Source organism: Citrus sinensis, chromosome 6 (genome assembly GCF_022201045.2).
Source record: "Citrus sinensis cultivar Valencia sweet orange chromosome 6, DVS_A1.0, whole genome shotgun sequence".
Lineage (NCBI taxonomy): Eukaryota > Viridiplantae > Streptophyta > Magnoliopsida > Sapindales > Rutaceae > Citrus > Citrus sinensis.
In genome coordinates, this window is record NC_068561.1 from 25,272,551 (window position 1) to 25,336,846 (window position 64,296).

General features: G+C 39.1%; 11 protein-coding genes and 1 non-coding gene across 20 annotated transcripts in view; 6 read left to right on the top strand and 6 right to left on the bottom strand.

Annotated features, from left to right (window-relative positions):
• Positions 1–584, bottom strand: part of LOC102628256 (uncharacterized) — a 3,706-nt gene extending 3,122 nt beyond the window's left edge. Inside the window, exons 1-2 of one of the 2 annotated variants that reach the window (XM_006482501.4) lie at positions 420–584; positions 1–35 (exon numbers count right to left, since the gene is read on the bottom strand). The exon at positions 1–35 is cut by the window's left edge and continues 397 nt beyond it. In XM_006482501.4, coding sequence (XP_006482564.1) covers positions 1–10 — 10 coding nt within the window. In that variant the 5' untranslated portion in view covers positions 11–35; positions 420–584. Of the gene's footprint in view, positions 60–419 lie in introns of both variants that reach the window. The other variant, XM_006482502.4, reaches the window with a different exon arrangement.
• Positions 585–772: 188 nt separating this feature from the next.
• Positions 773–5,048, top strand: LOC102628747 (protease Do-like 8, chloroplastic). 3 transcript variants are annotated; one of them, XM_052443140.1, is made up of 13 exons: positions 773–1,106; positions 1,220–1,347; positions 1,601–1,683; positions 1,804–1,902; positions 2,024–2,090; positions 2,678–2,753; positions 2,861–2,927; positions 3,246–3,463; positions 3,684–3,751; positions 3,984–4,063; positions 4,240–4,326; positions 4,436–4,543; positions 4,757–5,048. In XM_052443140.1, exons 1-13 carry the CDS (start codon positions 943–945, stop codon positions 4,883–4,885), a joined length of 1,374 nt encoding a protein of 457 aa, XP_052299100.1. In that variant the 5' UTR covers positions 773–942; the 3' UTR covers positions 4,886–5,048. The 3 variants fall into 3 exon arrangements, with proteins under 3 accessions (XP_052299100.1, XP_052299099.1, XP_052299101.1); XM_052443139.1 differs by having other exon boundaries at positions 774–1,106; positions 1,217–1,347; XM_052443141.1 differs by having other exon boundaries at positions 1,092–1,106; positions 1,217–1,336.
• Positions 5,049–14,105: 9,057 nt separating this feature from the next.
• On the bottom strand, positions 14,106–15,083 carry LOC127903135 (uncharacterized). The gene has a single exon (XM_052443814.1). It carries the CDS (start codon positions 15,081–15,083, stop codon positions 14,106–14,108), a length of 978 nt encoding a protein of 325 aa, XP_052299774.1.
• A 4,293-nt stretch (positions 15,084–19,376) lies between these two features.
• Positions 19,377–23,188, top strand: LOC102629021 (DExH-box ATP-dependent RNA helicase DExH18, mitochondrial). Of its 4 annotated transcripts, XR_008055678.1 has the most exons (4): positions 19,379–19,612; positions 19,792–22,203; positions 22,574–22,740; positions 22,853–23,188. XR_008055678.1 is itself a non-coding variant. In XM_052443208.1 (2 exons), the coding sequence occupies exons 1-2, from the start codon at positions 19,832–19,834 to the stop codon at positions 22,629–22,631; spliced, it is 2,430 nt and encodes an 809-aa protein (XP_052299168.1). In that variant the 5' UTR covers positions 19,379–19,831; the 3' UTR covers positions 22,632–23,188. The 4 variants fall into 4 exon arrangements, 1 of the variants encoding a protein (XP_052299168.1); XR_008055679.1 differs by having other exon boundaries at positions 19,377–22,203; positions 22,577–22,740; XR_003065917.2 differs by having other exon boundaries at positions 19,379–22,203.
• Positions 23,189–23,535: 347 nt separating this feature from the next.
• LOC102629486 (uncharacterized) lies at positions 23,536–29,782 on the bottom strand. Of its 2 annotated transcripts, XM_006482506.4 has the most exons (13): positions 29,510–29,782; positions 28,292–28,767; positions 27,997–28,063; positions 27,304–27,702; positions 26,851–26,996; positions 26,667–26,775; positions 26,410–26,555; positions 26,165–26,238; positions 25,955–26,072; positions 25,658–25,857; positions 24,342–25,552; positions 24,005–24,240; positions 23,536–23,900 (listed from the first exon to the last, which is right to left on the bottom strand). In XM_006482506.4, exons 1-13 carry the CDS (start codon positions 29,516–29,518, stop codon positions 23,876–23,878), a joined length of 3,216 nt encoding a protein of 1,071 aa, XP_006482569.1. In that variant the 5' UTR covers positions 29,519–29,782; the 3' UTR covers positions 23,536–23,875. The 2 variants fall into 2 exon arrangements, with proteins under 2 accessions (XP_006482569.1, XP_052299167.1); XM_052443207.1 differs by lacking the exon at positions 29,510–29,782 and having other exon boundaries at positions 28,296–28,406.
• A 3,157-nt stretch (positions 29,783–32,939) lies between these two features.
• LOC102629772 (NAP1-related protein 2-like) lies at positions 32,940–36,431 on the top strand. Of its 2 annotated transcripts, XM_006482507.4 has the most exons (10): positions 32,944–33,244; positions 33,851–33,973; positions 34,079–34,129; positions 34,314–34,385; positions 34,576–34,689; positions 34,778–34,839; positions 35,137–35,194; positions 35,433–35,489; positions 35,655–35,690; positions 36,163–36,431. In XM_006482507.4, exons 1-10 carry the CDS (start codon positions 33,125–33,127, stop codon positions 36,202–36,204), a joined length of 735 nt encoding a protein of 244 aa, XP_006482570.1. In that variant the 5' UTR covers positions 32,944–33,124; the 3' UTR covers positions 36,205–36,431. The 2 variants fall into 2 exon arrangements, with proteins under 2 accessions (XP_024955317.1, XP_006482570.1); XM_025099549.2 differs by lacking the exon at positions 35,655–35,690 and having other exon boundaries at positions 32,940–33,244.
• A 1,601-nt stretch (positions 36,432–38,032) lies between these two features.
• On the bottom strand, positions 38,033–45,981 carry LOC102630062 (uncharacterized). The gene is made up of 4 exons (XM_006482508.4): positions 42,461–45,981; positions 41,975–42,246; positions 41,007–41,597; positions 38,033–40,668 (listed from the first exon to the last, which is right to left on the bottom strand). The coding sequence occupies exons 1-4, from the start codon at positions 45,842–45,844 to the stop codon at positions 38,241–38,243; spliced, it is 6,675 nt and encodes a 2,224-aa protein (XP_006482571.1). The 5' UTR covers positions 45,845–45,981; the 3' UTR covers positions 38,033–38,240.
• Positions 45,982–46,321: 340 nt separating this feature from the next.
• On the top strand, positions 46,322–46,454 carry MIR2275A (microRNA MIR2275a). The gene has a single exon (NR_161544.1). It is a non-coding gene; the product is annotated as a microRNA MIR2275a (primary transcript).
• A 395-nt stretch (positions 46,455–46,849) lies between these two features.
• On the bottom strand, positions 46,850–50,623 carry LOC102630361 (cullin-3B-like). The gene is made up of 2 exons (XM_006482509.4): positions 50,407–50,623; positions 46,850–49,031 (listed from the first exon to the last, which is right to left on the bottom strand). The coding sequence occupies exons 1-2, from the start codon at positions 50,565–50,567 to the stop codon at positions 46,991–46,993; spliced, it is 2,202 nt and encodes a 733-aa protein (XP_006482572.1). The 5' UTR covers positions 50,568–50,623; the 3' UTR covers positions 46,850–46,990.
• A 2,124-nt stretch (positions 50,624–52,747) lies between these two features.
• Positions 52,748–53,788, top strand: LOC102630672 (40S ribosomal protein S9-2). Its single transcript, XM_006482510.3, has 3 exons — positions 52,748–52,811; positions 52,947–53,328; positions 53,434–53,788. The coding sequence occupies exons 1-3, from the start codon at positions 52,784–52,786 to the stop codon at positions 53,615–53,617; spliced, it is 594 nt and encodes a 197-aa protein (XP_006482573.1). The 5' UTR covers positions 52,748–52,783; the 3' UTR covers positions 53,618–53,788.
• Positions 53,789–54,870: 1,082 nt separating this feature from the next.
• On the top strand, positions 54,871–55,290 carry LOC112498651 (uncharacterized). Its single transcript, XM_025100131.1, has one exon. The coding sequence runs from the start codon at positions 54,871–54,873 to the stop codon at positions 55,288–55,290; it is 420 nt and encodes a 139-aa protein (XP_024955899.1).
• A 1,025-nt stretch (positions 55,291–56,315) lies between these two features.
• Positions 56,316–58,397, bottom strand: LOC102606661 (tubulin alpha-2 chain). The gene is made up of 4 exons (XM_006482513.3): positions 58,085–58,397; positions 57,737–57,971; positions 57,271–57,641; positions 56,316–57,176 (listed from the first exon to the last, which is right to left on the bottom strand). Exons 1-4 carry the CDS (start codon positions 58,175–58,177, stop codon positions 56,523–56,525), a joined length of 1,353 nt encoding a protein of 450 aa, XP_006482576.1. The 5' UTR covers positions 58,178–58,397; the 3' UTR covers positions 56,316–56,522.
• Between the last annotated feature and the right edge of the window lie 5,899 nt (positions 58,398–64,296).

Below are 64,296 nucleotides of genomic sequence, written 5' to 3' on the forward strand. Positions count from 1 at the left end.
CGGGGCCCATACTTACATCCAGAATCAGTTGATTCCTTCAAGCAATAGTTTCAAGTACACTAAAAGATAAGCCATTCAATCCAAATCACCATTACAAATTTATAAATCGAAATAAATAAAAAAAGCCAACAAACAAGTCCAATCAAATTCCCAAATAAGCAATCTCCATAACTACATGTAAAAATAAATTCAGAACTTAAAGAAAACGCTAGACCATAAACCATATAAGACAATAATTTGAACTTGAAAATTTATGAGTAAATAATAAATAAATAAAGCAAATTTAAAAAAAGTCCAATTATTCAACAAAAGTTGACAAATTTTGCGGCAAAGCCCCCACATTTACCAGAATCTTTACAAAAGCAGCAAACAAAAGAACAAACAAGAAAAAAAAAAAGTGAGACTGAAAAAGAAGCCACCTTGAAGTTAGAAATCGCAAGATCGCAAAACCGCAAAATGGAGTATATCACTTCTCCCTCGAGAAATTTTGACGTCAGAGTAGAATTTGGAGAAAGCGGAGAGCTTTGATTTTGACCAGAAACGAACCGGTGAGCCGTGAGGGAATTGAGAATTAAAAACGATTCGATTTTATATGTACCTGTTCTTGATGCAGTTTTACATTTATACCCTCATTCTGTTACCGACATTTGACCTCTGTTGGATGTGGTTATTTCGTAAATCAGAAGTTTCAAGTTTCAACCGTGATAGCCCACTAGCCCTTGAGCGAGTGTGGGGAATTATACAACTAGTCCCTGGAAGATACGGAAATAACAAAATAATCCACCTACACGAGCATCCGCAGCAAAGGCCACAGTTAACGCCTTATCCGCTTTGCTTTAGCTTTTGCTTTGCTGCTTCAACTTCTGCAGATTCTGTTATTTTATCAATTTCATTCAACTATCTAGGCCATTTATTTATCATTATCAGCCATAAGGTACCAAAATGCAAATCATAGCATGCAGTTCTTGGTCTCTGCAAGTACCTGCAGGAATCATCAACAGCTTCCAGAAGCGCTTCCTCTTGGGTCAGTCTCGACCAGTTTGTTCAAATGAGCACTCAAACGACATGGATTTTCCTTCCCAACCCTCCTCCACTTGCGGCCAAAGGTTCCCTTTTTCACTCTCAGCATTGCATTTTCATTCTTTCTTTTACTATTAAAGAAATCATAGTCATTGGTTTCAAGAGTTTTGATACCTTATAATTTTGATAATTTTAGAAGTGATAGGACCTGTGTTGAGGACTTGTGTGAAGTAATAAGCAAAAAGGTTGATCCTTTCACGACCCGGCGGACGTTGGTGTCTAGTTTTTTCATGTACTTGAGTTATTGTCCTTCAAGGTACTTATCAGGTCCGCACAATTCAGCTTTGTTTTTTGCTTTAACTAGTTTTCAGATAATTTATTTATGGCGTTTAAACGTATGATCCGAGTGTGCTTGCTAACAATGATGTCTTTGAAGAGGTTGGCGCCCTAATAATATCATTCAGCACGCTCATCACTAAAAATTCATTCATTATTGAAGTTCTCGGTTTTATATTTATTGCATATCTTTGTACTTGTTTGAGATTTGATTCGAATCATGGTAAAACTATTGAAATTACAGCCCAAGCATTAGGGGATCCATCCATGACACTTGAAGAAGTAACTCCTTCGGTTTTCCCATCGGGCCAACTCCTCCCTAATGAGGTTTGTCAATTATTAGCTAATGTGTTCTTAGATGAGTAGTTGAGTAGCTCTTCTATTAGTTTCAATTATATTTTTTACCTATGTTTAGGGCATGCTAATTAATTTGTGTCTCATTGGCAGGAAAGAATTGCCCAACTCTTTGAGAAGAATACTTATTCTGTTGTTAACATTTTTGATGTAACATTGCGCCCTACACTTAACGTAACTGGTTTAGTTGAGGTATTTTACGGCTTTAATATCATTTATTGCATGGTTTTTTCCTTCACCTTAACAAGAACTTAGCATTTGGTTCTTTCATCATGTTGGCATCTTCTAATGCTTGTAGTCCATATTTGGGCAGATTCCTGAAGGAAATGGTTCAGGAGTAGTCTGGGATGGAAAGGGACACATTGTGACAAACTTTCACGGTAAGGGCTAATGAAAGATTGCAAAGAATAAGATGATGATATAAAAGATTATGCATTAGGAGTTCCAACAATGTAGATGTTATCTGAAGTAAAAGAATGCTCTATTCAATTGTACAACATTGCTGCTTATTGTTATTAAGTTACAGAAGAGCGTCCATGATGAGTACGTAATCACAATGTCATGTTTACCATTCATCAGCTTACTGCAGAATGCTATCAACCTTCATTTATCAATAGTTCCTCATTCTGGAATATGCTTAGTTTTCCTTTTCGATTGTTCTTTCCATATGCTGTTAAACTTTATTATTTGTCATTCATTGTTCACAAGAAACCTTGTTCTTTCCACATGCTGTTAAACTTTGTTATTCATCATTCATTGTTCACAAGAAGCCTTGTACACCTTTCAGCTCATATTAAGCTCAATGTTTAAAGCCTGCTTTCAAGTAGAAACTCATTCTTAAAGACTGGCTTTTGAATATCTTATGGATTACAGTTTGGATGCCAAATATTTTTGGTGGTATGTCAGTTACTTTTTTTTTTTTTTTTGGGGTTATTGAATGGGCTGTGAAGTTGCAAGTGTTTTCCAGTGATAGGTAGTGCCCTTTCGAGAAAGCCAGCTGAGGGGCAGGTTGTTGCACGAGTTAATATTTTAGCTTCAGACGGGTGAGATTTGAAGTGCCTTTAGCCTAGAGTGGTAATTAACTACAGTATTTAGTGTTACAGCTTAAGCTGCTGCTGCCATTCCTCTCATTTCGTATAGTCTTTTAAAGGGTGCAAAAGAATTTCGAGGGTAAGTTGGTTGGTGCTGACCGAGCTAAGGACCTTGCTGTCTTGAAGGTACATTGTCCCTCCTCCCCCCCCCCCCCCCCCCCCCCCACAAAAAAAAAATTGCAATACTGTGTCAATCAACCCCTGTTCGTTTGCCTAGTGTTGGGTAAGCCAAAATATTCCATAGTTTCTGCTGTCATGATGACTGATTATTTGATATTATGGTTCTCTCTCTGGGACTTTGACAAACAGAAAATTTATGGTACAAGATGAAAATAGAGATCCAATCCATAACTGCTTTTGTGGTCTTGTCGATGCTTAATTTTAGCGCAGGAGTTAACCACGAGGTAATTGTAAAAAGGGTTTGATCTGTATATGACATGCTAGATTGAAGCCTCTGAAGATCTGTTGAAGCCAATTAATGTGGGACAGTCATCTTTTCTAAAAGTTGGACAGCAGTGTCTAGCAATTGGGAATCCTTTTGGTTTTGACCACACCCTCACAGTTGGGGTTATTAGTGGATTGAATCGAGATATTTTTAGTCAAGCTGGAGTGACAATTGGCGGTGGAATTCAAACAGATGCAGCAATCAATCCTGGGAACAGGTTAGTGTAAGATTCGTTGTAATGAAAATTCTTACTTGAAGTTATTTTGTCCTCTTCTTCTCTCGTCATTAAGGACCGTTCTTCGCACCCTAATCTCTCCTGTCATTCATTCTTGAAATCTTGGCCAGAATGAAAAGATGTTTGTATTACTTAGAAAAAATAGATATACATAGATTCATAGTAATTGATGCATCATCTGCTGCTTGTTCTGAAATTGCAGTGGAGGACCTTTGCTCGATTCTAAAGGAAATTTAATAGGGATTAATACTGCGATCATTACTCAAACAGGTAATTCTCTTTCCATTTAGTGTTATAGAAACAAAGATAAAGAATATGTTATGGTAAAGGATATTTACCTTAGTAAATTTTGCTAGCCAATTTCAACATTCAACTGTTTGCAATTATTATGTCATTAACATGTTCATGTTATTTAAGTGACTGACTAAACGAATTGTTGGTATGAGTAAGTCCACCTTTGTACCAACATAATAAATGGTTCACTGGATTCTTGGTATGGCAGGGACATCGGCAGGTGTAGGTTTTGCCATACCGTCATCAACTGTACTCAAGATTGTACCTCAGTTGATCCAGTATGGCAAGGTATGTTCACTTGCCACTTTGTTATGCCGGTTGGATACTTGGTTTTATTGTAATATATGGATAATTAAAACTCCTTTTGCAATTTATTCTCCTATTAGATTCTGTCTTTATGTTCTAGATTTTTTGTTATATGCAAGTCTTTCTCTAGTTCGTATCTCATGTGTCATCCATTTCAGGTGGTTCGAGCTGGTTTGAATGTGGATATTGCTCCTGACCTGGTAGCAAGTCAACTTAATGTTCGAAATGGAGCTCTTGTTTTACAGGTATTGTAATGCAGTTGAAAATGACCGTTCGAACTTTGTACATATAGTGTTTAATTTGCTGCTTTTAGAATATCTACATTTGTAATATATATCCCCTATGTTGCTGTAGGTCCCTGGAAATAGTCTGGCAGCCAAAGCTGGGATACTTCCCACCACCAGGGGTTTTGCTGGGAATATTATACTTGGGGACATCATCGTGGCAGTTAACAACAAACCCGTGAGTTTCTTCTGCTTATCAATCCCCTCTCGAATTTATCTTATCTGTGCAGAACCAAATCAAGATAATCTTACGTGCCTCAAATCATCCTAGAATGATTGCTAGTGAAGAACATAAGCGGAATGAACTGCATCTGTAATAATCCAGTTAATCTTGGAGCAAGATACGGAAGCATAAACATATTTTAATTAATTTTATGCATCTTTCCATCAGGTCAAAAGCAAAGCAGAGTTAGAAAAAGTATTGGATGATTACAATGTGGGGGACAGAGTGATGCTGAAGATCCAGAGAGGAAATGAACACTTGGAACTGCCCATAACTTTGGAGGAAAAGAATGCATGATCACATCCATCACCCGACGTTGTATTTAAATTTGTTACAGTTTTCCATATTGTAAGAGAAGGAAAGAACTATGCTTAAGTGGATTTCGAGTGATGAATAATTGTGCATGTAATTGTTGTTTTTGTGAAAATGCATCGATTCAAGGCAGTTTTGTTCCAAAGAATGGCAGTTCAACATGGTTACAATTAGATTTTTTTCAATAGAAAATTTGATTTGCAATTTCTTGCATGATATAGACGAATCATGATCCTAATAATGACTCTTTTAATTTTGTAAACCCCCTTTAAATGAAATGGAAATGCATATTGTTTAGGGAATGAAATAGGGTGACCAAGATAAAGGCGTTTGCTCATACATTATCATGCTCTCCTCCAAAGTAAAAGCGAGCAAATGGTTGAGCAGATCACCTCGACCAGGATAATATGTGGTGACCTCAACCAGAATAATATGTGGTGACCTCGACCAGGAAATTACCAGAAAGCACGATTCAGTCAAAATATTTTCTCCGAAATATTAGGGACCATATTCTTAATGGGCTGAAAATTAATAGTTTTCTTAATAATTCTAGGAGAGTGGATGAAAACCGCTATAGTTTCCTATAAAAACCCTAGGAAGGGAAAGGAAAGGGGGATTTTGCTAGCTTTCTCTCTCTCTAAGCAACTGAACCCATTGGACATTTTTCTCTCTCTACCACAGAGAAATTTCTCTTTCGCCTGTGATTTCTTTAAGATTGATTATTTTGAATTCTTTTCCTTTAAATTTACTTAAAAGCTTTTTGTTTAAAGCAATCATAATTAAACCACATGAATTGTGGTATGAGTTTTTCCAAGTAAGACCCGAATCCCTGACTTGAGCGTCGGAGGGTTCTCGCCGGAAAAACTTCCGGCACCTCCTGATCGTTGGTTGTGTTCACAGGCTCACAGGTTATCTGCTCATGGATTATCTGCTCATGGGTTATCTGCTCACGGATCGTTTGCTCATGGGTTATCTGCTCATGGATTGCCTGCTCATGAGTTCTCAGCTTATGGATCGTCTGCTCACGGGTTATCTGCTCATGGATTGCCTGCTAATGAGTTCTCTGCTCATGGATCGTCTGCTCATGGGTTATCTGCTCATGGGTTGTCTGCTCATGGGTTCTCTGCTCATGGATCGTCTGCTCATGGGTTATCTGCTCATGGATCGTCTGCTCATGGGTTTTCTGCTCACAGAACATCTGCTCATAGAAAATCTGCTCATGGTGCTAACTAATCATCAGCTTCCCACCAAACAAATTTAATGATGATGCAGGGATCTAAGATCTGACCAACTTATCCGGATTTCGACATCAACACATATAAATTGGCATCATAATTTTTCTCTCATTATTAAAATCAATAATCAGTCAAAAAATGTATTGGGGACATTATCATTTATTTTTTAGTGGCGCGTATCTAGGACTGTTATAAAAACCCTGTTATTAGATTTTACATTTTTGCTCTGAACTAAAAACAAATTCTTATCGATACGTATAATTTTTCTCTCGCTACAAAAATTATTCACACCCCATTTAGATAATTCTTTCTTTAACTGCGAAACTTGTATATGAAAAAAAAATTAACCAAAAAAAAAAAAAACTAGTTAATCCTTGATTTTACATATTCTTCTTGTTGCCATATTTATTTTCAAAATTATTCTTCCTTTATCATTGCCGTAGGAATTGTTTGGGAGGGATACTGTTTGGGATAAATGCGTCGAAGGGACCAGGAATGACGAGCAGATATCTGATGGCGGAGTTCTGCGAACCGGTGTGTTCCGTTAAAGCCTGGTGCGTGGAAGAACAGGAACAGAAATATCCTGCTCGTCCACGATGTTGTCATCCGCGAGGCCAATTTCCTATAAGGGGCATAAGGCCATTCCGGCTAGAGATCGAGAGGCGAGGAGACCCGGTCGACGGCAGTTGGCAAGACGCGCTCTCCAGCACGAGAATCTAGGCACAACGGCCACACTTTCCCCAGAACCGCGACGTAACACGCAAGATCTCACAGAACCATGACAGCCACACTTTCCCCAGAACCGTGGCGTAACACGCAAGGTCTCACAGAACCATGACAGCCACGCTTTCCCCAGAACCGTGGCGTAACACGCAAGGTCTCACAGAGCCATGGCAGCCACGCTTTCCCCTGAACCGTGGCGTAACACGCAAGGTCTCACAGAGCCATGGCAGCCACGCTTTCCCCTGAACCGTGGCGTAACACGCCAATCCGGTTTTTTGCCCATAACGCAGCAGTGGGAGTCCCAGACCGGGGGGAAAAAGGGCGGAAGACTGAGATTCAGAGGAAGCCTATAAAAAGATAGCCAACGAAGGTAAAAGGGTTGGCATTCTGGAGATTAGAAGAGAAAAAACCTAAAAAGAAAAGAAAACCACAAAAAAACGCCATAAGACCTGTGGCAAGCTTTTCCCGAACCTTCATATCTGACTTGAGCGTCGGAGGGTTTGCGCCGGGAAAACAACCGGCGTACTCTGACTTGTCTGTGTACGCAGGGACCTCTGGAGAAGAAGCCTGGCGAGGAGACCTCCTGGTCGTGACGAAGTTGATCAAGCAGAGATCCTGATCGTAGAACGAGGGGAACCGGAATCTCGCATCAACATTTTGGCGCCGTCTGTGGGGACCCAGAGCAAAAAGCTTCTGTCGATAGCAAGAAGAGGGGTGGAGTAAGCGAAAGGCAATGGAGATAGGAGGAAGTAGCGCACAAGGGGGTGACATGAGACTTAACGATTCCGTGACGCTGAGGGAGGTAATCAGCGAAGCACGGGAAAAAGTCATGTTCGACCGGATGGAACGAATGGAAAAGCAGATGGAAACCTTGACAACCATCCTGCATGAGCTGCGGAACGAGCGAAGGGTAACCCAAGAGGGAAGGGTGAGAGGCGGTGGAGCGGCACCAGGTACCGATAGTGCGGAGAGAAGTCAAACCGCTGGGAGATTTGGTGGTGAGAGAGGTAACGTACCTCTGCGGGGAGAATTTCATAGAGAAAGAGAGCAGTCCCCGGTAAGACAGACTTATGACGGGGGCGACGGGGCGGTGAATGCAGAGGAAACAGAACTGAGGCAACACTTGCATGATGTAGAGCGAGAGCGGGATCAAGCTGCAGCACGTGACCCTGGTCGCGCAGGACAGCTGGAGGAGGAAGTGCGAAGGCTAGTGCAAATAATTGACGACATGCAAGGGAGGAACAGAGCCCCTGGTTGGAGGATAATGCTGGACGGGGAATCACCGCTCGCAGCAGAGATCATGAGGGCAGTTATTCCGAGAGATTTCCGCCTCCCCGACCTCAGATACTCGGGAAGAACTGACCCGCTGATGCACATAGAGCGCTTCAACGACATAACGGGGGTACAGGGATTATCTCCACCCCAAAGGTGCAGGGTGTTCCCACTATCCCTTGAGGGACGTGCACGAGAATGGTACAGGAAACTTCCTCGGGGCAGCATAAAAACCTTCGAGCAGATGTGCCAGGAATTCGCAAAGCAGTTTAGTGGGGCAATGTCACCGGAAGATGACATGATGGAGCTGAAGAGCATGAAACAGGGGGAGCAAGAAACCCTTCGGGAATTCATCAAGAGGTTTCATCGGGCTGTCCTCGACTTGGGAGCCTTCAACCACCCTCAGGCGTTAAGGGGACTGAAAGAAGGGGTGAAGATAGGAAGGCTGTGGTACAATTTGAGAAGCCCAGCTATTCAAACGTATGCAGCCGCATACGAACAGGCTAAAAGAGACATCGAGATTGAGGAGGAGAAGGCTGCACGGATCAAGACAGACCAGTTGGAAGGGTTAGGGAGGAAAGAGAAGAAAGCATTACCAACCAATGGGCCGATCAGGAGGAGGGACCACCAGATCTCCGGTAGTGGAGCAGGAGGTAGGATAATTGCTTACCAGCCTCATCAGAGGCCGTCACAGTATCAGCGCAGCAGGGCGCCACCTCCTCGTTCCCCAGCTAGGGAGCCTTGGAGAAGACATGATTCGACATCCGGTGATCTTCATCAACATTCCCACGGAAGCAGGACGAGCAGACCAGAAGCACTCCCACCGCCCCCAACTCACAGTGGGGCAAACAGAGAAAGAGCAGTGCATCTGGTCGACCAGAACCAGGACTATGGGCGGTACACTCCCTTGAAGATGCCCCTGGATGAGGTGTACGAGGCCATAAAGGATCGGGGGCTGCTGCACCTCCCTACACCAATAACAAAGCTACCCAACAGGAGGGATAGAGGACGTTATTGTAAGTTCCACGGCACCCATGGCCATACCACAGCAGAGTGTAGAGATCTCAAGACCCAGGTCGAAGATTTGGTGAGAAATCGGTACCTGGACGAGTTTATGGATGGGACTTTCCCGATGGTGGCCACAACAGATGAAGGGGAGCAGAGTGATGGGATCTTGAGACACGAGCCGCCCGCAGTAAGGGTGATAGCTGGGGGCCCAACGTTGGCCGGAGACTCGAACAGATCGAGAAAAAATTATGCCAGATACGCCATGACCAGTAAAGAGATACTCTTCAACACCCCAGCAGCCAAACGAGCAAGGGTCAGGCAAGTGCCAATCATGTGGACGGATGAGGATGAGGAAGGGATTCTATACCCCCACGAGGATGCTTTAGTCATCAAGGCTACGGTCGCTAGCAAGAAGTTTGACCGGATACTGGTTGATACGGGGAGCTCAGTTGATGTGCTATTTAAGTCAACTTTGGAAGAGATGGGAATAGCCGACCGGAAGTTGGAATACACCAACACCTCCTTGAAGGGGTTCGGAGGAGGGAAGCTGGTCCCTCTGGGCGTGGTCGAACTGCCTATCACAATTGGGAGCCCCCCGACAGAAAGAACAATGATACTGGACTTCGTCGTAGTGGATGAGGAAGGTCCTTACCAGATGATCCTAGGTCGGCCATTTTTAAGGATGAGCAAAGCGGTGTTGTCCAACCATTATCTGGCTCTGAAGTACCGGGTGAATAGGGTAGTCGGAGTGGTACGAGGAGACCAGAGGATCGCAAGAAGATGCTACTCCTCGGCAGCAAGGGAGGCGATGCAGATAACATCCCTCGATACCCGAGTGGAAAACAAGACTGGCAGACAAGAACCCGTAGAGGATCTAGAAACGGTAAGCATGGGACCAGAGAACCCGGGAAAGACGATCAGAATCGGGTCGAGACTTGAGGGAGAGCAAAAGCAGGAGTTGGTGAAATGCTTACAGGCTCATGCCGACGTGTTTGCCTGGACACATGAGGACATGCCAGGGATTGACCCAGAGGTAGCATGTCATAGGCTGGCAATAAAGAAAGGTGCTCGGGCAGTAAGGCAGAAGAGGAGGTGCTTCAACCAGGAGAGGTATGAGGCTGTAAATGATGAGGTGGAGAAGCTTCTGAGAGCAGGGTTCATTCGGGAAGTCAATTACCCAGAGTGGATATCAAATGTGGTGTTGGTAAAGAAGGCAAACGGCAAGTGGAGGATGTGTGTGGATTTCACAGACCTCAATAAGGCGTGCCCAAAAGACAGCTTCCCTTTACCAAAGATCGATCAGCTAGTAGATTCAACGGCTGGACATGGTCTGCTTAGCTTCATGGACGCATTCTCGGGATACAACCAGATCCCCATGTACGAGCCAGATGAGGAGAGCACGGCTTTCATCACTAACCAAGGTCTGTTCTGTTACAGGGTGATGCCATTCGGTCTCAAGAATGCTGGGGCCACCTATCAAAGGCTGGTGAATAAAGTCTTTAAGCCCTTGATCGGGAAAACCATGGAGGTGTACGTGGACGACATGATCACCAAGTCCAAAATTCCGAAGGAACATGTCAGGCATCTCGAGGAGACGTTCGAGCTCTTGAGGAAGTATAAGATGAATCTCAACCCGGAGAAGTGTGCTTTTGGGGTCGAGTCAGGGAAATTCCTGGGATTCATGGTGAGCCACAGGGGGATTGAAGCAAATCCCGAGAAGATCCAGGCGATTGTGCAAATGACGTCTCCTCGAAACCTGAAGGAGATGCAGAGCCTCACGGGGAGGTTGGCGGCGTTGAGCAGATTCATATCCAAGGCTACAGATAAGTGTCAGCCATTCTTTCAAGTGATAAGGAGGGGAAAGAAAACGGAATGGACCCCAGAATGCGAGGAAGCCTTCCGGAACTTGAAGCATTACTTGCAGCAAGCTCCGCTACTGTCCACACCGAGGGATGGGGACAAGTTGAGTCTGTATTTGGCGGTATCTGATCGGGCCGCCAGTTCCGTTCTGGTGAGAGAGGAAGAAGGAATTCAGTATCCGATATACTACACCAGCAAGGCTCTGCTCGACGCTGAGACCAGATACCCAACGTTGGAGAAATGGGCACTGGCCCTTGTGGTTGCTGCTCGGAAGTTGAGGCCGTACTTTCAAGCATTCCCGGTCTCGGTAATAACCAACCAGCCATTGCGTCAAATTCTGCACAAGCCAGATGCCTCTGGTCGGCTCGTCAAGTGGACTGTAGAGCTGAGCGAATTCGACATAGACTATAAACCCCGCGCGACGATAAAGGCCCAGGCAATGGCCGATTTCGTAGCTGAGTTCGCGGAGCCCGAAGTATGCTTGGATCAGCAAGATGCAGATATAGGCAACGACGAAACTCAAGTATGGCAGATATCTGTGGATGGGTCATCAGGAGAGCGGGGTTCAGGAGAAGGGATTGTCCTGGAAGGCCCAGAGGGGGAGGAGATCTCCTATGCTGTAAAGTTGGAATTTCCAGCCACAAATAACTAGGCAGAATATGAAGCCTTGATAGCAGGTCTGGAATTGGCTAGGGCCGTGAAAGCAGACAGAGTTAAGATCAGAACTGATTCCCAGCTGGTTGTGAATCATGTCAGTGAGAGATTCCAACCAAGAGAGGAGAAGATGGAACAGTACCTAAGGATAGTCAGGCAGATGATGGGGAAGTTCGAAGCAGTGGAGGTGATACAAATCCCCAGGGAGCAGAATAGTCGAGCAGACATTTTGGCTAGGATGGCAGCCGTAGCCGACCCAAAAATGCCAAAGTCGGTCCCCCTAGAAGTGAAGTCTCACCCGAGTATCGAGCAAAATTTGGGGGTGTTGCGGATAGAACAAAAAGGCTCGTGGAGGGACCCGATAGTTTCATACCTTAGAGACGGGGTCTTACCACCAAATAAGCTACGAGCTCGGAAGATTAGAGCTCAGGCCTCGAGATACACGATGATCGATGGGGTACTGTATCGGCGAGGATATACATTACCGTTCCTTCGGTGTTTGGACGATGACGACGCAGATTACGTGCTGAGGGAAGTACATGAAGGAATTTGCGGAAATCATTCTAGCGGGAGGTCCCTGGCCCACAAAGTTCTAAGGCAGGGATATTTCTGGCCGACGATGCACCAGGATGCGCAGAGGAAGACCAGGAGCTGTGCAAGCTGCCAGAGTTTTGCAAATTTCTCTAACCAACCACCAGAGAAGCTCACCTCCATGGCCTCCCCTTGGCCATTCGCCCAATGGGGAATTGATCTGATCGGCCCATTGCCAAAGGGACGAGGAGCAGCAACACATGCAATAGTTGCTATAGATTACTTCACGAAGTGGATAGAGGTAGAAGCCCTTAGCAGGATCACAGAGAAGAAAACAACAGACTTCGTGTGGAGAAATCTGGTCTGTCGATACGGGATCCCATATGCCTTGGTAACGGATAATGGCAGACAGTTCGATAATCACAGCTTCAGGGATTTCTGCCAGAACCTCGGGATAGAGCTGAAGTATTGTTCGCCTGCTCACCCTCAATCGAATGGACAAGTAGAAGCAGCCAACAAGACAGTCAAGAGGCTTCTGAAAATCAGGCTCGGAGCAAAAAAGGGTGCGTGGGTTGACGAGCTGTCAGGTGTGCTATGGGCATACAGAACAACCCACAAAACCGCAACTGGGGAGACACCGTTCGCTTTGGCCTTCGGACATGAAGCGGTCGTACCGGCTGAGGTAGGAACGACCACACACCGGACAGATTATTTCAATGAACAGGAGAACGACGAGCAGATGTGTTTGAATCTTGATCTGCTAATGGAGAGGAGGGAACAAGCAGCCGAGCGATCAGTCACTTACCAACAGAGGGTTGCTCGGTATTATAACCAGAAGGTGAACATACGGCAATTCAGGGTCGGAGACTGGGTACTGAGAAGAGTGAATCAGAGCACCAAAGATTCGACTCAAGGAGTGCTGGGACCGAATTGGGAAGGGCCGTATAGAGTCAAGCAGATAGCGGGGCCCGGAGCTTACAAGCTGGTTCGCGCGGACGGCCACGAAGTGAAACGCCCATGGAACGCAGCACACCTCCGAAAATACTTCCAGTAAGACTTGCTCACATTTTGAAGCAATTTCTGCTTATGCTGTTTATCTTTTATTTTTATGTTTTATGTCCGAACAATTTCATGTAAGTCAAATCCTGCCATTAATGGAACGTCGACGAATTTCATTCGCTTGAAGCCGAAAAAATCCTAAGGCATGCAAAGGCTCGCCAAGTCTCAGAGCCTGTCTTATGGCGAGACAGAAGCCAAGCATGCCGGGATCTGCTCGGCCACGAGAAGGCAGCAGAATCCAAATCGTTTAAAGAAAATCCTAAGGCATGCAAAGGCTCGCCAAGTCTCAGAGCCTGTCTTATGGCGAGACAGAAGCCAAGCATGCCAGGATCTGCTCGGCCACGAGAAGGCAGCAGAATCCAAATCGTTTAAAGAAAATCCTAAGGCATGCAAAGGCTCGCCAAGTCTCAGAGCCTGTCTTATGGCGAGACAGAAGCCAAGCATGCCGGGATCTGCTCGGCCACGAGAAGGCAGCAGAATCCAAATTGATTACAGAAAATCCCAAGGCATGCAAAGGCTCGCCAAGTCTCAGAGCCTGTCTTATGGCGAGACAGAAGCCAAGCATCCCACGATCTGCTCGACCACGAGATGGCGAGCAGAATCCCCAAGCATACCAGGATCTGCTCGACCACGAGAAGGCGAGCCGAATCCCAAGCATTGAAGAATCTTCGGAGGCATGTGGCAAAAACCATGAGCCAAGCCGGAGTCCGCTCGTCTAGACAGAGACGAGCAGATTCTCAAACAAAAATTAACTCATAATTACAACACAAGAAAGTAATCAAAAAATATCCTTATTAATTGGTTAATGATTAACAGAGGGGATAATCTTCATGAACATTGTCCATTACAACAAAAGAAATATATCAAAAAGACGGCGGATCTGTGAGCCGAGCAGCATCGGTTGGCTGGACCTCCTCAGGTGCGGGGGGGGTATCGCCAGTTGCGTCCGGGGGGGTGCTCGCCTCGCCAACTTCAGCAGGGACTCCACGAGGAGGAGAGTTTTCCTCCTCAATCACGATCGGCTCCACCCCCTCGGCATCTTCCTTGGCCGCCTCCTCATCCATATGCCGAGCAACGCCAGCTGCAAGGTCATCCATCTTGAGGTCAGGGTATTGCTTCCCGAGGACGGCCATGATGCAACGATAGGAATGCCGGAGTCCCTGGTCGTACTGGTTGTCGGCCTCCCTCTCCAAGTTCTCGACCTGAGCTCGGTGGGAGTCACGGAGAGACTCGAGCTGAGCCTCATACATAGCCTTCTGCCTTTGCAGATCTTCCTTGACCTTGGTAAACTCCTCCTCGAGGGTAATGGCTTTTGCTTGAGCAAGTGATTCTTGCTCTATCAGCTTCAGATTCTCGAGATTCAGCTCCCCTGCTTTCTTCTCGGCAACGTCAGCTCTGTTCGTCGCCGATTGGATATCCTCCTTCATCTTCCGATCGTAGCGGCCAACCTTAGCCTTGTAATAGGTGGTCATGCAGCTGAGGTGGAAAGCGCTATGCTGCATGGCCCCCACCAGCTCACCCAAGGTGCGGCCGTCAAAGGCCTCCAGGTCCCTCTTGCTCACGGATTTAGTTAACTCATTGAGGTAAGGGACCAGATGTTCTGCTCGGCTGTCCGGTAAGCGAGGTCGAGGCCCGACAGGAGGAGAAGAGGTAGCAGGATCTGTGGCTACTCCACTAGCTTCCCCGACTTCTACAGGAGCCGGAGGTAAAACCTTCAAGTGTGGGGCCTGCTGCACGATGTTGGCCCGCTTCGCGGTAGGGGCATCCTTACTCTCGTCCCTCTTCGTGGTCGGAGGTCGAGAACGTTTTCGGGTCAGAGCCCCAATCACAGCGTCCTCCATCCTATGGCCAGGAAGTATCAAGCGAGACTCGAGCAAGTTGTATGTGGATATCAGTTCCCGGCTCGAGCAGGAATTGACTAGCACAGCCTCAACCCATTTGAGCGGGCCGGGTCGGAGTGGGAAATGAACGCCCCAAGAAACTACAACATAAACGGACACTTGGTTAGAAACAAGCCAATGAAACAAGAACAATTATGGATACAAGACATCTGGAGCGAGCAGGCAACCTGGAACCGTGAAACGGGGTGGGACCCGATAATCCTTCCCGTCCATTTGTGCGACCTGACCCCAAGGACCCCCAGCAAAAAAGAACTTTCTCTTCCAATTCCCACCACCACCAGTAGGGAGGTCGGTTATAGGTTTCCTGCTCTTGGTGCTAGATTGGAAGTAGTACCAGCCGGCATCTTTGGGGCTGCTCTTTAGCTGGTACAGGTGCTTCACCTCATCAACCGTGGGCTCGCTCTGGCAACATCTGTCCCACAATATGAACAGACCAGAGAGCACTCTCCACCCGTTGGGATTCAGCTGACCAGGAGCTAGATTTAGCCCGTTAAGTATCCGGGCAAAGTAAGGTTGCAAGGGACACCTCAGCCCGTACTTAAAGCTGTCCAGATACAGGGTAACATATCCCCTAGGAGGCCGGCTGGGAGCATCCTTCTTTCCCGGGACCTTGAGAGGTATCTCGCCAGGAATGCTATACCTCAGCCGGAGGTCCTCGAGCTCATCAAACGTGGTCGTGCATGTCATGTAATCAATAGCATAATCCCGCGATAGGGCTCTACCTCCTATTGTGCTCCTCCCTTCTGGTCGCGGCGCCCCCGATGGGGACGCCTCACCAGAATCATCTCCTCGACCCTCACTCAAAGTATCCTCGGAGTCAGAAGATCCATCCTCACCATTACTCCCGCTTGTAGAGGTCGTTTGGGGAGACATGCTCCTAGCACTAGTCCTGACACTAGGCCTAACAGGCTCTAAGGGGACCTCGGGGTCAAAGGCGGGATTGGCGAGCAGACTAGGCAGGAAGTCCAACTCGTCGTCATCAACCTCAACGACCTTCTCTTTGCCTTTCGACATTCCCTAAACTCTAACCACAACACCACCAACTACTACCCAAACGAAAGAAAAAAGAAGTTATCTACAAACTATTCGAGACCGAGGAGAGAGAAGTAATACCTGAAGTACCGCTTCAATCGGAGAAAGGCAAGGGGGGGCTTCGTGCCGGAACTTCTTTGCCGGAGAAACGGAGACGTAGACGGAGACAGAGTGAATGGTGAATATGCCGTTCGAGAGGATTTGGCTTTCCAAATGAGGACGGACTCTTGGGTTGCCAGCATATAACTGCGCCGAATCCCGAGGATCTCGTAACCGTCGGTTTGAAATTCAAATGGAGGGGGGGATTTCTGCCACGTCACCACGTCCGCAATTAAATGCGACATGACTCCTGGCAGCCTTTTCCAATCCCACGCGGGCGAGTACTATCGAGTTTCTACTGCTGGTCCACTACATTACCCAACACCAGAAACTAGGGGACCGGTGTTTGGGAGGGATACTGTTTGGGATAAATGCGTCGAAGGGACCAGGAATGACGAGCAGATATCTGATGGCGGAGTTCTGCGAACCGGTGTGTTCCGTTAAAGCCTGGTGCGTGGAAGAACAGGAACAGAAATATCCTGCTCGTCCACGATGTTGTCATCCGCGAGGCCAATTTCCTATAAGGGGCATAAGGCCATTCCGGCTAGAGATCGAGAGGCGAGGAGACCCGGTCGACGGCAGTTGGCAAGACGCGCTCTCCAGCACGAGAATCTAGGCACAACGGCCACACTTTCCCCAGAACCGCGACGTAACACGCAAGATCTCACAGAACCATGACAGCCACACTTTCCCCAGAACCGTGGCGTAACACGCAAGGTCTCACAGAACCATGACAGCCACACTTTCCCCAGAACCGTGGCGTAACACGCAAGGTCTCACAGAGCCATGGCAGCCACGCTTTCCCCTGAACCGTGGCGTAACACGCAAGGTCTCACAGAGCCATGGCAGCCACGCTTTCCCCTGAACCGTGGCGTAACACGCAAGGTCTCACAGAGCCATGGCAGCCACGCTTTCCCCTGAACCGTGGCGTAACACGCCAATCCGGTTTTTTGCCCATAACGCAGCAGTGGGAGTCCCAGACCGGGGGGAAAAAGGGCGGAAGACTGAGATTCAGAGGAAGCCTATAAAAAGGTAGCCAACGAAGGTAAAAGGGTTGGCATTCTGGAGATTAGAAGAGAAAAAACCTAAAAAGAAGAGAAAACCACAAAAAAACGCCATAAGACCTGTGGCAAGCCTTTCCCGAACCTTCATATCTGACTTGAGCGTCGGAGGGTTTGCGCCGGGAAAACAACCGGCGTACTCTGACTTGTCTGTGTATGCAGGGACCTCTGGAGAAGAAGCCTGGCGAGGAGACCTCCTGGTCGTGACGAAGTTGATCGAGCAGAGATCCTGATCGTAGAACGAGGGGAACCGGAATCTCGCATCAACAGGAATTAAGAAGTCGAGAGTTAAAGCTCATGTGATTCGATGAGAAGGACTTCGATGACTTTCTCTGCCATTGACCTCCTCTGACTCATTGCACAAATTGAGTTAATTTCTATAATTTTATTGATCGATTAAAGATGTTTTCATTTAGGAGAGTGAAGACTGTAGACTTTAATATATTTATGTAGTGTTTACTTTCTCAAGTGGTGGGAGTGAAGAGTGTGGATTACTCCTACAATTTTTAAAGAGAGAGTGTGAATCTCACTCTGTGGATCCCACCTAATTTTGGAGTGGGAAGTGGGATTCCCACTCCCATGGGAGAAGGTGGGAGTAGGAATTCACTCCCCTCTCTTCCTTTTTGACTCTTATATTTAATAAAATAAAATAAATAATATCATATTTATTTAAATAATATTATTTTATTATTTTATAAATTACATTTATTAAAAATAATAATATTAAACATATTTATTTTATTTTAATAAAATAAGTAATATCATATTTATTTAAATAATATTAATATATTATTTTATAAATTAAATTTATTAAAAATAATAATATTAAACATATTTAAATATAATATTAATTTTTTGGTTAAAAATAATAATTTACATTGATTCTAAGTTAAAATTACTTAAAAATAATATTATTATGCTCATAAAGAATTAATAATATTATTATATTCTATTTTTATTTTAAAATATAATATTATTATACTTATTTAAAAATAATAGTATTATATTTATTTAATATTAGTAATTAATAATAATAAATATTTTATTGTAAAAAAATTAATTTTATACTATATTATCAATAATAATGTTTCATTTGTGTTGTTGTTATTAATAATTTTTTTATTTATATAATTTAAATTTAAATTAATAAAATAATTGTGATTTACATAGTTAAGAATATTAATAATTATTATTAATTTAAAAATAGAATAAAATAAATATTTTATTTTTTAAATATTATTTTTATTAATTTTGTAATTAATAACTATAATTCTTTAAGGGTAAAGCTATAATTTAAAACTATTTACTCCCAATTCAAAACAATGTAAATAAATAAATTAGATTCTGATTTCAATTCTATACTCTCATTTTAGTGTAAGTAAACAATCTACTTTGACCTCCACTCCACATTCATAATCTCAGGATTCCCACTTCTCACGATTCTCACTTCAATCCAAAATATAAACACTACCTTAATGTGTTTTGAAATTTTAAGAAACTAAATAAGGAAATTGTTTTGGGGTTTGTTTTTAAAGGAAACAAGCAACAAAGAAGATGATTGCAGGGAAATCCAAATACGTTAAAGATAGAAATTTATATCCTAATTTTAAGTATAAATTTGTTACATAGGAGAGTTGATGACACATGAAGGAGGCACTCAGTCTTTTTTTTTATTACATGAGATTATTATTCAAGAGTACAACTCATATTACATGAGATTACAATTGATATTTACAAATCAGACTATTATTGAAATTAATTTACACATTAATCTTTATGAAGTACCGTCCAGATTTTTATCATTTCTAATATTCGAATGACGTCTACTCCACTCACACTTTAAAAAGAAGAAAACTACATTTACTTAAATTGAGGAAAGAAATTAAACCCACTCAAAAGAGGCACTCAGTTACTCTACAGAGTTTGAGATTTTAGAGATCGAGAGAGAAAATGAAATAGAGTGAGAAAGATAACGAGAGAAATTATTACCCTTTACAGGGGCTTCATGAATATTTCTGAGGGGTGCTAATAGCACCGTCTTCTTTTATTTTTATTTTCCCACTAGATTTTCGAATTGGCTCATCTTGGTTTGGGCCTTTCCCAAAATCGAGTTTGACCGAAACAAACGGAGTTAAACACCGAGTTACAATTACAAATCTTCTGCAAATATCTTATTACAGACCGCCTAAGGTTTAGGGTTTTAGCCTTTTAGCTGGCTTAAGCCTAATCACAAATTTCCCTTCTTTTGCTCTCTGTCACTCTCTTTTTCACATTCTGGTATGCTGTTTAATATCCACCAGTTCAATAATTCATTTTTCTAGGGTAAAAGTTCTTATTTTACATTCGGAGGATTTATTTGTGAATTACAATAAAGTTTGTTTTTTCACTCATTTTTGCTCAACTCTGGGGGTGAGTAATTGCTTTGAAACACGAAAAAAGAGTTTTTTTTTTTGGAGGGGGGGAGGTTTCTTCTGTTTGATGTGAGTAAAGGGTTAAATGGCAAGAGGTCAAGCGACGATTCTGTTTCGAATATACAGATCAAAGAATAATGTTTCTAGGGTTGGGGCTTTGAGTTCAAATCAATGTTTTCATTCTGTTGGGAGATGTGACAAGTGGGTATTGGAGAAAAACCAGTTTGGTCTCACTTTTGATGGGCGTAAACGGGAATTCTCCGCAAGCTTGATAGACACTGTTCGTTTTCATTTGCCTTCAGGGAACACTAGGTTTATAGAGTTAAAGGCTAGATCGTTTTGTTCATCTGTTGGGAATGAGGGTTTGGTTAATAATGGCACTGCTACTAAACCAAAAGTGGAGGATGTAGAGCAAGAAAGTGGAGTGAATTTTGTGCAGGGTGGTGAAGAGGATAAAGTTGAAGTTTTGGATGATTATTTTGATGGGAGTGTTATTTCTGATTCAACAATGGTTGAATCTGTACATAAAAATAGCAATCAAAGTGTGAGGTTTTTGCATTTGTCAACGCGTGATCCTGTGGAAGTTTTTGGGGAGCTAAGGAGTACTGAAAAGGGTGCCAAAATTAATCGGTCTGATTTTGAGGTTCTAAGGGAAGTTTTCCGTTTCTTTTCAAATTCAGGGTGGGCAGCCAATCAGGCACTTGCAGTTTATATTGGCAAGTCATTTTTCCCTACTGCTGCTGGCAAGTTTCGCAGCTATTTCATTAAGAAATGTCCTGATGATGTTGCCCAGTATTTGGTGTGGCTTGGTCCATCAGATGATGCTGTTAAGTTTCTTTTCCCTATATTTGTTGAGTTCTGCATAGAAGAATTCCCTGATGAAATTAAGCGGTTTCGAGCAATGATTGAATCAGCTGATCTCACAAAGCCACACACATGGTTTCCTTTTGCACGGGTGATGAAACGTAAGATTATATACCACTGTGGTCCAACGAATAGCGGTAAGACATACAATGCTTTGCAACGATTTATGGAAGCAAAGAAGGGTATTTATTGCAGTCCGCTGAGGCTCTTGGCTATGGAAGTTTTTGACAAAGTCAATGCCCTCGGGGTTTACTGTAGTCTTCTTACAGGCCAAGAGAAGAAGCTTGTTCCTTTCTCAAACCACATTGCTTGCACTGTGGAAATGGTGTCTACAGATGAAATGTATGATGTTGCTGTTATTGATGAAATCCAGATGATGTCAGACCCATGTAGAGGTTATGCATGGACTCGGGCATTGCTTGGGTTGATGGCTGATGAAATACATTTGTGTGGAGATCCAAGTGTTCTGGATGTTGTTCGGAAGATTTGTTCAGAAACTGGGGATGAGCTTCATGAGCAACACTATGAGAGGTTCAAACCATTGGTTGTTGAAGCCAAGACCTTGTTAGGAGATCTTCGAAATGTGCGATCTGGGGACTGTGTTGTTGCATTCTCGAGGCGAGAGATATTTGAGGTGAAAATGGCAATTGAGAAACACACTAATCACCACTGTTGTGTTATCTATGGGGCTTTGCCTCCAGAGACTCGTAGACAGCAAGCTAACTTGTTCAATGATCAAGATAATGAATTTGATGTGCTGGTTGCAAGCGATGCTGTGGGAATGGGTTTGAATCTTAATATTAGAAGAGTTGTTTTCTATAGCCTTTCAAAGTACAATGGTGACAAGATTATTCCAGTTCCAGGATCACAAGTGAAGCAGATTGCAGGGAGAGCTGGTAGGAGGGGAAGCATTTACCCTGATGGACTCACAACAACCTTGAATTTAGACGATTTGGATTACCTAATCGAGTGCCTGAAGCAACCTTTTGAAGTAGTTAAGAAAGTGGGTCTTTTTCCATTTTTTGAGCAAGTTGAGCTATTTTCCGGGCAACTCTCAAATTATACTTTCTGCCAGCTGCTTGAGAAGTTTGGTGAAAATTGCCGTCTAGATGGATCATACTTCTTATGTCGACATGATCATATAAAGAAGGTAGCAAATATGTTGGAGAAGGTCCAAGGATTGTCTTTGGAAGATCGTTTCAACTTTTGTTTTGCTCCTGTTAATATTAGAGACCCAAAAGCAATGTACCATCTTCTGAGATTTGCTTCATCTTACAGTAAAAATGCCCCTGTTAGTATAGCAATGGGCATGCCAAAAGGTTCTGCCAAAAATGATGCAGAACTCTTAGATCTTGAGACTAAGCATCAAGTTTTGTCCATGTATCTATGGTTGTCTCACCAATTCAAGGAGGAAGTATTCCCATATGCAAAGAAGGCCGAGGCAATGGCAACAGACATTGCGGAATTATTGGGTCAGTCACTCACCAATGCTAACTGGAAACCAGAATCAAGGCAGGCAGGGAAACCGAAGCTGCATCAGCAAAGAGAAGATGGTTACGACAGACCTCGGTCAATCATTAAGTCATATGAGAAGTAAGTTTATTGCATGGATTATTTCTTAACTTGCATTTTGATGGTTGATATCAATTATTTTGTTGGAATATTTAGGATATAGCTAAAAGTACTCATTATTTGGAAATATCTGTTTTGTGCATTCATCTGAAGAAACCTGGATGATTGTTGTAGTCACTGAAACACAATCCATATCTCTACAAATCAAAAACTGCATCTCTGAAATCATTTGGGCAATAGATTTTCATCCATGGATAGGTTGGGGCAGATGAAGATTGTTTTGATATACTAAAGATTTTGGACAATAGACATGGAATTTTTACATGGCCAACAGTTCTCTGTCTTACTTGTAAATTTTCAGTGCCTTCAATTTGTCTTGTTTTCCTTACAGCAGGAAAAGGCAAGAAAAAACCTCACTGACCTTGCACACAGAAAAAATACCAGCATGATCATTTCGCCAGTAATTGGACTGTATGGTGCAGCTCAATGCAGACATCTGGGAATTGTCAGTCCATTGAGAGGAGTAGAAGAGAAGCACACCTGCTACTTACAATACAGGTGCAAACGCTACCCCCAGTCAGTGTTAATGATTTTTTAGTACAAAAGACGGGCCGTTGATCAAACTTTCATACTGATATTGATATGCAATTCCGGAATTTCCTTTTACCAGATGAGAACTTTTGCAATTCACAGAAGAAAGATGTTGGGATGATGCTGCTTGATAATAGCAATCGGCTTAAATGGACTGCTGTAATAGGTTCTCTGTTCTCTGTATTGTATATTATTAATTGGATTTTACTAAGTTACAGTTTATATAATTTACAGTCTACCTAAATTATGCACAAACGAGTAACATGGTAGTGGGATCATCTGATTTTGGCATTACTTTAAGTGGGCTGTAAATTGCAATAATTGTAGAGGAGTAAGAGACATTTGGTATAATTTTGAGTCTATGATTTTATGTAAAATTTTGAAATTTATTAATGCAATTAGAATCCCAATGTCACTTCTCCACAGCCAGGATGGCAAACGGTGGGGTTGTACTGTTGTAGACCACAAGTGAGACTAAGAAGCAATCGATAACCCTTTCCCTATGTTAAATTGGAGTTTCAATAGCCTCACTGACAGTGTCTTCTTGGAGTTGAACTTAGTTTGTTTATATTTTCTCACTTTAGCTATTGCAGTTTATTCCATGTAAGTCAAGTCATTACCAATACAAGCACAAACAGACTCCATAAGTGACACTGTATAGAGTAATGCGAGATGTAGTATCACAGGAAAAAATCTGTCAAGTATTTGTTTTACAGATTCAAGAAACAAAAATATGGTCTTTTAACTAAAAGCATTTCCTTATCTGTTTTATGAACCATCACGGAGAGCAACAACATTTTGGAATATACAAAATATGACCTTATCTATCATTGGCCCAAGTTCACATCCTCTGGTTCTACGATCAGCAAAAAAATCAAAAGTTTGGTGGAGTAAGAAGATTGCGTGAGGCGCCATGTACATACAATATCAGGCCTCCATTTCCACCACAAAAGTAAGCAATTAGTTCCTATACTCTTGCTCTTCTTTGAAGGGTGCATCCCACACATCAAGACACCTGCTTAATACGTAATCCTTTTACATATACTATTTCTTCTATGCAGACAGAGACTTTGTTACTGTGATGAATCCATCAGCTAACAATTCAGCGGAGATTTCTCTTTGAGGGACTACAAAAGAAATAAGAAAAAGTCAATGTCAGGTAAGGGGAAAACAAAAATGAACTGCAATTACATGCTTCTACTTCAAGAAGGTGGTTCTGGCTTGGTCTTACTGGAGTGTATCAGAAGGAGATAAAGGAGGGAATTCCTCAGGATTTGATATTAACATGATATCCTCTACTTTCTTATCACAGATGACGCATAGGTGCTCTGAACCAGCAGCTGCCTCTATAGTTTCTCGTTTACAAACATTGCACCACAGCAGGTGCTGGCATGGATTATTGGCCCACTGCATCTCTTCCTTTTTGCATCGAAAGCAGATTTTCTGTTTGAAACATGAATTGTATTCCTGCACACACCATCCACAAATCCACGCAACAATCTCTTAATTTAATGTTATTATAATTTGAAAATGGAAAAAATAAAAATAAAATGTAGTTCATTGCTCACATGTGAAAAATCATATTCGCGAAGAAAGAGAGAATTGTTGTGCCCTTTAAGCCATCGCAGAACCAGATGATCTTCTGGAGGCCGGGGATTCTTTCCTTTTGAATTCTCTAGTCCTTTTCCTTTTTCATTATCTTTACCTCCTGAACCTCCATCATTTCCCTTGCTGGAGGATAGACCAGGCTTTGAAGACGAAAATATTGTTGAATAATCAATCACTTTCTTTGAGGCTGAAATTGCACTAGTTGATGTATCCCTCTGAGATGAACTACCTTTGGGGACCTCATTGGTTGGCTTCCGCTCAATAGTGCTACTGATTGATACTGACCGGAGGTCCTGAGGAGACTTGGAATCATTACGATCACATTCATTACTATCACTAGCAGAGTTGACTGGGGAGGACGGGTTCCCATTTTTGGATAATTGGAGAGCTCCCCACTTTTGCTTAGGAGGACTTGGCACAAGAACCATGTGATTAGGTGATCCATTTTTTCCTATAGGCCCAGCCTTCACATGACAAAGATCGGGAAGAGTTCTCAGAAAGTCACTAAGCTTTGAGTATCCGAGAGAGGCATGATCCAGTTCTAGGCCGCATACCGCCTTAAAATCTGTTTTCAGAGATGACAGAGCATATTTTCCTTCAAGTGGATGCCTATATACATCTTTCAAGAAGCGGGGAAGCCACTTTTTGAACGTCCTAAGCCATTTCGGCATACTTTTCTCCTCGAAGCTCTCCACGAGGTATGCTTGAGATTCATTGGAACTTGTCTTTGGTTGACCATAGAGCAATCTACCAGCCCAAGACTTCTCCGCTGTGGCCTCTTCTGTAACCCTCCTGCATGGCATCTCTTCTGTAATCTTCTTAGTCTGAATTTCCTCTTTAGCGTTCCTACTGATAATCTGTTCCATAGTTCTCTCATCTGGAATCTTTGCTCCCAGTTGAGCCTGGTGCTCATGTTTTGATTCTTGTTGCTGAGCAGACTGTTTCTGCAACTCGGCAAATAATACTTCTTTTGGAACTGCACTTTTAATTTCAACTTCCTTGCCCATAATGGTTACAAAGCGTGCTTGAACAGCTGCAGCAGCAGATTTCTTATGTTTAAAGGTTACAAAGCCAAATCCTCGGGACACACTCTGCTTTTCTGTCTGAAATTCAGCAACTCTGGCATCTTCAATTGGCCCAAAATGTTTTTCAAAATACCCTCCCAGGGAATCTGATTCATAAAAGTGAAAGAAAAGAATCACATCAGTGAGATAAAATATAAATAAACCGAATAGGACTTAGTTTCGAATGCCAAGAAATGTCACATGGTCCTAACCAGAATCCAGGAAACAAGGAAGGCCTCCTACGAAAATTTTACTCTTGAATTCCTGTGTTGAAGCATGGATCATGCACATTCCTGGATTCATCTTGCGATGCTGCTCTTCACCATGGGCATAAAAACACTTGGACCCTCTTATGCATCCACTATGAGATTCATAGTACTTACAAACCTCTATCTTCGTGCCGGAGCAGATTCTGGAGATCAAAGGAATTAGAAGACCACTAAAACCCATACAAAAGAAAAAGATTCGAAGCATTTGCAAAATTTGAGGTTTTGCATTAAGGTGGACACCTCTCAGTGTTGCTGTTGTCATCTACCATGGACAGAAGTGCTTCACAGGTCCCTGAAATATCTTCATCACTTTCCAGTGAAGCATTCTGTTTCTCTTGGTTCAGGAAAGCAAGATTCGCTACATATGGATTTACGCACATTAGATTGAATAAAAGGACATTGTTTTTATATAATGTTCAAGACAATCTACTTTGTTCAGGTCCAACTTACTGTGACAAGTATTGGCTGCTTTTAGCAAGAAACGCATGTCTTGTGACTTTGCAAAGTCTATCGGCCTCTCTCTACTGGGGATGACAACAGTTGGTACACATACATAGGCATACAAAAATATGTTAGCAACTCGAACTTACATATCAGGATGTCTCTTAACTACGCAGACAAATATCTACTTGCAAGATATATGATAACAATTATGATGAACATAGGACAAAGGGATTTGTTGTTTAAATTCCTACCGCAAATTCAGCACTTCACTGTTTGCTCCCCACCTCAAAAGAACCTCAGCACAAACCATATGATCATTCTTCACCGCAAAAAATAGTGGGGTTTCCATCATTATTGTTTTTAAGTTGATACAATCAGGCTCTTTCCGAATAAGGTCCTGTAGCAAAATGTCATGAGAAATGCACAGATAACAAACTAGAATTGAAGAATATTGCTAAAAATAAGAGAGTTAGCAATGGAGAAATAAAGTTCTAATTTTTACATATACCTCAAGTGCTTGTGAATTGCCACTACCAGCTGCAATGTGCAGCGCAGTTAAACCCAACTTATTCTGTTGGCTCACTATAGCGCCATGCTTAAGGAGAATCCCGACAATTCTGTAAACAAGAAGTTATTTTTGAGTCAAAAACGCAATCATTTGTTTATGCATGCTAGCTAGGAGAGAGAGAGACCTATTCTGCAGTATATGTTGTGATAAGCCCATAGATGTCTTAAGGGCGCAATGAAGAGCAGAGTTCCCATCAGCATCAGCATCAGCATCATTTATGTCTATATTCTTCGACTTCAGAAGTATCTCAATCACATCTTCATCTCCTGCCTGCACGTGATAAAATCTAATTCAACCGTTTCTCACTCTGGAATTAAGTTTTGTCATTATCATTTTAAATAAAATGAAAATTCCAATTAGAAAAGGCTTACAAGTCCCATGATAAAACATTATTCCTAAAATGCAGGAAGCATACAATAATAAGTCCGAGACATGTGGGCCAACGGAATTACGAAAGTGCCCACACTCCATTAATCGAATGATTAAAATATCACACCCAACCCGGACAACAAGGTTTCGTAGGGACACAAATCATCATTGTAACTGAAGTTGCCACTTAGATTATCATTATCTTTACCTGAGTCGCGAGTATCAATGGTGGGCCCACCTTCTTGTCCGTACAACTGCCGTTAGCAACAGCACCAAAGAGCTGAAGCAACTCTATCTCAAGGAGCAAGAGCTTCCTCTTCTCTGCAGACTGGCTCGTCGTCGGAGTAGAGTTCCGTTTAACAGCTCGCTGCAACTTCGTTGCGCGGCCCAAAGCTAAGGCCTCTCTAATCACGCACTCGTAAATCGTCGTCTTCTCTTTGGCCCCCAAATCCGAGTCGTGTAACACCAAAATCGACTCGTTCACTTTATCCGCAGCTACTATCAGCAGCGCAGCTAACGCCACTATTCTTCCTCCTACAGCATTTGCATAAGCCACCTCGTCTAATTCCTTCGTTTTCTGGCTTAGCAGTTTGACCGTAGTCAAATTCTGTGAAAAACAAAACAATAAATTAATAATTAATTATCATTTAATGACAATAACATGCAACTCCCTTCTTTTCGGGGAAAAAAAATACTGGTAATATGGTTTAAGAACTGTTTTGACACAGATCCCATTATCTAAGCAGTTGCCGGTTACAGTCAGTCAGGAACCTGAATGAAAATAAAATGTAAGCTATTACTTCTTTGTGATTAGACTAGCAGCTGAGGATCTGAATGTTATTGAGCTAATTAACTTTCTGGACAACCAAACATAACTCGAAATAGAAGTTGACACAGCAACCTTTTGGCCAAGAATGACAACCAAGTCTTCAACGGAGTACTCATCCGGATTCCAAATCACATCCATCCTGAAACAAATATTATAATGATAATGATCATCATCATCATCATCATAAAAATAATAATAATAATAATAATAATAATAATAATAATAATCTTGGAGAGCGAAAGGTGAGGTTACTAAAAGTGGAAAGTGCTTTTTTCGTGTTGCGCTGGTTGGCGAAGCAAAAAGCCAAAAACTTTTACCATTTATAATCACACAAAACACTGAAAAGCTGGGAAAACGGCACCGTTACCTACTACTAGACAAAGACAGCTCCAGAGGCAGCAGTCGCCGTCCGTCCTTACTCCTAATGTCCGTACGGGCGCGTTTTTTAAGCAGCAACTCAACGCAACGTGCCGCGTGGGATTCCGCCGCCAGGTGGAGGGCCGTCATGCCGGAGGATTCCTCCACCTCGTTGACCAAAGCGACCGGTCCGAGGTCCCCGTTGACGAGCGACGTGGCGCAGCTGACGGAGTCGAAAATGCAGCTGACGCGGAGGAGCTTTGTGACGATAGCCGTTTGTTGATCGGCGCTGTCAAGGGAATTGTCGATGAAGTGTCGTTTTGAGACGTTTATGAGCTGCTTTTTGTCGTCTTCTAAGAGGGAGTTGATTATGAGGGTGGTCTCTAAGTCTGTAACTGATGGTGCTGCTGTGTATGAAGAATAGGAGCAGTTCATACATTTTGGTACCTTGTTGAAAAAATCTGCGAATCCATTACCTCGTGTTTCCTGTAAATCAGTTATTAAACAATGAACACGAAAAATAAAAACAACATATTAGCTAGTGACAAAGTTTCTGGAGAAAATGCAAAGCTTATCCTAGGAAATCTACTACTGCAAGCAATGGCATAAAGAAGGTAAAACTGAACGTGGAAAAGTTCAAAAGTTTTGTTGCTATCTTAGGCAATGAAAAAATCAAGTTCTTTTTTTTTTTCTCAAAGAAAACAAATCTTTAATAAAAGTCACTGAAAAATGAAAAAAAAAATCCGTTTTTTTTTTTTTTATCGAGAAAGTGGAACGTTTTTTTTCCCGAAAAATCGATTTTTTTAATTAATATTCATATTAAAAAAAGGTAAAATCTCGAGCAAGAAAGAGAAAATATTTAGACGTAACTTCTACCAGAAGCTGAAAATAATCCAGATTTTTTCTTTCTTTTTTTTATTTTGGAGAAAATGCTGGACTTTCCAAGAAAATCTTCTTTTTCTACAAAATATCTTAAGAAATAAGAAACTATGCAAAGACACTAAAATGCATATATATTTTTTCTTTGATCGAAAAAATGCCAAAATTCCGATAAAAAACAACTTTTCTGCTATCAGCATAAGATACTGAAATGAGAAAAAGAAACGGTTCAGCGTTTTGCAGAAAGTGAACTTCAACTTCCAATTAAAAGAAGAAAAGAAAATCGTTTTTCGCATGAACAAAAGAAAAATGGAGCTGAGAATCAGAGGAGCAGAGGGGAGGCGCGCACCAGATCCATTGCAAAATAAACCCTAGCTATTTGCTGCTGGCAAGGGCAAATCAATCAGCTTTCAGTTCTCGAACAATGTATTATATGATGATCCCCCTGCTCTCCTGCTCATATTATGCCGCCTTGAAAACGACAGCGCTTTAATTAGTCGTTTTGTGTCTGTAGAAGAGAGAGAGAGAGAGAGAGGGGGGGGGGGGGGGGAATACTGAATAGCTGCTTGTTAAGGTGGTAGTGGTGTGGTGGATTTGATGTGTTATTTACAGGGGCGGAATCGGATCAGTTAATGAAGTGAACTTTTTTCGTCTTTCTCATGTCCCTCGTCTTAGTCTTACTACTTTTTTATTACTATAATATCCCTCGGATCGACTGGGATCGACCAATCATTTTAACTCATTAAAAGAAGGGGTAGTTTTGGGAATTACGTTGGTTCATTCTCTGGCTGACTCGCGTCCTGTTCTATTCTTAGGACTATGATCGATAGGCAGCTAGCCGATGGATACCGGACAAGTGTCAAAAACTAAAAGCATTAAGGACTTGTACGCCTACTATTCATAAACGGTGAAATTAATTTTTCAAATAAATATAAAATTGTTTTTAAATTTCAAATAAATTAATCACACCATCTCACTTTTCACTGTTCATTTAATAAATGTCACACAATAAGGTGACTTTCATCACTTGAATGCTGAGATTAAAAAATAAAATTTTTAATTAAATGATAAATGCTCGTATGTTTGAAGTAAATTTATCACATTTTTCACCATCAACTTAAAAATCATATTATTATTATTGTCGTTGTTGTTAGACCAAAAATAAAATAAGTCTAGTTACAATCTAAATAAATTTAGTACATATAAAATCCTCGTAAAGGTGGATAAGCCACCTATGAGAAACCTCTTAAGTAACAAGGCTCAAGACCTAAAATGTTTTAAAGTTCTAGAATTTTATCCTAAGACAAATCATCAAAGATCAACCTTTTAAGTGGTAAGGCTTGAAGGCCCAAAAAATTCTAAGGTCCTAGGATCTTATCTTAAGACAAACACCTAGTATAAATCTCCTAGGTGGTAAAAATTCAAAGCCCAAAAGGTTTCAAGGCTCTAGGATCTTGTCTTAAGACAAACCATCTAGAATAAGATTTTTAGGTTCTAAGGTTCTTATGATCTCATAGTTTGAAGAAAAACAACCTAAGACAAAAAAGTTTCGTTCTCTAATTCTCAGACAAGCTTGCATATTCATGTGTCGATCAACATAGGTACAAGAAAACAAGTGTCTCTAGATGTCATGAGAACAATAACGCTTGTCATCAAAATAACTAGAACTTAAGTCAAATCAATTTCGCTTATAAATATCCCCCCCATTCTGATTAAAAAGTAAGAAAAAAGAGACTTGAGAGGGGAAATGGTAAATTTCTTTTCTAAATTCCTATTTTCAAAAATCTAGTGACTGACTGATTGACCGGATCCAACAAAGAGAAATCACAATCCTAAGCAGGCCATCCTCGGTTGGAATCACAACATAATAAATTGGGACAAAATTTGCACCAACAATTATTGTTATTATTACTTAAGTTAGTTTAGAAAATACTCGACCTAAATCCTTGAAGGCAATTTGATAGATAAAATTTGATTCATTATGAGTCTAGCTATTTGGATCACATCATCACATCATTATATAGTACTAAATATAATTGTTTCTAAAAAAAATTAATTTCAAATGGTCATCTAAAAAAAATATTTTTTTTTGATTTATTGGTCTTTAAATTGGATAAATTTTACATAAATGTATATGATTTGGTGGATGGTATGTCCAATTTGACGTCGATAAAAAATCACTGCCATTTCAAGTAAATTAGATTAAATGGAATGATCAATTCATTTAGAAGTGAAATTAATAAGAAAGAGTTTTGTCTATTAATAAAAATTGACTCATTATTAATATAATAGAGAGAATCATTTCAATTTAGCAAAAATATCAAAGAAAAATGATTGGTTTGAACTATTGGGGATTTTCAAAATTTGAAAGTATCCAAATGGAAGCATTTTTTGGCCATCTTCAAAAAAATCTTCTCCTCGTGTGTATTCTTTTGGGCCACACTCATCGCATCATAAAATTCAAATAAAAATGCAGCTTGGTGACAATTTTCAAAGCAGCTGCTTCAGTAGTCATCTGATCTCCACTAGTAAAAACCAGTGCAGTTGGGTAATACAAACAAAATGCAAAAGCACAGTCAAAATAAAAGTACTTCTAGAAAGAGAACAATCAAATTATTGAGAATTTTACTTAAAAAATCAAAAGAGAACAATCTAAGTAACTCCCTTAATTTCTAATTGGTGCATTGGTCTTTCAAGTCCTTTTTTTTTTGGTTGACTTATTTTTTTATAAATTTTTCCTCTTAATTTGATATTTTCACATTACAGCTGTTGACTATCATTTATTAGCTGAATGAATGATAATATTGAATACTATTTTGTTTGTTTGTTTGTTTTTTTTTTTTTTAATTTTAGTTTCCTGGTGTGTTTCAATTAAAGTTAAAATAAAATAAAATCAAAGAAAGGGTCCCACTCCCACCACTGTTTTTTCTCCCTTCTTCTTCTTCTTCTTCTTCTACAATCTTTCTAGTCAAACCAATAATAATATCTCACGACTCATATAGACTTTACCAACAAATTTGCTACATTCACAAATAATAATAATAATGATGATTAAATTAATTCGGCTTCAACGATCATCTCCAATAATTTTCTCTGAAGTGGATTGGCATGTACATGCGAGGATCAAGTCATGAACTCAATTCAACGATAAACGTAACTTATGGGGTGATTGGAAATTGGCCCTTCTCTCCAATTATTATTATAATGAAAACATATAATATAATTAGTGTTTTGTTGTAATACAAACAAAATCCAAAAGCCACTTGTAAAGTTTTTACATCTTAATGTTGAAGGATGGACTTCCAAATCTTTGTTTTTGAAAAAAAAATACAAATTGAGTGAATTAGGAATTGTAATGGAAGTTAAAAATTTAGCTTGTGATTGTACTTGTGACTTGTCAGTGATTTCATTGGGCTTAACGCCTTAACCCAAAGTGGTGAATTGAATTGTGCCCAAATCATTTTGTCTACGCAGATTTAAAACTTGGGGCATGCCCATTCAATTTTCACAACCCCAAGTTTTCACATGTCAATTAGTTTCATGATTTAAGCATGGCCGAGTTAACTAAGACCATCGTCTTAGCCCAAATCTTCAATTGGTAACTAAACTATGAAACTAAATTGACACTCAAATGATTTTATAAAATTCGAATATTAATATTTTCAGTACATTGCAAGATTTTTTTAATTAAAGAAAAATTAAAATAATTAATTGGGTTAATGACTTAATGTTATGTCACCCAAAAAATATTCTCGAGACACAAAGGTCTAGTACTTGAGTAGTACTTGTTGTACAGTATAAATAGCTTCATTCCGAAGCCCCTTAAGCCGATTGCTGCAGTTCCTAGGAGCCAACAAAAACAAAACCCCTTCTGTCTTGTATCTCTTCTTCTTTATCTTTTGGCTTCTTATTTTCCGTTACTTTTCCGAGAAAATCACAATCAGAAAGTTGGCATTCGTGCAATATGGTGGCTGACAGGGGAAAGAAATCAAAGGTGGCTGAGGATGAGAATGCGGACGGCATCGACACTGAACTTGTTCTCTCCATTGAGAAATTGCAGGAGGTCCAAGATGAGCTTGAAAAGGTTCTTTAATTTAATCTCCCCTTATTTAAAACTTTGTGTATAAATGTACGCATGCATGTGTGCATGTATCATGTGCGCTATGTGTAAAAAGAGATATACGTACATTTTTAAAATTTGTGATTTTGATGGTGTGATATGATAGAAGTTATTAATTTGTCTGCTCTGAGGTATGAAGAGATATGAAAGGTGGGGTTTTATTTGTGGATGTAAAGGGTATCACTGAAGGTATTCTATATTAATTGTCAGTTAATCATAATTATTTATATGTATCATGTATTATTAGTTTGTGCATTTGTAATATTTTTTACGATATATGTGGTGTAGGTCAATTTTTTTTTTTTTTTTTTTCTCTATGTTGTATATCGGTCTTCTGAGAAAATGTGCCTGACATTAGCTATTATGATTTAAAGATTTGAGTTTTTTATTGTGTGGGAACCGATCATTACTCAATTGGGGCGTACAAGATTGTTTTAGGCTTGAGTTTTTATAATCTTTCTGAAATTGTTGTGGCCAGAGTGGAATAAACTTTAGGTTGTTCTATAATATGATTCGAGTTTTGCTGGCTGGGAATGAGGCTAATTAAGTGATTGCTTTTGCTTTCAATAGGTGAATGAAGAAGCAAGTGACAAAGTGTTGGAGATAGAGCAGAAATATAATGAGATACGCAGGCCTGTCTACAACAAGCGGAATGAGATCATCAAATCTATTCCAGACTTCTGGTTAAATGCCGTCAGTGCTCCATATAATTAAACTTTTCAACTTTTTGACAAATTTGAGAATGCATTAGGAATTCATCCATTTAACTTGTACTGTATTATGATTTTACTTCTGCAGTTCCTGAGTCATCCTGTGCTTTGCGATCTTCTGAATGAGGAAGACCAGAAGGTTTGGCTCTTGAATATAACAAAGTTATTCAATTGTAATCCAACTCTTTAAAGCTACAATTTTGTTCTTTTGTCCTTTAAAGTGTTTGGTGCAGTATTAAATAGTGCCACTGACTTTCCTTATGTCATTAGAATGAATACATTTTTAATTGCACAGATATACTTTCTTTTCCTTGTTTAAATAGATCTTCAAAAATATGAATTCTCTTGACGTTGAGGACTTCAAAGATGTGAAATCAGGATACTGCATCACATTTGTAAGTTTCTCATGTAATTCCTGTTTTCTAGGTCCAAGTTATAATTGATAAATCATAGCCTTAATTTTTCTTTGGCAATTCTAGTATGTTGTTATTTGTAACTCAATTTCTTTTTTATGAGTACGCTAATAATGTTATGATAAGTTGTTGCTAATGATTTTTCCCCCTCTTTTAACCTAAAATTTTTCAGATTTTCAATGAGAATCCTCATTTTGAAAACACAAAGTTGTCAAAAACATTTACTTTCCTTGACGAGGGAACAACTAAGATAACTGGTACTGTCATTAAGTGGAAAGAAGGCATGGTAATGACGGAACACTCTGCTTTTGGCATTTTTCATTCTATTTTTATTCGTTTGGTAATATATGACAAATGTGACAAAACTTGTGAAGGGCTCTACTAATGGAATCAATCATGAGAAAAATGGAAACAAGCGACCATTGGCTGAAGAGAGGTGAATCTACTGATTTGTGATTTTGTTTTTTTAAAAATATCACAATTGTTTTACACTTGGCAGCAAAAGAAACGTCAGGCCAGTCAAATAGTGAATAGTCTCTAGGTTTGATGCCATTGGCTTTTCAGTAAAATGTTTCAAATTAGGAAAATCATGAAGACACGTGCATGACATGAAGGATTAAGCCCTCCAGATTGCACTTTTGGAAAAGACTTTATGAATGAATTAGCCATTCAGATTTTATTTTCCTTTCATTTATTTATCATTTCAACTAAATTGTTAATTTTAAGCATGCAGCTTCTTTAGTTGGTTTGCTGAAACCGAACAGAAAGATTTTGTTGAGCTTCAAGATGAGGTGACTACTTTCTTTGCTTCTTATCGCTGGTGTTTACATATTTTTGAGAAAGAATATATTGAGTGCTGCAGTAATATGGGATGGTTATATGCATTTTTTGCTAATTTTATCATTATTTTTTTTCCTTTGCATGCGTTCATTCAAACCTGGTATTGCAAAACTGAAATTGAATCATCAAAGAATAGCTCCTCTTTTGTCTCTCTTTCCTTAAGTTGTTTTGTTTCAATTTGAATTGCAGGTGGCCGAAATTATTAAGGAGGATTTGTGGCCCAATCCTCTCAAGTATTTCAACAATGTAATATCTTTATCTATTTTCCTGTTATTATTTTGTTTTATACACATTATTCCTGTTTTATGTTCCATTTCGTGGTGATATAGTAAACAAAGCTTTTTACAGAATAAAGCATTTTATAATTTGATCTCCATTCACATGGAAAGTTCGTAATTATATTTGTTGCAGGAGGCTGGTGAAGAAGAGTCTGATGGAGATGACGAGGTAAGGATAAAAGTATAACCTGCATGAACATATGAATGTATATATGGTGGTTGGTGGCATTCCAATAACAGGATTTTTCCCCTATATATATTTTCAAAAAAATGTGTTTCATACATGGCCTTCACCTAGTTATTTCATTGGGAAAAATAAATAGATAAATAAATGACTATCTAGGTGAGGGATCAAAGTTTATAAGTCAAACTCAAAACCTTTCAAATCTCAATCGGAGCTGCATCCAAAACACAGAAGGTTTATTATTGTTGAGGTTTAAGAAAAGCAAAGCCTCTCAAAGATTCAGCTCTTTCAAGAGACCTTCAAGTTCATCAGCCTGTCAAGAGTTTGCCTTGATCAGATTCACGAGTTATGCTTGTGTTTCAAAATCTGAAAATTACACCTGCTAATAGTTGATACTCTACAGTGTAAATTTATACCGTGATGTTACATATAACTTTGAATGATACTCTTTTATCAGGAAAATGGCGAAAATGGCGATGGGGATGAAGATGGTAATTAGGCACTTGGCCGCTTCTGGTCTTGCTGCAGGGAGTTCAAGTCAATGATGGAGATGCTTAATGCATAGTTTAGCTTCCAAAATTACTGTTCACTAACTCAAATTTTCCAGGCTTCCATTTTTGGCTGTGGACCTGCTTGGTCTCTATTGAGTAGTTGTCCAAATGAATTAACTTCCATTTCCATTTTATCCAAGTTTTAGTAAAGAAAACGTTTAGGGAGTTTCTTCAACATGCAACTCTGTTGCTTTTCCATGATGATGTTTGATCCTACAAAATACGACAGTTCTTCGATAAGTACCATTACATGATTATGTCGACGAGATAATTTGATTTTGATGCATTAAGAACAGTGTATTTAACTGCAAATTTTAGATTTTGTGTAAGTTTAAATTGATGGTGACCATAAACAAGCAAAAAGTTCCTCGTTAAGAGATTATATTTTTGAAAACGAGAAAATGAATTAAAAAATATATATCTTGAGAGTTGTAAAGGAGAAATATTTCTTGAGTTGGAAAGGTAATAGAAAATATAATAATGGAGTTATAAATTGTTTTATACAAATTAATGTCACGAATAAATTAACTAAAAAGTGATAATAATTTTTTTAAGGGATATTATCATTTTCCACCAAAGTTATTCTGACACATCATGTCAGTACCACGGTTTGGTAAAAACATCATTTTACCACCAAACGTTTAAATTGTTAGCATTTTTCCACCATTCCATTAAAACACAGTTAATATTTAACAAAAATACATAAAAAGTCAATTTTACCTTGGAGCATAAAATACGATTTTACTTTTTAAAAATGAAGAACAAAAAAAGACGATTTAATTATAAAATTACCCCCAAAAGACGACAAGATGATTTTATCCTTTAAAAAGAAAGAACAACAAAAGAGCATTTTATTGCTTGGCAATATGGGTTCCGCAGAGTGTACGTGGAAGTAGACAGCATGTGTGTCATGAGGTTAATCTCCAATCCAAATCCTCCGATCAATGAGCATTTTATTCTCATTCAAGAAATCCAAGCACTCCTCCGGCGTGATTGGATAACCAAAGTGGAGCATATCTATCGAGAAGCCAATGAAGCAGCTGATTTCCTTGCTTCGTACAGTTTTTCCTTTCCCTTGGGTTTACATTGTTTTCAATTTATTCCTCCAAATATGCTTAGCATATTGACTAATGATGTTCATGGGGTTGCACACTCCCGCTTAGTGTTGCCTTAGCTCTCTTATGAGCCCTTTAATGATCAAAAAAAAAAAAGAAAGAACAACAAAAGACGATTTAATTACAAAATTACCCACAAAAGACGACACTAATGCTAGAGTGAGAGAGATATGGGTCAGTGACAGTGAGCGAGAGAGGGCGGAGATGGAACAAGAAACGAGAGAGAGGGGGGTTGATTTCAATTTATAGGGCTTCCATGTCCAAATTGCTTGTTTTTTAACAATTACAAAACGCAACGTTTTGGCTTTCGCGTGAGATGTCCAAAATACCCTTACGATGTCAGTATAATTTTTATTTAGTTAACGGAATGATGGGAAAATACTAACAGTTTAAACATTTAGTGGTAAAATAATATTTTTACCAAATCGTGGTACTAACATGATGTGTCAGAATAACTTTGATGGGAAAATGATAACATCCATTTTTTTAATTATGTGAGTCAGAATAGTAAACACATCTTTTTTCATGAAGAAACAAACAACATTTTCTTTTGTTTTTAATGATCAAATAAGATCATTGAATCACTTTTCAGATTTCACAATGTTAAGAATGTGTATTTAATAAGATATGATCAGAAAGAGAAAACAAAAACAAAACGAAATGACAAGGAACTGTGGCATAGTCTCTCATACAGGCCTTCATAGCACAATATATGTAGTTCATTACATGCTAGTACATCCATTGATGTAGAGAGCTTTGTGTCGTACATTCAAATATTTTGGATCACCTACAAAATTTTACAACCCTTTTTGCATCACAGGGCTGGGATATAAACTACAATATGCTAAAATTAATAAAAGTTTCAGTGTTTACCTAAGAAGAAAATAAGGATCAAAACCATCCCAAATCATGTCAGCTCTGAATTCAACTGTGTGGTCAGCAGTAGCACCTGTCTGTTTCTCATGCAACTTAACAACTAGCAAGTAAAGGTTACCCACCAAAGGGTTTCTAAGAAATGGACTGATGATTCTACCAAGTTCAACCACGTCAGACAGCAAATGCATTTCATCTTCAGCTTCCACCTTAAAAATGCAGATTGAAAGTGCATAAAAGCCAAGCAAATTTGCATACAAAGGTAGAAATGCATCCTTGTGGTTACCAACACCACCAATCCAATCAACTCCTTCATATTTCCTGCCATGATCCTTTGCAAATGACATCAACTGATGGGAAAACCTCTGTCTCCAACCAAGTAAATAATTTCTGGCATGATCTTTGTTCAATGAGTCAGCCACCCAGGATTTCAAAATCGGAATCTTCTCCAATTGAGAGCAACAGATTTGACTGATTAATAGCTTCTCTTCATGATGATTATCAATTTCCTTGTCAAAAACCCGTCTCACTAGATCCCCTCCAGATACCACATGGCTAGCTGCAACAAGTACCCACTGGCAAAGGTAATCAAAATATTCAATCCAGCATCCAAAAATAGAAGATAGATGCTCAAAACTCAATTCAATCACTTTTTCCACTTGGTTGGGAACCCCATGCGAGCTACTTCCAAATCTTTTCAGAGAGAAACACTTTTGCACATCTATGGCAAGCCTCTGCCTAATCCCATCATCTTCGTCTTCCAGAAGTTTGATACACGTGAACCATATCACTAGAACTTGATGAGCATACATATTACCAGCTTCTTGTGGTTCAAAATGCAATGAAGAATTTTCAGAGGGGATTTGGTGGTTGGACACGTACGAACCTATGAGGTCAGCTTGTTCAAGTAAACCTGATGCTACTATAGATCCAGTTGCTGCCTTGCGCATGTTCACTGGCTCAGATGAGGAACTATGCCGATTGATTATGTTCACAAATGCAGTAATGCATGCAAACAAATGAGCGGATCTTCCCAAATGATCAGATTCACTGATTTCAATGGTTTTCTTCCTTGCATCAACAAGAATTGAGCTAGTAAATAAATTTGCAAAACGCCTTATGCATATAGCCATGCAGTTGATCAATGATTCCTTAATTTTAGCATGTCTTGTGAGCTCATATGAGGACATTAGCCTATCCCAGAACTGAAAAACAGAATCACAATCCACGCTACCAACAAAAATTGTTTCAGTGCATACATTGCTCCCAAGTTTCTGAAACTGAAGCAAGTTCCAAGTGAATAGAAGCCTCAGAACATAATTCGTACATCTAGGATTCTTCTCCAACTCTAAACGACTCATCAATGTTGCTTGTAGATTATTTTTGGTCCAATTCTGAATGCTCTTTATTTCATAACTGGACAGTTCGCAGACTTCTCTATCTGATTCTGTTGATTTCAGGAACTTCAGCAGCCATTTCAATGTGGAAAGCCGTACTTCATATGATGAATCTGACAAGGAGCGGACTAGCCTTTCCAGGAGCCCAGAAAAAGTATTTTCCATGTCTGGGATCTTCGACGACGTTGAATCAACCGGAGAACACCTCTGTGGCAACTGAAGAACTTCTTCACCAGATTCTTCAGATGCCTGAAAGACACAACTGAAATATGAGTTAGCTGCTTTTTTTCGAAGTTCAGTGATTGTTGGATCATAATATGTCAGTCCATAAGAAGCGTCCACATCTAGGCAATCAGTAGATAATTCCAAAAGTAGATTCCGTACAGTGGAAAAACTTTTACTTGTATGGCATGTTCTTGCAATACTGAGCACGTGATCAAGCACTTTTAAGAAAGAGGCATTCAGAATGGGGCATGGGCACATTTTAGGGTTCGCAATCCATGAACAATTCCCAAGAATTTTAATTAAGTCACCAAGAATTTGATCCTTCTTTGAGAAATCTACCAGGTTCCTGCAGTTGGCATCCAACAGAGAACCTAACTGCAATAGAATTCCATGAATTAAATTGAAGGAAGCCCTGTGAGTTCCACGCAACGAAGAAACAGGAGCAGCTTCATTTTGGTCCTCAACACAAAGTAACTCAGAGGCAATATTAAGAAGGACATCAGGCAGTTTCTCATTAGGTACCAGGCCTGTTAAAGCTCGAGATGCAAGAACACGAACTTTTAAATTGCTTTGGGTTGAGCACCTTCTAATGAATGGCATGAACAGGAAAGGGTCCAGATCATCTCCACTTTCACCCGCAAGTGCTGAAGGTTTGAGCCTACACAAAAGAATCAGCATAGGGCACAAGCTTGGGTGCACAACATTTGCCAGGTTGGATGCTGATTGACCAGATGATGCATTGCCAAGCAATTCCGTTATAACTCTCAGTTCATTGAATATAAAAGGATGCAATGAGGGGTACCTGCAGGAAAAAGGCAGATTAAAGTAATTGTTAGAAAGAGCAAGGGTATTAGAGTTGTAATAAGCAGTAAGCAAAAAGAGAAAGATTAAAAGCATGGCAACCTGCAAAATTGCAAAACAACAAATAGTTCAAAAGATGGGCCTACAAATTGAAATTTTACTGCAGTCGACCAAGAGGCTCTATTCATGATAACTTAGGGAGAGAAAATATTCAAACTTTTGCTGAACCTCGACGAATCATGAACTTCTAAAAAAAACGACAATCTATGACAATGTGAGAACACAGCAAATACAATAGAAAAAAACTGCGATCAAATTCTTTGGTCAAAGAAGTCATACCTATGAAAAAATTCCAGCCCCGTTAATGCACGTCGTGCAGATTCTCGTTTCTGAACATTAAGAAATCCAAGCATGCGTCGTATCAAGGCAGTGTATGCCAGACAAGCACTGTTCCGAATCTCCCAGTACGGAGAAGAGAATGAACGGATTGAAATAATCAAAGCTTCAGCAGAAAAAGCCGAGGTATCAGCTGCCAGGTTGGTATCATTAAAAGCAGCTCTAAGGATGTTAAATGCATGTACTGTTGGAACGACACCCTCATCCCGGATCTTTGAGGAATTCCAGGTTGCATATATATCGGGTGGCACTGCAGACTCTGTCTCTTGGTTTGAATGTGAAAACTCACACATGGTGGTTTTTGCACCTTTGTTTTCGATTAGATCCAGCAAAGACCTGTTAGCTACATCTATTAGCCACCGGAGTGCCTGAGGGAGAAGCTTCTTTGGTGCACCTTCTGGTTCTGCGAGAAATAAAGCAATGAAAGCAGCAGGAATACCGGCACTTCTTCGTAATAAATCATCCACAATTTGTCCCTTGGCCACAGTTCTTTCCATAAGTTGCTCCATCCAAGACTCTGTCAACCTACAAAGTCTACAAAGAGAGACAGCATCTCAGGAATGATAAACAACATCTTTCCAACACACAGCTTAGCATACATTGAGTAAAGTTCAGACATGCAGCGTAAACTTTTAACATATAGAATATCTCTTAACATAAAAGCAATGGTGATGACTAGGAGCTCTTCAAAAAAAGCTCTTTCAGCAGAATGAAACCATGTCTATCTTTTAAACCTTAAATTAACACCATAATCCCTTCAGGGAGGGTTGGTGGGGGGGGGGGGGGGGGTTGGGTGTGGGGAGGCAAGGCATCAATTGACATCATAATCCCTTAAGACGATTGCTCACTCAGGCATGAATTGAAGCATAACATCAGGTAGTACCAGTTGAAAAAGACAAATAGAAACTTACCTTAGATCATTTGAACAAAGTAAACGATTGCAAAGAGCCGTGAATCCAGCTCTTGTCTTATCAATTGCACCATTATGCTTCATCTTCAAAAGCACTTCCAAGAAATGGTTCCCAATTTTCTCAAGTTGTTTCAGATCAAGCATTGCATCAGACATTGTCATCAGCAAATCATCAGCAGCATCTGATGTGCCACTTCCAGAGTCTACTGTATCTGAAGAACTGTTAATTGGTAAAGGAATTTTTCTTATGATAGTCCCCAATAGAAGACTCACCTGAAAGCCAAAAACATTCTGTCACTCATAGCCTCACCCAAAGTTTTTTTTAAAAACTTTTTTTTAAAAAAAAAAGCGGGAACAGAGGAAAGGGCTACTACAAATCCTTTCTCGATTAATTTGACTTTGGCAAAATGAAGAGTTAATTAAAAAAATCGTTTTGGATAGTTGGATCCCATGAAAGAACTAGAACTAGACAAACTGAGGGATGTACCTCTTTCATAGCCAGCCAGCAACCCACCATGACGACCTGTTCTGATGTTCTGACATCTTGTGCAGGCTTTGAATTTTTCTCTTCATCTTCTAAAGAACGCAAGGGCTCATCCATCTCCTCAGGAACATCCAACAACAAATTATCATCAATAATCATATCATCCATGTCCTCAGGCAGACACCAAGCATCTGCAGAAACCACCCAAAGTGCCAGTGAAGTTATTCGCATAACCAGTTCCAGAAGCTTCTCCAACGCACATTTCATCTCAGAATAACCAGACAGAACAGCATTGGAATTCCAATCCAATTCCTCAAAAGTATATCGTAGAGCAAGTAATATGCCATGCACAAAACTGTTCTCACAGGATTCAGACAGATCTCTCTCTCCCTCCTTTACTGCCACTTCTAACCAGTCAATTAGTGATTTTATATACTCCACCACAGGAGCACTGGATTTACAAATCTGACCTTCTCCTTTTAGCTGTTGTGGCTGTGGATGAAGACAAACAACATTAACTGAAGCTCTAACTATCCACCCAAGGTCCAAGACATACTTCCTAAATATAAGCCGTAAAGCCAATGCTCCAGCATCACTCTCTCTCACACGCGGACTGCACACTAATTTCTTAGACCAAGTTATTACTTTCTGGACCATGCCTTCACTTGAAATGCCAGGAAGTGGAGAAGGAAAATGAAGCAATATGCGAAAAGAACTCTCTCTCAGCCTGTCCCAACTGTCAATTATTGATCCAACTAACAGCAAAGTTGAATTAGGTGCAGTAATTCCTTTATTGTATGGATACAGAGAGCTTTCAAGAGAAACAGAATCAAGCTTTTCTTGAGGAGGTGCAATTGACCAAATATTCATCATTGTCAGAATAAGCTCCATGGCCATTATTTTTCTCTTATATGGAGCAGATGGATAGCATGAGAAAAACAAAAAACAACTCAACCACCTCATAAACTTAAACAAATTCTCTGCTTTACTTATTACAGTATCAGTTCCATTGATTAAAGTTCTGTCACTGTTCTCGCAGGACACAACAGGTCTCCAACTCCCCTGCTTAAATTGCCTCTCCAAGGCTGTCCTAACTCGAGAGAAAAACTTTCTAAACAAGCTAGTCCACTTCATCTGAAATGCTGTTGAGCAACTCCTCATGTTCAATGGCACCGCTTCTTTCATGAGAGTGAGTTCTAAATGGGAAGGCAGACTAGCTGTCTTGGGGTTCAAGAAAAGAGACTCTGCAGCATCTACACGAAGTAACTCGTCAGCATGAGTTAATGCCAGCACTAACCAATCAACAAGGACCTTAAAGTTTATTCCCTTTATGCAGACAAGAGCATAAAGATTACTCCCTTCAGTTACAAACTTGCTGCCTGTGCGAAGTACAGAAGAATTCTTCCACAAATCAATATCCCCTTCAGCCAGAGCAAGTGAACGAGATACTTTGAGCAACGAGACAAAAACAGCCACTTGCTGTTCAACTTTGAGTTCGATGCTACTACAATCAAGCTCAGGATATGAAAGTCCATTCTCCTCCTCACTTGGCACAACTGAGACAAAAGCAAGCATAGGAAATATACCATCCACATCCATGTCTAAAAGAACTGGAAGGGCATAAGTATTCAAATTGGAGCGGAGCTTTGAAACTCCAGAAGCAAGCCCATACAAGAAAGGAGGCAAGCAGTGCCCTCTATAAACTGCATAGCCCCTCGAAATACCATTTGAACTCCAACATTCATCACGCAAGCATTCAAGGAAACATTTCAAAAATGATGTGGCAGCAGAACACACATCATCATCAATGTATGCATTGACAATTTCCGACAGCAGGTCAGGACTCATCCCCAACAGAGTCTTTGCACCTAACCTCTTAGTGAGTAAAGCCAAAGGAACATATCTACCTTTGCAACGTGGCCCCAGGCAAAGAAGATCAGAAGCAATCTTTTGCAAGAAAGATTTTATTCTTTCAGAACCCACATCCCAACGTAGGCTGGATTCAATATCTAGAAAAAGATCAAAAACAAGATGAACTTGCTTGACTGTTTGACTTAGAGGATCCTCCAAGTTATTCCAAATAATTCTCAATATCCGTGTCCCCATATCCTCTGGAATTGGATCATAATCAAATGACACATTGGTTAAATTAGCTAAAATTGAGGTTTTTATCTGTTGCAAACATATTTGCAAAACAGTCAATGCATGAAAGTTAAAATGACTATCAGTTGGGTTCTCACAGTAGCTACACAGCTCAGGCAAAATCCCATTATACAATATAGTCTTTGCAGAATCATCACCATTCTCACTCCCATTACTCAAATCTTCCTTTGATACAAAGAATAGGGCATTGAGCACATTTCTCGAAACAGCTGTAAGTATCCCTCTAATCAAGCAAAGTCTACTCAATACTGAAAAATTGTGTATTTCACTACAAACATCTCCATTAAATGGAGTCTTCCTAAAACACACTTGCAAAGCATCTTCAAACTCACTCTTACTTTTTTCAGAACTAAAACTACAAGTTTTTTGATAAAATATACCTTCAATGAGGAACAAACCAAGTTCTTGTGGACCCAAACACACTTGTAAAGCAGCACACAGGGCAACTCCTGCCGCCACATAACAATCCCTTGAAAAAGCAGTCGACTTCAATATACTAATCAAAACCACGAAAATCATCTCCATGATACTCTCTTTTTGACCACTCAAGCCCTTGAATTTATCCAGACAACGCTGAAGCAAATAATACAAGCAAGACAAAGCCTCCTGGCATTGCTCCATAACAATGGGAGATGGCCTAGCCCACTCTTGAGTCTCCAAAACCACACCATTCAACCCCAAAACCACATCCCAAGCAACCAAAACCGCACAATCTTGAATCACATCCATCAAATACCCCAACTTCGGCAAGCTCATTACAGACAGTACCACACGTGACACACAAAACCTCTTATTTTGATCACTCGCGCGGCCACCGCCACCATACTCATCACAGAGATCACGAAAACAAGAAACAATCAAAGCTTGAAATTTTCTCTCCTTTGCCAAAGCAGAAACTAAAGTTCTATGCAGTGGCAATGAATTTTCTAAGAACATGACTTCTAAGTACACCCGTGTGGCTTTTGAGAGCACCCACTCATCGGCGGCAGCATTAGCTGAAGACAGCAATTCGATAAAAGATGAAGCAAATTTCTTCGCATGATTCACTTGGGCGTATATAGAGTTAAGTGAAACTAATTCTCTGAACGCGTTATGGAACTTTGAAAAGGAAGAGTTTTGTGAAGAGGGTATTTGGGTTAATGATTCCGTTAACGAAGTGGGGAAAACGACGGCGCTGTAAGTGTAACGGTGGCGGTGCTGCAACGCGCGCCATTTTGCTGACATGTTTGCTTAAATGTGGCGGCTTGGTTGATATTAGGAGGTTTTGTTAGTTATTACATGTAACAGACACTCAAATAACTTAGGGCAAAACAAAAGCAAGAGAAGGGGTTTAAGGAAGAAGACGTGGGTTAACTTTCGTGCTAGGGTTTTATGTTTGGGTTTTAGTGTGCAATTGGAGGCCCAATTTTTTGGATGACGAAAAATAATTTTAAAAAAAGTTTATTTTATTTCTAGTTTCTATTTCTTTTCCTTTTTTTATTTAAAAAAAAAAATCTTAACTGATTTAGATTTACCAGACAATCCGTTTTGCAGCATGAAAACTCATGCTTTCCAAGCCACTAGCGAAAAATTGTACGACGCATACGACCCTAATAACTTTTCTTGCATTCTTGCTTATAAGTACCCCACTGCTGTATGAAGATTTCATGAATAGAGTTCAATGGCAGAAAGAGGAAGTTGTAATGTTTCAACCACCTCCTCCCCTTCATTTGCATTTCTAAGTTGTATGTAAGAATTGGATGGAACTAAACAGATTAGTAAGATCAAAATATTCAGTTGCTGTTTAGTTTCCTCCAATATCTTATCTCCAGCTTCTAAACTATATATATAAACCAAGTTCTGAGCTGCAGGGATTGGTGAATCAAAACTTGTGCTTGGTTTACTCCAATATCTTTTCTTCAGCTTCAAAACTGAAACGATAGATCTTCAGCGAAGCAGTGTTCAGGCATTTTACAAGTTGTAAGTAAGAATTAGAGGAAGCTAGACACATTAGTAGAATTAAACATTCTATTTAGTTTCCTCTATAATCTTACCTCCAACTTCCAAACTACTAAGTACAAATATAAGTTCTTCACTTTGAAATAAAAGTTACATATTTTGTTTCCTAATAGCCCAATTTAAGTTTTCATCACCATGCAGTTTTATCACAACAACTGGATAAAAACAAACATTTAGCTTGGCCTTGGATCTTTTTGGTTGGAATTTAAGACTGAATGAATAGGCAGAAAATGAAACACAACAAATATGAAGTAAAATTGACCTGAACCTGTAGGTAATCCGAGAACAGTATTCCATCTTACAAATGGAGGATAGAATTCCAAAACCCCGTTAAAAAGCCCTGAAAGTGACACAACTAACATTTTTTTTCTTTCAAGCAAGGTATCGGTACAATTTCCTGTCCACTTTGTCCCTCTCTAGAAACTCCCTTTCAATTAGGGACTCTATTCTTTTTTTAATTACAACTGGATTCGGCAGAAACCGAGATTGCAGCTGCTTTGTGACTTCAGTAACAATGTTATTGTGATCCAGCACCCGTCTTGCCTTCATGATCCTTACAATTGCTGCCTCTATCTGGGGTTTCCTGTCTTCCTCCACTCTTTGTCTGGTTTCCTGATTTTCCGGTTCAGACTCTCTTTGTGCAACCACTGTACCTATCTTAACCTTAACGAACTTGCTTGTGAACTTGTCGTTGAAGAAGAAGGCATCATCTTCAGCTATGTCTTTGCTCATGGGTTCCTTCCTAAGAACATGCTTACCCTTGACACAGGCCAGCGACTGCAGGCACCTCTTCAATTCTGGGGCAGGTATTTCTGTGGCCTGCTCAATTTCTTTGTAACTCAACCGATCAACGCTATTGAATAGCATCAGTACACACATCTGGTAAGTTGAAACATTCAGCTCATGTTTCTGGCCTTTTCCAAAAGTTCCCTTCAAATCAGCTGTGCCCATATTGGTTTGCCAAGTCAATCTTCGTCCAGTATGTGTCCCAAGATAATAACTACGGAATTTCTCACATATTCCCATGATTTCTGCAGGAAGATTGCATGTAGCACTTGGTTGAGTTGGCCAAGAACCTGTAGTGAGAACCTGGACGGTTAGTGTGGGGGAATCCCCCAACTCAGCACCCAGGCTGGCATAGAATCCCTGCATTGTATCCTGAGATGTCTTCATGTCAGTGAACATACCCTCCAATTTCGAAGTAAACTGATATCCGCACTCTGTTTTGAGTTTAACGATCAAACTTCTTTCTGCATCATCAGAGACTGTTTTCCCAGAAAGAAGCCTCTTGGCAAGGTGTTGCTTGTAATACTTCTCAAATACATCTTTCTCCTGAAGGAAACGGAAAAGCATCATGACCTTGTCAAGCACATTCTCCACATCCTCCTCACTAACCCCTCTTAGTCCTTTTCGGAGCTTGTCATCCACAAACAATGAAATAAATTCCGGAGACCGAGAGTTCAAGTTAATGAAGTATTCAAAAGATGAATTTAAAGCATTTTGAAAGGTCTTGTCATTATTAAATGCTGAATTGATAACTTTGTCATATTTATCCTTTAAATCCAAAAGGCGTTGAACGAAATCTACAGGATCCTTTAATCTTTCTGGATCGCTAACCAGCTGCTTACCGGTATCCCGAATGTATGAAGTCATCACATCTCTTATTAAAATAAGTCCACTAGGTACCCGACGAAACAAGCAGTACATCCTTCCCAAGTCCTCATATTTGTCATCCACGAGCATATTAACCAAGCCCGAGTTCTCCATATGAACTAGTCTGTGCATGTGACTTTCAATCATCTCCTTCTCGACGACATTAGTTATTTTGGCTTCACTCCTAGCATCCAAGTAATGAGAAACTCTCTCCATTTCTTCATTTAGACGTCTTTCAGCTTTCTTAAGATAATCTCCACAATCACAGGACTCAATAAACTCTTGAGACTCGAGACGGTAAAAATCAGCTGAGACTTCGAGGAAATGCTTCTCAAAGTCATCCTGGTAAACAAAAGAACCTAAATCCATCAGCATTTTTGTAATGTTTCTCATCAAGCCCCTGTTTATAACTTCACCACTCCTTTCTCTCTGCACAAGTTCAAGAAGTGTATCCTGTAGCCTAGTCTGGATTTTGCTGGAGTGTATAACAACATCCCTCCACAGATTTAACCCTAGCTCATGTACAGGGGTTTTATGGGTGCTTGGGATGAATGTCCTATCCATGTACATCAATATGTCCCGGATCATTTGCAAAGCCTTGTTATGATCCGCCCATTTCCTGTTCAGTTCTTCCAAAAATAGACCCCCCTGAGCCGCTTCAATTGATTTGCATATTTCTGTGAGATGAAAAGTCATTGTTGTCACAAGTCCAGAGTAAAGTTTCTCACCAAATTTGTGCAGCACCATGTTGTAGGCATTCCTGATTGAATTACACATAAACAAGACGTATGAATGGTTCAGGCTGAGTTAGGTATCAGCGAATGAGATGCATGAAATCATCATAATAAGGGGAAATTGGCAGAGAAACATAAAGATCCAGAAAACCACCTTTTAAGCCACACTGAGGATACAAAAAATATTCAATGTTTTCAATACAACATTTCAAAAAAGGACCAGATCCCAGAAAATAGTCTATTCCGTCAGAATAAATCTATATCCAGGAAAATCAGTAAAGTTTGTATTTGTAGCAACAAACACGAAGATGACTCCAACAACGTGAGAAGACATCACATTTGATGCAAAGGAAGGTAATCTCTGAGAAAAGCAAATAGATCAAAGGAACAAGGGTAGATAACTTGTCTGAAGAAAGAAAGAGAAAAGGGGAAAAAAAAAGGGTCACAGATAAACATCTACCCAAATAGAGAAGAAATGGTAACATTGACAGGTGAACCCCTGTTTGCAGAGACATCCAGTCCCATGGATATCCAAGAGAATGGTTATCGGTAACATAAGGTGGATAGAACAATGTTAGAAAACTTGTCTCAACTAGTCTAACAAGCAAAAATATTGTGATCAGCACAATAGCTGGCCTGCACATAAACTTCATGTTCACCTACTGACCTTAATTGCCCAGGATAAACTATCAACTTCAACCAATATCAAGAATACACAGGTAATTCATTTCTGATTAGCATTTTCAATGTATTCTAAGTCCAGACACTTTCCATCAGCAACTACAAGCATCTAAGCACATCACCACTCATATCATACAAATTCAAGAACAACAGCAATAGGGAGAAATAAAACATTAAGCATCATCTACACATTAGGACATGCTTAACATAATAGCTAAAATGTTTTTCAAAACCCTTTTCTACTGGGCAATGAATGCTTTATCAACCACCCACCCACTTACTTGTATTTGAAAACTAGTGATTTGTTACAAAATGGATTAAAAATCACAAAAACACAATCTCAGATATGGCATTAATTCACTTGTGATAAGAAAAGTATTCTTCGATGCGAGAACTAATCAGTAAAACGATAAATTACCCCTAGCATAGCACTAAAACTAATCTATAAAATGGTAGCAATATGCAAAATTCAACCATACTATCATCTCAACAAAGTTTAACCAATTCTCAGCAACACTAAACGAACACAACCCGATTGTTTAAGTAACTTACTATTTACAAACATAATCACTTAAAAAAAAAAAATTTGCCCAAAACACAATTTTAAAGCAATCAATCTCTAATAATCTTAATCAATCAATTAACACTCACTGTGCACATAAATACAAAAATCCACAAAAATATATAGCATAAAAGGCTAAAAGAAGAAAAGGAAAGGACCTATAAAGCTCCTCAAAGCTAAGCCCACTGGCGTTATGATTGTAAATCTCATGAATCGCATGCTCCAAAATCTTCCATGTCTTCTCTGCGTATTTTGGATCCACCACGACCCGGTGCTTAAACGCCTCTATTTGGAAAGTCCTCTTCTTCGGAGCACTCATCTCTTCTCAATCGCTCTCACTCGCTTTCTTTTAGTTAAGAAATTTGCAAACGACTCGATTAAACTTAAAAGCTTCAATTTTGATTTTTGACCCGAATCTGAAGCTGGTAACCCGATTTAGACAGATTGACCCGAATTAGTGAGCTGGACTTGAGGGCCACAGCGAGTCAATTAACAAGCTTTAATACCTTGCTCGGCCCACTTGTTAAAAAACACTTGTTACTTTATCTTTGTTTATATTGCAAATTTCGCCCCTCTTATAAATTTTTTAAAGCATTCCGATCCTTGTAAAACTGTTAATACAGCCACGAACTCTGTTATATAAAATTGATATGGCATCATATAATTTATTTTTATTGTTTTATATTATCACTCAACTAATTATATAATATCATGTCAATTTATACAATAATTTATAGGTATACTATCATTCAATAATGAATGTGTAATCGTAATTTAAAAAAAAAATTGACTAATTTTTAATTTGTCATGCGTATATATTTTGGATTTTCCCGTAAAGAACGGTTATCTTATGTTAATGTTTTCTTTGTAAAGTGCTCAAGTGACTTTTTAAAATCCAATTGTATATATTAATATATATAACTATTAATTAAGAAGTTTTTTACTTTATAGTTTCTTGTTGTAATTAGACAGCTGCAAAATGTGAGAAGAAGATTAAGATTTATATTATCAAAAAATAAAATAAAAAATCATTTCTCATTTGTGTCATTAGCTTAGATAAAACGATTTATGTGCATAAATAAAGAGAATTTCAACATAAGCAAAATATATATTGCGATAACAATTAAATTATAAAAAGTTATATCTTTTTTTTTTCCACTCTCTTTTCCGTTTCTCTTCTCAAATGTAGTATGAAGTATAGTTAAATCTTGCTATTTTTTATGTTGATAAAAAAGAATTGTTTTGTAAATAACGGCGTATTCTTCTTTCGATTAAAGAATACGACAATTATTTTGTCCAAAAGAAAAAGAAAAAGTGGGAGGTCGTAACTAATAAATAAAAGCGTGTAATAGAAAGAAAAGGATGATTTGCTAGATTATACAGTGTCACAGTAATGAGCTCTTGCTGCTCTAGGGTTAGGAGTGTGAGCAGTCCGAGTTGAAAGGCTCCCGTACTGTTTGGAGCGAAGGTTTAGGGATGGAGAAGGATAATTCTCAACAGAAGAACCTGCTATTTGGGGTCGTATCCTTCTCATATTTTCATTTTTAGGTAATATTTATTTATTAAGCCTTAATCCCTTCAAGAGCATGTTTTAAATTTTACCGAGATAATTAGTCTTTTAAAATCTTTTGTTACAGTTTCAATTTATGATTTTTTTGCCCTTCCATTTATAATCATTTTTTTTTCTTTCTTCTTTCAATTTATGCTAGGCCATGTATGGTATGTTGAATATCAGAATATATCTATGTGCATATGTGTATGGATTAAGCTTCTCGATGGGCCAATTAGACAGAGAGATAGAGTCCAATTAAATTGTGTGGAGTCCAATTAGAACCAGAGCCCACAGTACTCGTGTCTACTGGTGCAGAATCGAAACTCGTGTCTTTACTGCCTTTTAACTTCGTTCGTTCACATTTTAAATTCTTCCAAATATCCACACCTGAGCGCCACTTGATAATCATCTATGTGTTTACCAACAATTGTGAAGAAACCCATAGTTAATTAGTTATTTATTACTCTTATCACTCTTATTTATTTATTTATTTATTTAGTCAGTTGTGGTTTAGAAGTTATTAGTTTTGTCATATGAATTAGGACATATAATGTGACATATTCTAGTGTTTACATATTCTAGTTTTAAAGAGCAGTGTGCAACAATAAAAATTTTGAACATTAACAGCTTTCCATATTCTTCGCCAGTTTTTTTATTCTATCCTAACAAACTTTGACCTACATTTTAGTGTTTGGAATATACATAATTATCCAACATTATTTATATAAAAAAAGGAAGGAAAATCCATAATTATCCAACTTTTCGTTAATTATTTAACTTATTTTACTCTTCTTGACTTCTTATTGAGTCAAAAAATAAAAAATAAAAATGAAAAGGGGTAAAATGACTTATCAGGGCCCAATTTGGGCCTCAAAAGCTTTAAGCTGTCTTTCAGGGGTTTAATGGGATTGGTCTATAAAATAATAATCACACAATTATCATTTTGATATTTTTTTCCTCGTTTACATTTCGCCCACAGAGGCATGGTGCACGTCAGTTTCTACCGCAACTGTATGATCTCTTTCTCTCTCGATCTCATTTTTATATAACAGTGAATGTGGGTCTTTGACTAATAATAAGTAATTAATCTTTGTTTGTGTAATTCCAAAAAAAAATAATAATAAATTAATGGTGTTGGATTAATAGATGGGAAGACGTTCAAGAAGCCACGTCGTCCGTACGAGAAGGAGCGTTTAGATGCCGAGCTGAGGCTGGTGGGAAGTTTCGGGCTGCGGTGCAAGAGGGAGCTGTGGAGGGTTCAGTATGCATTGAGTCGGATTCGCAACGCGGCGAGGGATCTTCTCACTCTGGACGAGAAGGACCCTCGCCGCATCTTTGAAGGCCAGGCCCTCCTTCGCAGGATGTTTAGGTACGGCCTTTTGGAGGCGACTCAGAACAAACTTGACTACGTCTTGGCCCTCACTGTCGAGAGCTTCCTCGAACGCCGTCTTCAGACCGTCGTCTTCAAAGCTGGTTTGGCCAAGTCTATTCATCATGCTCGCGTCCTCATTAAGCAGAAGCACATCAGGTACCACTGCATACATTTATATTCAATCAATTAATTTGTGTTATTTATCCAATTCTTCACTTATATAAATAATCAATTTGGTTAATTTGCATGTACAACGTGTAGGGTTGGTAGGCAAATTGTGAACATACCGTCTTTCCTGGTGAGAGTGGACGCCCAAAATCATGTCGGAGTCTCTCTGACAAGTTCCCTCACACAAACTGGCCGTCCTGGAAGGGTCAAGCGAAAGGCACAGAAGGCCGCTGCTAAGAAGTCTGCCGGTGGGGCAGACGAGGACGATGAGGACTAAATTTAATTAATTTGATTTATACCATTACTTGCTCTTTTAATTAATTTCTTTTATTTATATAGTCATCGCCATTTGAGACCTCCATCTTTGTTATTATTATTACTACTATTATTTTGCTTGATTGAATTAGAAGCATGCGGTTAGTGAATAAAATTATTGTTTTTATTTTCATCTTCTTCTTTCCAATAAGCGTGCATGCTGGTTTGCCTTTCTGCCAAACTTTCTACTTTTCTCGTCATGTTAGTTACAAAAGAAAGAGCTGATTTTATTTTTTGACGGGTGGCGCACGGACGCGTTCAATAAATTTTTAATCCAACTTTGTTTCCGCGAGAAACTCGAACATTTACCTCACGACCCTGCTCGTGGCATAAACAATTTTAATAAGAGAGTACTGATTTTTAAATTTAAAAAAAAAAAAATCGACACAATAACCGAGAAATAATTATAAAATTATATGATACTACAGTGTTACATAAAAAATTGACAATATTTTTAAATTAAAGAAAAAATTATCTCTATTTTTCAATTAATACAATTTTACAATTAATTTTTTTTTTTTTGGGGGCTCCTTGTGATTTTCCTTACAAAGATCTTTCAGTTATCATGTGAAAGCCATGGCCAATTGCAGTTTTGCCTTTGCTAATCAAATTTGACCACGTTTATTAATCAAATTTTGCCTACCTCTTCAAAGACAAATTTGACCCAATTAATATCTCCCGGTCCCACGTATCAACGACACGTGTTTCCCAATATCCGTCCGGGTCTCCAGGCTCACACCAGATGGCTAGATCTCATCCATCCACACCACGTGGATGACAAAAAAAATCATATTTAATTATCAACAACTCCAATTATTTGCCCACCCGATTACACAATCAACATCTAATTCAAGATTTGATGTTGATGTGGCAACCAATGCTGATTTTACACTTCATAAATTGTAGCATTCCCAATTAACCTAAACTCTTTTAATTAACTAAAACCATCGTAACTAAACTGACCTGGCACTGGGGACCGTGTTGACGTGGCGGCGATTTAAAGGATCCAAGACTTGTTGCTACCCAAACGGCAACGGTTTCTTTGGCCGAGTATATTCACCACATGTCTGTTAGTCAATTTTCGGACACGTGTCATACACCCACATGCTTATATCCCCCACGTAACTCTCTTCCAGAACGCGCCGTTCTAGACTCCACTTCTTATATAAATCCTTTGCTGTCGACCAAATCACTCGATCAAAGAATTTGATGATCATGACTGTGAAGCCAGTGAACGAGATGTCGGTGTCGATGGATTCCTTTGAACTTGTTGGCCGAAACATCGGCGAAAAGAAGAGCGGTTTCCCGTTTTGGAAGGTGAGGACGGAGGTGCCGGAGGCGGAGGTCGATCAGGAGAGCGGAGGGTCGTCGACGGAGGAGGTGGAGTCGGAGTCGCCGAAATCGGTGGCCAACTTCGGGAGGAAGAAGATAGGAGGATTCGTTCACAGTCAGGTCCTGAGAGTAAAAGAAGAGGAGTTGCTTCTTAGAGAAGATATCGATTCTGATAGAAAGAAGAGTGACTGTTACCAAGAACGACACGTGAACGTAGTCGTTTTTGCTAGGCCGATCTTGCCTAGCTCGCCTCTCAGTGGCAAGTCTGCTAGTTCCAGTAGTCTCAAGGCCGCCTCGCACTGACGGTTTTGTTAATCTGTCAAGGTTCGTTATTTATTTATTTGTTTATTAAGTTTCTGATCATTGAATGTTGCTGAGAAAATGGAGTAAAAAACAAAGATTTTACTGTATTACTTTTCCTTTAAAAAAGGGAAATCATCGTTCTTGTTTGCTTTCCGAGAAACCGAGGGAAAACAATCTAATCTTCAGTAGCTTTTTTTTTTTTCCCAACTCAGTAGCTTTTTATCGTTTTTGAAGTTTGGATGCTGAGAAAAATAGAGATTCGTTGTTCGGTTTTGTAAAATTTTCTCTTCTTGTTCGGTTTCGTAAAATTTTCTCTTCTTGTTTGGTTTCCCAGAAAAGGAGGGGAAAAGGAAATCGTATCTTCAAGCTGATTTTGTTTTTTGATTATTTCCATTCACGTTTTAGTCGATTTTGTTAAAAATCTTGCTTTCCTTCTTTCTTGTTTGGTTTCCTAGAAAAGCGAGGAAATAATAGGATTCCCGCGAAAAAATCTCTCTCTTTTGAAATCTCCGGTTTGGGCCGGGCTGAAATCCTTATCCCGATATATTTAGACCCGGCTGTCGCTGACCCGTTTTTCCTGTTCTTTTGGCAGGAATTGGCTGATGAGAAGGAGGCAGTGTGAGTGATGCTCGAGAGGAGGAATCAAAAATCTTTTTGCTCACCTTTTCCTGTTTTTGTTTCTGGTTTTTAATTTGGTAGCTTTCTTTTGTTGCTAGGACCCTAGAAGTATGACCAACCAAAATGAGAAGAAGGGTCTTGTCTTTTGTGTACAGCTAAAAAGCAAATTTCATGAACATAAAACTGTGTGAATAGAAACTCCATCATCTGTTTAATCATATGTTTTGTGTATGGCAAATCGTTGGTATTTCGGCAATTTGTGAATAACTCCAGAGTAGTGGTTTAAGATAGCGTGTCAACCCAAAAAAAATGCCAAGTGGTAAACGTGGCCCCCACAATAAGTAACTATGTCATCATTTACTCATCATATCAATAAGATCTCTGACGGTTGAATATTAAAAAAAAAATACTATAAAAGCTTTTTGTGCCTCAAATATATAATAAATAAAGGTTGAAAACAGTGCAAATTTTGTTAACTCATTTGGGCCTAATATATAACACGAAAAAGAGGCAAAAAGAGCATAGGTTCGGCTACATATGAGTCTGGTATCATCCATTATAGCGAGGGCAGACCAATGAGTCCATTGGCAGAAGAACAAATCCAATATCACTGCCTAGTACTCGTCTCCTTCTTCTTCTTCTCCGTCAGCAGACTCAGCACCAACTTCCTCGTAATCCTTCTCAAGTGCAGCCAAATCCTCTCTAGCCTCCGAAAACTCTCCTTCCTCCATGCCTTCACCCACATACCAATGCACAAACGCCCTCTTCGAGTACATCAAATCAAACTTTTGATCAATTCTCGAAAACACCTCAGCCACACTCGTTGAGTTCGAAATCATACACACAGCTCTTTGAACCTTAGCCAAATCCCCGCCAGGAACCACCGATGGTGGCTGGTAATTGATTCCACACTTGAACCCAGTTGGGCACCAGTCCACGAATTGGATTGTTCTCTTTGTCTTGATTGCTGCCACTGCTGCGTTCACATCTTTTGGTACCACGTCTCCTCTGTACATCAAACAACATGCCATGTATTTCCCATGGCGGGGGTCACATTTCGCCATCATTGACGAGGGCTCAAATGCGCTGTTTGTGATTTCTGACACTGAGAGTTGCTCGTGGTAGGCCTTCTCTGCTGAGATAACAGGGGCATATGATGAAAGCATGAAGTGAATCCGAGGGTATGGGACTAAATTTGTTTGGAACTCTGTCACATCCACGTTTAAGGCTCCATCAAAACGAAGAGACGCCGTTAGTGAAGAAATCACCTGCATAACCAACAGCACAAGTGTGGAGGTTAATTTCAAAGCCTGTAATTTACAAAATCAAGCACAACCCAGGATTCGCTATCAATTTTATAACCTGAGAAACAAGTCTGTTGAGATTGGTATAAGTGGGTCTCTCGATATCAAGAGAGCGGCGACAAATATCGTAGATTGCTTCATTGTCAAGCAACACAGAAACGTCAGTGTGTTCTAACAGAGAGTGAGTGGACAAAACGCTGTTGTAAGGCTCAACAACTGAGGTTGAAACTTGAGGTGAAGGGTAAACTGTAAATCCCAGTTTCGATTTCTTGCCGTAATCAACAGAAAGCCTCTCAAGGAGCAAAGACCCGAGCCCGGATCCTGTTCCTCCACCAACCGCGTGGAACACGAGGAACCCTTGTAGACCGGTACAGTTATCAGCTAACTTCCTGATCCTATCAAGGCACAAATCCACAATCTCTTTCCCAACTGCAAACCAAATCAATAAATTTAATACAAAAACGAAAACTTGCTGCATAAAAACGAGAAATTATGATTTTTTATTTTTTAAATTTCGTTCTTACTTGTGTAGTGGCCTCTGGCAAAGTTGTTAGCAGCATCTTCTTTGCCGCTAATGAGTTGCTCCGGGTGAAACAACTGACGGTAGGCGCCAGTCCTCACTTCATCGATTACAGTTGGTTCAAGGTCCAAAAACACGGCGCGTGGCACGTGCTTTCCGGCGCCGGTCTCACTGAAGAATGTGTTGAAAGCATCATCTCCGCCTCCAACTGTTTTGTCACTTAACATTTGCCCATCAGGCTGCACCCCGAATCAGAAAAAAAAAAACATCAGTACTTGAAAAAGATTTCCTAAAAAAAAAAGAAGCATCAAATGGGTATTTTGGAAATTGAAAAGGGTGTGAGAAAATTGACCTGAATGCCATGTTCGAGGCAATAGAGCTCCCAGCAGGCATTACCAACCTGGATACCGGCCTGGCCGATGTGAATTGAGATGCATTCTCTCATTCTTGTGTGATTTTGTTAGAGATTTGAGTCGGGAATTGCGAGATTAAGAGTGGCTGAAAAATAAGATTGTAAAGTTTTATAGAGAGCTGTGAAGTAGCCGTTTGAAACGACTATTAAGTTCAGATTTTTGAATTTCAAACAAACAAAGTGGGATCCAGCTATGGCTTCGACCGTTACGTTTTTCAGACTTACTGAGTCGGAATTTGAAAAGAATTTGGGCCAATCGAGTTGCCCCCAAAGCTATATGGGCCCAAAATTCAAAACAAGCCCAATGATATGTGTTACAGGTCACCCATAATTTAGAACATATCAATGCAACTCCATCCTTAGAGACCTAATACATAGTGTTGTCGGTAGTATGTAGGGTAATAAAATTAATTATTTTTAAAGAAAAGAAAGGTAAAAAAAAAGTGTATTTGATCAATTGAAAGAGAGAAAAGATGCTCACCATTCTCATACTTTGCGGCCATGCCCATTCCCAATAATGATGATCGAACAGTTTGACGATGTATAAAGTATAAAAAAAACAATTATTGATTTAAATGGGTTCTTCTAAGCTTTTGGGTTCATAAAAGTATATAATCATATTCATACACATGCACGCATATGAATTCAAAAGTTGGGGTTGGTCACAGCCACTTCAACTCTACATTTTGCTTGATTTTGGCTGGCAATTGGCGGCGATAACCGAAGGAACTGATTTTTACGAAACGACACAAAAATTTTTATTGAGTGATATTTGGTTTAGGAGCTTATATTTGTGTTGAAATTTAAAATTCTCATTCAGATTGAAATTAGATTGTGCGTTGAAATTGAATTGGGTCTCACATTTTTATTAAAAAAAATACAACTAATTAAATATTATTTTAAAATAATATAAAATGGTTTAGCTATGTGGCAACCCGTGCTCGGCTCGGAAAGGCCCATTTTGATTATGTTAACGGCCCAAAATTGAAAGGGATCTCAGGACATTCTTGCCCACGAATGGGTCAACTTGTGTACTCCGAGTTTTTATGAAATAAATAGTTGCTTGTGAACAAAACGTAAATGCTCAGTAAATGCTTTGCCTTGACCAAAGAAGAAGGAAAAATGCTTCACTTGACCCAAGAAGGAAAACAAAATTGCTTTTTGATAACAAAACATGGAAAAAAAAAATTTTTTTTAAATATTTTGATTTATTCTGCTGAAATTGAGATGGCTTTTAGGAAACTGGCCAGCACACTCTTGGCCATGGATCTGTGTAACAGCAAACAACTGTTCAAAGTAAGCAACACTAATGTTGCATCCTTTTGGGAATAGTTTATGTGTTTTTGTAGGGCTTTTGAAAAAAAAAATTAATGGGTAGATAATTTAATGACGGATTTCATGAGAATTTGGGGTTTAACAATAATGATTAATCTCAATTTTATATTTAAAAATATGTGAATACTCATACTATAAAAAATGACGACAAGTTTCGTGTATATAAATGTTTAATGAAAAAATCGAATGCCGTCGTGGAAGATATAATGTAAGTTCATCATGTCAAAGCCAAATAATTAAGCAAAGATAATGGAGGTTGCTTGTAACCTAAAGCCTAGCATGAAATGAAGTCATAAATTTTGTAAACTCATAGCCATTGATAAGTTTTCCACATGACAAAAAGCAACCCAAAATTTGTGGTACGATCATTATTCATTGTTGCGAAAGAATGATTTGGATTTAAAAAGGATAGCGAAAACAGAAAGTTTGGGAAGGTGTATGTGGTCGAATTATGAAGATTATGATCGCTTCAGGGTCCCCCACACAATGTCAATGGTTACAAGGGTTTTGCTTGTTTGGCTGTGTAGGGTACATTTTTGGGGCCATTTTCCATTGCCATTTTCATAAACTTTAATTATTATCATGATTTACCACATAATTTCTACCTTTTTTTTTTGTCTTTTCGTATTGCTAACATAGGTTTAAATAATAAAAAGAATACATGGTAAAATACTTGGTATTGTTTGAATGAAACTGGCAAAAATATGGAAAAACCCAAAAGAAATAAGGATGCAAGTTATATAGGGTATATTTTCAATCAAAAAGCACTTTTTTTGAAAAAGCACTTTCAAGCTCATCGAGGGAGAAGTTAATTTAAATGGATAGTATCAGGGAAGCTGTCCAAGCTCTCATAGCCACACTTTTAAAGCAAAAACAATAATTATTTGCATGTTCTACAGGTGAGGTGTTGCACAGGCAGCTTGCCTTTTGGGGATCTCAATCAATTTTTAAGCTGTAAAAATATCCAGCAAATGATTATTGGTTAGGTGTGATGACCGATCAACATGTACAATCAAATTTTTCTTTAATAGCTAATCGTATTTTTACATCAAATTATCGGCTAAATAAAGCCAATTATATAATTATCAGAACCCATAACATCAAAATTGTGGTCCATTCTGTTAGCAATGCATTCACTGCTACTTCTGGTAGCACTTAATTTTAATTCAAGCTTATCTTCTTAATTAACTTCGTGATTATCTCTTTATTAATCATTAATCCAATATTCCACACTTAGTTTCTGGATAGAGTAATATGAAACTCCTTACGATCAAGTGATTTTTAACTCGCAAACATATTCAAATAATCTCTATATTCTCTCATTTAAAAAACGTGATACACCTCAATTTTTTTTAATTAAACCAATTTTAATTTATGAAAAATGTTAGTGCATGCTTGTGGAAGCAAGCTCAGGAATCAAGATCAAAAGAGGACAACATATTGACAACCAAATTAAGATAAAATCTTCACTAAAATATTCATCTTGAAGAATGTAACATGCCTAGGTTGTAATAACTTTGGGTTATTGGATTAAAATAAAAACTATAAAGCAATAATAATAAGATTAACCCTTCACCAAAACAGATCTAATGTTCCCGAAAGAGGCTACAGCACAACCAAAGCCGCTTCATTTATTAAATCCTTTTAGGGTTTATAGAACAACTAAGGCTGGCTTTGTTCTTAATTAAATCATTGATTGTAATATTTTGATGTACTTGTTTTAATGTCCTTTTAATTAGAACCATAGAAGGCCAAAGGAAACACACAAAGTACAAATGGAGTGTTAAAGGACTAGCCGACCATTTTCCTCTTATTTGCGACCTTGATATCACTTTTTAACGCCAAGCATCTTGTTAATTAATTTGTTAACTTATTAATCCAACAAGTACATAAAGGAAAAAATGAACTTCTTGCCAAAAAATATTTTTCTGCGCAACAAAGGAGTAAAGTAAAGCCAATTTAATGTTAGCTTATGATTATGGTTTTGGTAACACAATTTCCTAGAAGTCGGCACGATGCTACATGTTGGTAATAATGCTAAATTTTTATTTTTTATTTTTTCCGATCTGGCTCTCTCTCTTTTTTGTTACTTTATGAAACTTATTTATTTTTATATATAGTCTATAAAGGTCTAAGAATAGTAGTAATATAAAACGTTTTTACTTAAGTGTGAGTGAGCTATTAAGAAGAACAAATTAATATACTTTAGACAGATAAATATTTCCTTCGTTTTATTTCCTATTAAGATTTTGTTCGGTTACATATGATAGGTCCAAAAAAAAATATTTTTTTTTTAGGTAAATGATTTACAATCATGGGTGAGAGCATACAGATTCAAAACAAAATGATGCAAATCTTTTCTCCTTTTTCTTATCACAACTCTTGATAATCTTACGTAATTATTGAAGGTGTACTAATTGGCAGGCTTGGGCCATCAGCTATAATAGGCTTTTATCAAACATTTGATTGAACTCAAGCTAGATCCAATTTCACAATTTTGGGGGGGAAAAAAGGAAGAAAGAAAGATAGAAGAGAAGGCCCATAATCAGACATTTAATCCTCTTTTTTTAAAAAAAAATTTCCCTCAACTCTTTTAGGGTCTTTGATTGAATCAATGAACCAAATGATTGCACCTGGATGTGACATGGAGCATGATTTATGGGAATGTTTTTGGAGGCTTATGTTTGGTCACGTAGCAATAAATAAATGCAAATGTAGCTCTCTCATTCACAATTACAATTAGTGGCTTTGATTTGATTTTTTTTTTTTTTGATTGGATATATAGAAAAAAGGACGACGACGATGCAACGATTTGAGGTGATATAAATGGGAAGGGAGAAAAGATCAATTGATCTTGGCGACTCAACTACTTCTCTTCATTTGGCAAGTAGTTAAAATTTGCCTACAAATAATATTACGTATCTAAACTTAAATATTCCAATTAAAATGCTGACTTAAATCTTGGTCAATTAGTTCAACCGATACAATTTTTTAATGTGGAAAAATCTGAATACAGAACTTCCCTTATGTCTTGCAGAAGGGAAAGGATTGAATTATAATTATTCTACTAATTAAAAAAAAAATCCCAAAATGGCAAAAACTTAATTAAAAGTTTTCTATTGTAGTTAAAAAATCCATTTTGATTATTGAATTCGTCGATGTATTTGTTTTCTAGTGGTTTAAACTTTCTCAAAAGTTCTTTTTCTTTTTCTTTTTTTAAACCTCATTTGAATGAAATGAATATCTTTCATTCAAATGCATAAATAAACACACTGAATCTGTTAAATAGTAACTAAAAATGAACTACCTTATTTATTTATTTTTTTGGAAAAGAGGTTTTGTTTTTATTTTTATTTTTTTCAATACAACCATACAAGAGCCAGCAAATGGTCAAACCCAGAAGAATGATCAATTATGGGTAAGTTCTGAAACTTTTGATGGCATGTATACAGAATTGGGTCCTAGTAATTTATTGTAACTGTTCCATTGGGTCCCCATTAGATTTATCAAGAAACTTCTGTTTTTTTTACTGAACTTTTGCATCATCATAAAAAAATTTGATGATGATTTTTGTTTCATGTATATACGAGCAGTAGATTCTGTTTGAAATAAAATTGAGTAAAAAAGTTGGGACATTTTGCGTAATACCGTGTAATGTTTCTCTCGAATAGATGAAGAATAAAAATGAACTCAGATGAATGGGGGGTTTCTTACCACACATCCAGACCCCTCTTCAGTTACCAAAATTTGAACTAAAAAAAACATTATAAGTTGGTGCTAATGGAAACAAATTAGGGACAATAATAGATAAAGGGGGCTGCAGGAAGGAACACATGCAATGTCAGTGAAGGAGTGAGTGATTCTGCAAATGGCTTACATACAAAATACATAACTTGTAACGATCAGACACTAAATGTATCGGATTTTAAACTATTTTTGAGAAACTTTTAAACTACACACTTTTAGCTCAAAGATGCTCAAATGTAAAATACCAATCAGGGTCAAACAGCTTGTATAACTCATCATTCAGCATCTTTTCTATTTACTACCGGTAACCTCGGTCAATGTACGTAGAACCCAAACTTTGTTTGTTTTTATTACATGCTTCTCTTAGGAATTTTTTGAAATTTATAATCATCAATTTGTTACAATTTTTTTAAATTAACCGTGGGATGATTTCCCTGTGGCAACCTTGTACATTTTATTAGTTAAATTAGCTAACACTTACGAGTATAAGCCAATTTATTTCTAATTGAAAATGTGTCGTCTGCTCATCTTGTCTTTACTTACATTTTAACAATATTGCGGTGGGTTTACATTATTAGTTATGAATAGTTTTTTTTTTTTTTACTTACATTTTAACAATATTGCGGTGGGTTTACATTATTAGTTATGAATAGTTTTTTTTTTTTTTTGGTTTAAACCATCCGATTTCCGGCGACCGCATTGGGCCCGACTAATTCGGATTCGGGGTGTAGTCACAGTTAAGGCTCTTTACCCCTCCCAAATGGTGTGTTTAGTGAGGATCGAACCCGAGAGCTCTTCCCACTTACCCAGCCTGCGCCGCCAACTGAGCCACAACCGTTTGGTTAGTTATGAATAGTTTTAATTGATCATATTATTATTATTATTATTTTTTAAAAAAAATTTAGAACTACCAATCAATAAGTCTAATAAAGATAAGTCATTTTACAAGACGAGTAAAATATCATAACCTTCTCTAAATATATAGAAGGAAATAAATCCATCTTACTTGAACAAAAAAAGAATTAAATGATTATTCTTACAAACTGCTTAATTTAAATGAAGAAAAGCTA

Coding starts and splice junctions, on each gene's coding strand:
- LOC102628747 (XM_052443139.1), top strand. CDS start 943: ATGCAAATCATAGCATGCAGTTCTTGGTCTCTGCAAGTACCTGCAGGA. Junction 1,903..2,023: donor ACGTAACTGGTTTAGTTGAG/GTATTTTACGGC, acceptor ATATTTGGGCAG/ATTCCTGAAGGAAATGGTTC. Junction 4,064..4,239: donor AGTTGATCCAGTATGGCAAG/GTATGTTCACTT, acceptor CATCCATTTCAG/GTGGTTCGAGCTGGTTTGAA.
- LOC127903135 (XM_052443814.1), bottom strand. CDS start 15,083: ATGGAGGACGCTGTGATTGGGGCTCTGACCCGAAAACGTTCTCGACCT.
- LOC102629021 (XM_052443208.1), top strand. CDS start 19,832: ATGGCAAGAGGTCAAGCGACGATTCTGTTTCGAATATACAGATCAAAG. Junction 22,204..22,573: donor ATCATTAAGTCATATGAGAA/GTAAGTTTATTG, acceptor TTTTCCTTACAG/CAGGAAAAGGCAAGAAAAAA.
- LOC102629486 (XM_006482506.4), bottom strand. Junction 28,064..28,291: donor CTGTCTTTGTCTAGTAGTAG/GTAACGGTGCCG, acceptor TATTTGTTTCAG/GATGGATGTGATTTGGAATC. Junction 24,241..24,341: donor GCGAATATGATTTTTCACAT/GTGAGCAATGAA, acceptor TGGTGTGTGCAG/GAATACAATTCATGTTTCAA.
- LOC102629772 (XM_006482507.4), top strand. CDS start 33,125: ATGGTGGCTGACAGGGGAAAGAAATCAAAGGTGGCTGAGGATGAGAAT. Junction 34,386..34,575: donor CAGGATACTGCATCACATTT/GTAAGTTTCTCA, acceptor AAAATTTTTCAG/ATTTTCAATGAGAATCCTCA. Junction 34,690..34,777: donor TTAAGTGGAAAGAAGGCATG/GTAATGACGGAA, acceptor AAACTTGTGAAG/GGCTCTACTAATGGAATCAA.
- LOC102630062 (XM_006482508.4), bottom strand. CDS start 45,844: ATGTCAGCAAAATGGCGCGCGTTGCAGCACCGCCACCGTTACACTTAC. Junction 41,598..41,974: donor CTTTGTTCAAATGATCTAAG/GTAAGTTTCTAT, acceptor CTCTCTTTGTAG/ACTTTGTAGGTTGACAGAGT. Junction 40,669..41,006: donor GGGCTGGAATTTTTTCATAG/GTATGACTTCTT, acceptor TTTTTCCTGCAG/GTACCCCTCATTGCATCCTT.
- LOC102630361 (XM_006482509.4), bottom strand. CDS start 50,567: ATGAGTGCTCCGAAGAAGAGGACTTTCCAAATAGAGGCGTTTAAGCAC. Junction 49,032..50,406: donor AGCTTTGAGGAGCTTTATAG/GTCCTTTCCTTT, acceptor TAATTCAATCAG/GAATGCCTACAACATGGTGC.
- LOC102630672 (XM_006482510.3), top strand. CDS start 52,784: ATGGTGCACGTCAGTTTCTACCGCAACT. Junction 52,812..52,946: donor CGTCAGTTTCTACCGCAACT/GTATGATCTCTT, acceptor TTGGATTAATAG/ATGGGAAGACGTTCAAGAAG. Junction 53,329..53,433: donor ATTAAGCAGAAGCACATCAG/GTACCACTGCAT, acceptor TACAACGTGTAG/GGTTGGTAGGCAAATTGTGA.
- LOC112498651 (XM_025100131.1), top strand. CDS start 54,871: ATGACTGTGAAGCCAGTGAACGAGATGTCGGTGTCGATGGATTCCTTT.
- LOC102606661 (XM_006482513.3), bottom strand. CDS start 58,177: ATGAGAGAATGCATCTCAATTCACATCGGCCAGGCCGGTATCCAGGTT. Junction 57,972..58,084: donor GCCTCGAACATGGCATTCAG/GTCAATTTTCTC, acceptor TTCGGGGTGCAG/CCTGATGGGCAAATGTTAAG. Junction 57,642..57,736: donor TGCCAGAGGCCACTACACAA/GTAAGAACGAAA, acceptor TTTGGTTTGCAG/TTGGGAAAGAGATTGTGGAT.